This window comes from Taudactylus pleione, unplaced genomic scaffold (genome assembly GCF_031769625.1).
Source record: "Taudactylus pleione unplaced genomic scaffold, aTauple2 ptg001493l, whole genome shotgun sequence".
Taxonomy (NCBI): Eukaryota; Metazoa; Chordata; class Amphibia; order Anura; family Myobatrachidae; genus Taudactylus; species Taudactylus pleione.
In genome coordinates, this window is record NW_028285891.1 from 6049 (window position 1) to 68168 (window position 62120).

The 62120-nt window shown below is 47.0% G+C and overlaps 1 long non-coding RNA gene across 2 annotated transcripts; it reads left to right on the top strand.

The window, feature by feature from the left end:
- The first annotated feature begins 11525 nt into the window (after positions 1–11525).
- Positions 11526–51139, top strand: LOC148442497 (uncharacterized). 2 transcript variants are annotated; one of them, XR_015875799.1, is made up of 4 exons: positions 11526–11626; positions 48665–48845; positions 49123–49371; positions 49506–51139. It is a non-coding gene; the product is annotated as an uncharacterized LOC148442497 (long non-coding RNA). The 2 variants fall into 2 exon arrangements; XR_015875798.1 differs by having other exon boundaries at positions 48665–49371.
- Positions 51140–62120: the final 10981 nt, after the last annotated feature.

The window sequence follows — 62120 nt, forward strand, 5'->3', positions numbered from 1 at the left end:
CAAAGTACACTCCAAACCAAAAAAATATATATTTTCTGTGTTTGTGACTTGTGTGCACTGTGGCTGCACGTGCATCAACAAAGGAGCAGCGCCAAGCGTGCGCCTGTGTCCCATAAGTAAAGAGCCGGCTGGCTCATTTCTTAAAGGGTGGTGTAACCCACAAAGTGCACTACTCTCCAGCAAAAATAAAAAAATATTTTCTGTGTTTGTGTGCGCTTTAGCCGCACGTATATATATCAATATAACATAAATGGAGGACCAAACTTTCTCTGATAAAAATAAAATAGGGAAAGATCAAGAACCACTTCCTACTAGTGCTGTTGCTGCTGCTTGGAGTTGTTCATCATCCCAGAGAGGAAGTAGGAACATCACTACTTTTACTAAACAATTGACCCTCCAACAGTCCCTAGCGATGAGGATGAAGTACGACAGCAGTCATCCTGAAGCAAAACGTATAACTGAGGCCTTGACTGCTATGTTGGTGTTAGACGTGCATCCGGTATCCGACATTAGTGCAGTGGGATTTAGACAATTGATGGAGGTAGTGTGTCCTCGGTTCCAAATCCCGTCTAGATTCCACCTGCATCCTCAAAGCAGCAGCGACAAGCGTGCGTCTGTCTGTTAAAGGGTGGTGACACCCTCAAAGTGTGCTACACAAACAATTAAAATATTGTTCTTTTTTTTTCTGTCTTTGTGAAATGTGTGGGCTGTAGCCGCACCTGCATCCTTAAAGCAGCAGCGACAAGCATGCGTCTGTCTGTTAAAGGGTGTTGTAACTCTCAAAGTGCTCCAAAAAATCAAAAAATTTTTTTTAATGTGTTTGTGACTTGTGTGCGATGTAGCCACACTTGCATCCTCAAAGCAGCAGCGACAAGCGTGCGTCTGTCTGTTAAAGGGTGGTGACACCCTCAAAGTGTGCTACACAAACAAATAAAATATTCTTCTTCTTTTTTCTGTCTTTGTGAATTGTGTGGGCTGTAGCCGCACCTGCATCCTTAAAGCAGCAGCGACAAGCGTGCGTCTGTCTGTTAAAGGGTGGTGTAACTCACGAAGTGCTCCAAAAAATAAAAAACTATTTTTTTAATGTGTTTGTGACTTGTGTGCGATGTAGCCGCACTTGCATCCTCAAAGCAGCAGCGACAAGCGTGCGTCTGTCTGTTAAAGGGTGGTGACACCCTCAAAGTGTGCTACACAAACAATAAAAATATTCTTCTTTTTTCTGTCTTTGTGAATTGTGTGGGCTGTAGCCGCACCTGCATCCTTAAAGCAGCAGCGACAAGCGTGCGTCTGTCTGTTAAAGGGTGGTGACACCCTCAAAGTGTGCTACACAAACAATTAAAATATTGTTCTTTTTTCTGTCTTTGTGAATTGTGTGGGCTGTAGCCGCACCTGCATCCTTAAAGCAGCTGCGACAAGCGTGCGTCTGTCTGTTAAAGGGTGGTGACACCCTCAAAGTGTGATACACAAACAATTAAAATATTGTTCTTTTTTTTTCAGTCTTTGTGAAATGTGTGGGCTGTAGCCGCACCTGCATCCTTAAAGCAGCAGCGACAAGCGTGCGTCTGTCTGTTAAAGGGTGGTGACACCCTCAAAGTGTGCTACACAAACAATAAAAATATTCTTCTTCTTTTATCTGTCTATGTGAATTGTGTGGGCTGTAGCCGCACCTGCATCCTTAAAGCAGCAGCGACAAGCGTGCGTCTGTCTGTTAAAGGGTGGTGACACCCTCAAAGTGTTCTACACAAACAATTAAAATATTGTTCTTTTTTTTCGGTCTTTGTGAAATGTGTGGGCTGTAGCCGCACCTGCATCCTTAAAGCAGCAGCGACAAGCGTGCGTCTGTCTGTTAAAGGGTGGTGTAACTCTCAAAGTGCTCCAAAAAATAAAAAACTATTTTTTTTATGTGTTTGTGACTTGTGTGCGATGTAGCCGCACTTGCATCCTCAAAGCAGCAGTGACAAGCGTGCGTCTGTCTGTTAAAGGGTGGTGACACCCTCAAAGTGTGCTACACAAACAATAAAAATATTCTTCTTTTTTCTGTCTTTGTGAATTGTGTGGGCTGTAGCCGCACCTGCATCCTTAAAGCAGCAGCGACAAGCGTGCGTCTGTCTGTTAAAGGGTGGTGACACCCTCAAAGTGTGCTACACAAACAATTAAAATATTGTTCTTTTTTTTTCGGTCTTTGTGAAATGTGTGGGCAGTAGCCGCACCTGCATCCTTAAAGCAGCAGCGACAAGCGTGCGTCTGTCTGTTAAAGGGTGGTGACACCCTCAAAGTGTGCTACACAAAGAATAAAAATATTCTTCTTCTTTTTTCTGTCTTTGTGAATTGTGTGGGCTGTAGCCGCACTTGCATCCTCAAAGCAGCAGCGACAAGCGTGCGTCTGTCTGTTAAAGGGTGGTGACACCCTCAAAGTGTGCTACACAAACAATTAAAATATTGTTCTTTTTTTTTCTGTCTTTGTGAAATGTGTGGGCTGTAGCCGCACCTGCATCCTTAAAGCAGCAGCGACAAGCGTGCGTCTGTCTGTTAAAGGGTGGTGACACCCTCAAAGTGTGCTACACAAACAATTAAAATATTGTTCTTTTTTTTTCTGTCTTTGTGAATTGTGTGGGCTGTAGCCGCACTTGCATCCTCAAAGCAGCAGCGACAAGCGTGCGTCTGTCTGTTAAAGGGTGTTGTAACTCTCAAAGTGCTCCAAAAAATCAAAAAATTTTTTTTAATGTGTTTGTGACTTGTGTGCGATGTAGCCACACTTGCATCCTCAAAGCAGCAGCGACAAGCGTGCGTCTGTCTGTTAAAGGGTGGTGACACCCTCAAAGTGTGCTACACAAACAATTAAAATATTCTTCTTCTTTTTTCTGTCTTTGTGAATTGTGTGGGCTGTAGCCGCACCTGCATCCTTAAAGCAGCAGCGACAAGCGTGCGTCTGTCTGTTAAAGGGTGGTGTAACTCACGAAGTGCTCCAAAAAATAAAAAACTATTTTTTTAATGTGTTTGTGACTTGTGTGCGATGTAGCCGCACTTGCATCCTCAAAGCAGCAGCGACAAGCGTGCGTCTGTCTGTTAAAGGGTGGTGACACCCTCAAAGTGTGCTACACAAACAATAAAAATATTCTTCTTTTTTCTGTCTTTGTGAATTGTGTGGGCTGTAGCCGCACCTGCATCCTTAAAGCAGCAGCGACAAGCGTGCGTCTGTCTGTTAAAGGGTGGTGACACCCTCAAAGTGTGCTACACAAACAATTAAAATATTGTTCTTTTTTCTGTCTTTGTGAATTGTGTGGGCTGTAGCCGCACCTGCATCCTTAAAGCAGCTGCGACAAGCGTGCGTCTGTCTGTTAAAGGGTGGTGACACCCTCAAAGTGTGATACACAAACAATTAAAATATTGTTCTTTTTTTTTCAGTCTTTGTGAAATGTGTGGGCTGTAGCCGCACCTGCATCCTTAAAGCAGCAGCGACAAGCGTGCGTCTGTCTGTTAAAGGGTGGTGACACCCTCAAAGTGTGCTACACAAACAATAAAAATATTCTTCTTCTTTTATCTGTCTATGTGAATTGTGTGGGCTGTAGCCGCACCTGCATCCTTAAAGCAGCAGCGACAAGCGTGCGTCTGTCTGTTAAAGGGTGGTGACACCCTCAAAGTGTTCTACACAAACAATTAAAATATTGTTCTTTTTTTTCGGTCTTTGTGAAATGTGTGGGCTGTAGCCGCACCTGCATCCTTAAAGCAGCAGCGACAAGCGTGCGTCTGTCTGTTAAAGGGTGGTGACACCCTCAAAGTGTGCTACACAAAGAATAAAAATATTCTTCTTCTTTTTTCTGTCTTTGTGAATTGTGTGGGCTGTAGCCGCACTTGCATCCTCAAAGCAGCAGCGACAAGCGTGCGTCTGTCTGTTAGAGGGTGGTGTAACCCTCAAAGTGTGCTCCACAAACAATAAAAATATTCTTTTTTTTTTTCTGTCTTTGTGAATTGTGTGGGCTGTAGCCGCACTTGAATCCTCAAAGCAGCAGCGACAAGCGTGCGTCTGTCTGTTAAAGGATTACATCGGTGACAGCATCCAAGTAGGCATGTCAGACAGTCCGTACCTGTACTGGCAGGAAAAAGAAGCAATTTGGAGGTCCCTGTACAAACTGGCTCTATTTTACCTGAGTTGCCCCCCCTCCAGTGTGTACTCCGAAAGAGTGTTTAGTGCAGCCGGGAACCTTGTTAGCGAAAGGCGTAGGAGGTTGCTTCCACAAAATGTGGAGAAGATGATGTTCATAAAATGAATGATCAACTCTTCCAGGGAGACCAGCCTCCAGAACGTACAGAGGGACCTGTGGTTCCAGCAGGGACGAATTAATACTCTGTGAGGATGAGGATGTACATAACACTGAAGAGGGTGAGGAATCTGTGGATGAGGAGGATGAGGACGACTTCTTGCCTCCGTAGAGCCAGTTTGTGCAGGGACAGATTAATTGCCAGCTTGTTTTGTGGGGGCCCAAACGAACCAATCATTTCAGCCACAGTTGTGTGGCAGACCCTGGCGCTGAAATGATTGGTTTGTTAAAGTGTGCATGTCCTGTTTATACAACATAAGGGTGGGTGGGAGGTCCCAAGGACAATTCCATCTTGCACCTCTTTTTTTTCTTTGCATTATGTACAGTTTGGGGCCTAGTTTTTCAATGCCATCCTGTCTGCCACTGCAGTTTCACGCCTAGATGGGTCACGTGTTTGTGCCGCCCACTCGTGTCGCTTAGCATAGTCATCCAGCTACCTCGGTGCAACCTTTTGGACATAAAAACACTATTGTGAGGTGTGAGGTATTCAGAATAGACTGGAAATGAGTGGAAATTAAGGTTATTGAGGTTAATAATAGCATAGGAGCAGAAAAACCTACAAATTCTGTGATTTTAGCTGTTTTTATGCTTTTTTTCAAAAAAATACAGATCCAAAACACAAAACCCAGAACCCAAAACACGGAAGGGTGGTTTTGGCAAAACCAATCCAGATCCAAAACACGAAGAAAGATCCAGATCCAAAACCAAAACACAAAACACGAAAAGTGGCCGGTGCACACCCCTAACAGAAACCCACAACCAGTAGGGAATAAATAAAAAAACTATATTAAAGCAGTCTAAATCACTACGTGTTGGAAAGTAGATGAAGCATGAAATGAAGACAACACAAATATAGGGAGTCATCAAAAATAACACAGTGCCCAATAAATAAATGAATAATCATATATAATCGACATAAGGATTTAGACCTAACAATGTCAGACTTGCATCCATGGCACTGACTGTCAATGTGCCCTACAATATGGGCTCTACCAGCATGTATGTAACAAAAATATACTAATTATAAACAGCTGCCAACCCCATCAGATCCAAGCATTTGTCTACAATATGGTTATAAATGCTAAAAGAGCCTCAGCCACTTCTGGCCATAGCAACACAGAAATAAATGCAGGGACCTGGAATAAAAACGCCAGCTAAAATACAACACCAACTGAAATACATGAAAACAATACGTGAACAATGTGCAAGAATGAGTAAAAAGCTCAAATAAAATTGAAATAAAAGTAAAAATGAAGATAAAAAATGAAGAAAATATATATATAGTAAAAATAAAAATAAAAAACAAGAGTGCCTGTGTAAATGTGTGAATGTGAACTCCATGTGTGGGAAAAACTTATATGTGAGAAAACAAACAACTAAAATAATAACGTGCAAAAGCCATGGAAAAAATGTTGTGAACTAAATACAACATATGACGTGGACAAAATAATGTGTTGTGTATGTTGAAATAAGTATGAAAGCAAATGTGAATGTGACCAGAAATGTAACTAGTGTACTATGGGGGTCATTCAGACCCGCTCGTGAGCGGCAGTACGCTCGCAAGCGGGTCGATGTTCCCCCACTGCGCATGCGCACGACGGAGGGAGCTCCGTCGTGCGCATGCGCGAGACCCAGCGAGCGACGGGCTCTCCATCGCTCCGGGTCTCGCACCAAAGGGGGCGTGCTGTCGATGTTGATTGACAGCACGCCCCCTTTGGTGGGCGTGCCAGGGGCGTGCCTTCCAGACGGAGGCGTTCCCATGGGAACGCCTCCCATCTGAAGCCGGCCCCACTGACATCACAAGTGATGTCAGTGGGAGTGATTTTGGCTCTGATAGAGTCAAAATCACTCCAGGGCTTGCGGCAGCGAGACCCTACCGCAGGGTCTCCGTCGCAAGCCCGATGGTCGCGATGGTCTTGACCATCGCGACCATCATCATGGACGCTCGCATAAGCTGTGGGTGGTAACTCACAGCTATGCGAGCGTCCATGAGGTCGCTCCTAAAGCAGGTAGGAGGGTCCTGATTCAGAGCGAACGCTCTGGTCAGAGCGTTCAGCTCAGAATCAGGCCCTATATTCAAGAACTCATGTGTTGCTACAAAGTGTATATTAAAGAACAGAATAACAGATGTATAACTACTACTTAAAAATGTTCCACTGGATTTTTTCATTGAGCCCGTGGGGACTCATGGTGTTCAGTGTGAAAATCCATCATGTTTCTACTTGTAACAATCTTCCAGCACGATCCCCGCCTATTGGATTTTTTGGTACATGATCGATTAATTGATGCTTAAGATCCTGGAGTTTGTGACCTTTTTCGGCAAAATGCCTGGCCACTGGTTGCTCCGATGGTTTCCCAGATAATGCAGCTTTAATTGCCGATCTGTGTAAAGCCATTCTTTCTCGTGCAGTCCTAGTAGTTTTACCTACATATGCCATTCCGCAAGGGCACTTGATGAGGTAGATAATGAATGAGGACATGCTTGATGTAATAAATCCTGCCAGTATTAGGATGTGAATAAGAATGGCCTGTAGGCATGTACTTACATGTCGTACATTTCAAACATGTATAACAACCTGGGTGTCTTGCATAAAAAAGTAAATTGAATCTGATTGGGAGCTTCCCGTTCGAAGCCTGTTATGTCCGTATGTACTACCATAACCCGGATGTTTCTGCCTCTAGTGTGGCAAGATAAAGGTTTTTTGTTTTTAAAGCACTTTTTACACACACTGGGTTCACTTTTTTCTCCTAGGTTTCAGTCATTACGCATGAGACCTTAGCGTCCTGGTTACCTAGGTAACGATACCCGGATGATAGTTTGACGTCATCTCCAGAGGACACGGAGAGAGACGAGCACTCCGGTGGTTTGGTATGTATAATCTTGCACTTTTGGCGGGTTTTCTCTTTCTTTTTCTTATTTAAGGTCAGCCAAGCACTGTTCATTATGTTTATGCCTTGACAAAGGGACAGGAGAGTCCCGAAATGTTGGTGATTTTACATGATGTGATTTAAATACAAATTACTTTTTCACGAATCTCCAAGTGCCGCAACTTGTTTGTGCGGATGGTGTATACAGATTTTTCCTGAGGGCACCGGAGTGGATGAACATTTTGGAACTGAGGCCCTGATTCAGAGCCGGACGCTCTGACAGAGCGCTCGCTCTGAATCAGGGCCGGCCTTCTTGTTTTTTAGAGTGGCCTCCAATAGCGAGCGGCCAGAAAGATGGTTGCGATGGTCAAGACCATCGGGCTTGCGACGAGACCCTTGTGGTAGAGTCTCATTGCGGCAAGCCCCAGAGAGATTTCGGCTCTCACAGAGCCGAAATCTCTCCCACTGACATCACTCATGATGTCAGTGGGGCCGCCCCCAAACGGAGGCGTTCACATGGGAACGCCTCCGTTTGGGCAGCCACTCCCCTGGCCCGCCCAACCAAAGGGGGCGTGCTGTCACTCAACTTCGACAGCACGCCCCCTGTGGTACGAGACCAGGAGCGACGGTTTGCCCGTCGCTATCAGGGTCTTGCGCATGCGCGCGATGGAGCCGGCTCCGTCGTGCGCATGCGCACTGGGCCACCATCAACTCGCTTGCGAGCAGATAGCGTTCACGAGCGGGTCTGAATCAGGCCCTGAGTGCCAGTCCGTTTTGGAGTAAAGATATATATATATATATAATTATATATATATATATATATAATTATATATATATATTATCTTCCTGTGTTAGCTTCATGTTATGTTTAGTCTAAGCCAGAAAATGTGATGATGTGTTGTTTTTCCCCGGGACATAAGGCCTCATTCAGAGGCGGTCGGAGGATGCAAGCGGTCGCTCAGAAACTGGGCGGCCACTTGCATCCTGACTGCCCGCCTCTGTTGCGGTCGTTAGGCTGTGGGTTAACACCCACAGCTCTAACGACCGCTCTAACGATCGCTCTGACCATCGCGACCATCGGGGCTTACGACGAGACCCTAGGGTAGGGTCTCACTTGTCGTAAGCCCCGGAGAGCTTCTGGCTCTGTCAGAGCCGGAAGCTCTCCACTGACATCACTAGTGATGTCAGTGGGGCCTCCCCCAAACGGCAGGCATTCCCATGGGAACACCTCCGTTTGGGCTGCCATCCCCCCGGCCCACCTTCCAAACGGGGTGAGCTGTCAATCAACATCGACAGCTCGCCCCCTTTGGAAAGAGACCCGCTACGACCGGCGCTGTCGGTCGTAGCGGGTCTCACGCATGCGCACGAGGGAGCTGGCTCCCTTGTGCGCATGCGCACTGGCAAAACATCGTGGCGGCCAGGGGGTCGTAGACCGTACGGCCGCCTCTGAATAGGGTCCATACTGTAATGGGCTTTTTGCATTGTGTGGGGGAAGGGGGGACATATTGAAATAAATGCATTTTATTTATTTGTAATATACAGGGAAACATAGGTAAAAACAGGGGACCTAAGAGGCACTTTTCCAAAATGAATCAGGAATAATAGGAAAATCCCATTAATTTACTGGCATGAATGTAGTTATATAGCGGAGAGAGGAGGTATGGTTTCATTCATATTTTTTGCTTTATTTTAGTTTAATATTTATTTCTCCTTCATGTGGGGCATCATTACCAGATTCTAGTAGGTTCCCCCTCTGTAGGCACTTACAGATCCAACATACAGCAATCTGGCCCTGATAGCTACTAATGAGCCCAATATGCCTGGGATCTATTACAGACTGGCTAGGGAGCTAGATTTAGGTGACCTTCCCTCGTACTGCTGTTCCCTTCTGGCTTAAAGACGTCATTGTAATTTCCCCAACTGTCATCACTGATACAAGGGTCAATCTGTACCATGGGGTTGATAGAAATTAGAAAAACTTCAATTGCTGCGCAATTTACCATTAAAACTTCTTTGTTACTTGGAATATATTATTTTGTTCTCTGCTTCCCTGTTCCCCAGCTTCCTTTCTGTGCTCTGCAGCATTGCGAAATCTTCAATACGAAAAAAAAAAAAAATAATGGTCTTCCCAATACTGGGCTGCATGCATAATATGCTGGCTGGGTCCGTACCTGGTAGCGAAGGGATAGTGATAGCCATCACTTTGCTTCTAACCCTTCTTTGGGACAGGGCTTTCTCGGACACATGTCCCGGGCCCCCGCTATGATAAATGAAAGCGAAAAATCACATCTCAGCCGCATTAAAAAAATTGTATTGTGATAAATACGCCCCTTGGACAACACTCTGACCTAGGGATCTATTAATTATGTCCGAGCTGACCCCGATAATTGACATACTAACTCACCGCGCGTGCCGGAGCAATTCATCATTGCTCCAGCGCCGAAACAGCGGATCCGAATATCAGCTGTTTACCCGAAGTGGTATCGATTCCTACCTATCGATTCCTACCTACCTATACACTCTAAAATAATTGTCGCTGTTTAGCGTAATAAGTCGCACAAGAAATGCTTTCAGACTTTGATTATGGTTCAAAGCACAAAAAGTTATTATTCAACATAAAAACAGATAGTTAAATGCTGTGATCTAAATACAATGAGCGCAAATAAGTCATACAGACCCAAGGTACAGTCGTTACATACGCACGCGCTCTGGACCCAGATCCCGGCATCAAAGTAGAAACCTCCGTCAACAGCAAAGCAACAAGACTGGGCATCTAGTTTCAGAGAGCCCACATATATACTCTTACAGAGATAGGCAATACAATAGAACAGTTTGGCATGATTCCATTGGTTTTTCTTCCTGGTTCTTCTGTTACAGTATAGTTCATAGGTCCGTTCGAATGGTCACAATCCAGCCTCCAACAGCCCTTTGTGTCCATTTTCCAGCTGCATAATAAATCTAAGCTGGCTACATTACAGAGTACATTTTAATGTTTAACTCTCTATGGTCCATAGTTTGCAGACACATGTTGCGATCTTCTCACCGATGATACCGGAAAACTGCAAAGACACAGTGGATCAGAACGACACCAAACACGGTCTGCTTACCATGTACTAAACCTTAGATATCAAATTACATTTATTTCACAACATTACTAATACTGAATAAACCTTGAATATTACACTTTAATGCTAGGGAACCTTTTTATGTAAGTGTGCAGTGTGTAAGTATTGGGGTATTGAGAAAAGATGCTAGTTAGCGTTGTGCAACTACGTGTTTGTGGAGTACACCATGGTACGTGTTTTGCAGGGTTGATCATTTTATATGTTTTAGTGACTTTTAACATCTTCCAATTGCGTGGGAATCGCACATCGCTAAATAATAGCATCGCCGTATGTACTTATAATGGGTGAGATTCGCTAAAATGGCGCTGGGCGGCCAGTCGCAAAATTACGTCTCATTGCCATTCGCAAAATGGCGTTGCGCAGATTTAATTTTCAAACCGATCCTGTCTCAGCCAATTATCCGGCTCCGACAGCGGCTTCACTGCTCCTTTCAGAGCAGTGAAACTTAGCACTGCAGAGTCTGACTCGGCAGTGCTAGTGCGCCTTTGTGAACTACAGTTCACGCAGGCACATAAAGCCCCGGCGTCCAGCAGAAGAAGCCGTACAGGGGCGGAGGGATCCGAAAGACCCCACGATGTGGAGATCTGTCATACATTATAGCAAGGAAGAAGCATGTACTGTATACTTTGCCCAAATAAACAGTGTTCAGCTGTGTTCACCCTGATAATACAAGTGAGCAGTGGAATGCGGCAGGGGTGGAGGGGGAAGCAGACAGGGCAGCCAAACCTGATTCAGAAGCAGAAAGTGACCTCTATAGTGTGACGTTTAACTCTCCGTTGTGCAAACATGTGAAAATATATCTCCTTTTACGTAGCGCTTATTCATCTGTGCAGTACTGTGTCGCATGTGAGCGAATAGATCGAAACTCTCACCTGCAGAGTTTCCTTTCACAAAACCCCAACATAGCTGGAGATTACTCAGTAACTACAAATCAGAATCTTTCCGCCCTGCCATCTCTGCTGGCACAATGCCCGTGTTACGTTTGGTCGCTGAGAACAATAAGGATAACATTTACAATGTTCAGCCCCGTTCCCCCCCTGTCTCATCAGGAGAGGACTAATCAGTCTTCCCTTTCATGTCACTCATCACTGCCCGATGACTGTTTATTTTCTTGCTGTTATGTACAAGGAGGTGAATATTATCTGGCGGGAGACCAACCCACTGTATATAGGTCTAGAAAATAGGGGACTCATTGTACTAAGAGAAGTGAAGCACCACAAGGAGAGGTCTTACCTCTATGCGGGAAGCCAATCGTGACCACCTCTACCGAATGGCTCCTCTGCAGGACTACATTTACCCTACTAATGGCTCATGGTAAGTGGAGAGACCTACTGTATATGACCTGCCATGTATACGATTACTCACAAGGTCACAGTGTCTTTTGTATGAGGTTTCATGGACTGCAAAACAATGTGTTATTTATCACCCTGTTTTCTAATTATTATAGTTATAATATTTATCATGTGATTCTTACTGTGTATTGATTATAAATGGCTTTTTTAAGTATACGAAACTTACACTTCCATTAGAAGCCCTTCCCACGAGTATTCAAAGGCTAATGCAGGGTTCCCGTGGTACATGCCACGTACTTGTGCAGATAGGAGACCAGTTAACTGTTTGAAGGTAGGCGCGATCTATGCCCTCCATGGACATAGCCACACCCCCTATGCTGACCACACACAGACAGCACTGGTCATACCTCCACATTACTAGTCACACTGCCGCAGCACTGGTCATATCTCCACATCACTAGTCACACTGCCGCAGCACTGGTCATACCTCCACATCACTAGTCACACTGCCGCAGCACTGGTCATACCTCCACATCACTAGTCACACTGCCGCAGCACTGGTCATACCTCCACATCACTAGTCACACTGCCGCAGCACTGGTCATACCTCCACATTACTAGTCACACAACCGCAGCACTGGTCATACCTCCACATTACTAGTCACACTGCCGCAGCACTGGTCATACCTCCACATTACTAGTCACACTGCCACAGCACTGGTCATACCCAGTGGCATAACTTCATCCCAAGTGCCCGGAGGCAAGATAAATGTTGGTGCCCCCCCCCCAAACTAAAATGTACCACTCCCCAGCACTTATGCCAGCCCCAGCTGCCTCCGCCCCCCTTATGCAGTTCCTTTTATATAATGCCCACAGTAGTGGTCCGCCTATGTATTGCTCCCCAGTAATGGTCCCCCTATGCAGTACATCCAGTAGTGAGCCCCCGGTAGTTGCCCCCAGTAGTGAGGCCCCTTGTAGTTGCCCCCAGTAGTGAGGCCCCTGTAGTTACCCCCAATAGTGAGGCCCCTGTAGTTAAACCCAGTAGTGAGGCCCCTGTAGTTGCCCCCAGTAGTGAGGCACCTGTAGTTGCCCCTAGTAGTGAGCCCCTGTAGTTGCCCCCAGTAGTAGGCCCCTGTAGTTGTCCCCAGTAGTAGGCCCTTGTAGTTGCCTCCAGTAGTGAGCCCCTGTAGTTGCCCCAGTAGTGATGGCCCCCACCGCGCGCGCGCACACACACACAAAAAAAACAAACACTTACCTTTTATCCCCACTCCAGTGCTGCTGCCGTCCATCCCCGGTGTCTGCTCGTCGGCACTATGGGAGTGATGTCATTACGTCACTCCCATAGTGTGCTGCGGGACCCAGAAGATGGAGGGAGCTCCGTCCTCCGGCTACCGCCATGAGGATAGGAGCCGGGCGCCCACTGGTAACACACTCAGCGGGCGCCCGGCAAATGGAGGGTGCAGGGGGTGCGACCGCACCCCTTGCACCCTCCGTAGTAACACCAATGGAGGTGGAGCGCCGATCAGCGGCGCTCCTTCTCCATGCAGCCCTCGGGGACAATGGAGCCAGGTGCCCCCTTCAGGGCTGACGCCCGGCGGCAAATGACTCCATTGTCTCCGGGAGTTCCACCACTGGTCATACCTCCACATCACTAGTCACACTGCCGCAGCACTGGTCACACTCCAGCACACAATAGGTCCATGGGCGTATATACAGTCAGGTGCATAAATATTGGGACATTGACAGAATTTTCACATTTTGGCCTTTATTCACCAGAACAATGGCTTTGAAATGAAACAAACAAGATGTGCTTTAACTGCAGACTTTCAGATTTAATTTGAGGGTAATTACATCCAAATCAGGTGAACGGTGTAGGAATTACAGCGGTTTCTATATGTGCCTCCCACTTTTTAAGGGGCCAAAAGTAATGGGACTATCAACTCAAAAGCTATTTCATGGACAGGTGTGGGCTATTCCCTCGTTATTTCATTATCAATTAAGCAGGTAAAAGGTCTGGAGTTGATTCTAGGTGTGACATTTGCATTTGGAATCAGTTGCTGTTGACTCTCAATATGAGATCCAAAGAGCTGTCACTACCAGTGAAGCAAGCCATCATTAGGCTGAAAAATCAAAACAAACCCATCAGAGAGATAGCAAAAACATTAGGTGTGGCCAAATCAACTGTTTGGAACATTCTTAAAAAGAAAGAACGCACCGGAGAGCTCAGCAACACCAAAAGACCCGGAAGACCACGGAAAACAACTGTGGTGGATGACAGAAGAATTATTTCCCTGGTGAAGAAAAACCCCTTCACAACAGTTGGCCAAATCAAGAACACTCTCCAGGAGGTAGGTGTATATGTGTCAAAGTCAACAATCGAGAGAAGACTTCACAAGAGTGAATATAGAGGGTTCACCACAAGATGTAAACCATTGGTGAGCCACAAAAACAGGAAGACCAGATTAGAGTTTGCCAAACAACATCTAAACAAGCCATTACAGTTCTGGAACAACATCCTATGGACAGATGAGACAAAGATCAACTTGTACCAGAGTGATGGGAAGAGAAGAGTATGGAGAAGGAAAGGAACTGCTCATGATCCAAAACATACCACCTCATCAGTGAAGCATGGTGGTGGTAGTTTCATGGCGTGGGCATGTATGGCTGCTAATGGAACTGGTTCCCTTGTATTTATTGATGATGTGACTGCTGACAAAAGCAGCAGAATGAATTCTGAAGTATTTCGGGCAATACTATATGCTCATATTCAGTCAAATGCTTCTTCACAGTGCAGATGGACAATGACCCGAAGCATACTGCAAAAGCAACCAAAGAGTTTTTTAAGGCTAAAAAGTGGAATGTTATGCAATGGCCAAGTCAATCCCCTGACCTGAATCTGATTGAGCATGCATTTCACTTGAATAAGACAAAACTGAAGGGAAAATGCCCCAAGAACAAGCAGGAACTGAAGACATTTGCAGTAGAGGCCTGGCAGAGCATCACCAGGGATGAAACCCAGCATCTGGTGATGTCTATGCGTTCCAGACTTCAGGCTGTAATTGCCTGCAAAGGATTTGCAACAAAGTATTAAAAAGTGAAAGTTAGATCTAGGATTGTTTAGTTTGTCCCATTACTTTTGGCCCCTTAAAAAGTGGGAGGCACATATAGAAACCATTGTAATTCCAACACCGTTCACCTGATTTGGATGTAATTACCCTCAAATGAAATCTGAAAGTCTGCAGTTAAAGCACATCTTGTTTGTTTCATTTCCAAGCCATTGTGGTGGTGAATAGAGGCCAAATTATGAAAATTCTGTCAATGTCCCAATATTTATGCACCTGACTGTATATATATATATAATATATATATATATATATATATATATATATATACATACACAGGGTTCTCACTAGGCTATTTTTTATGGATGCCCCCGCCCCTTTGAATATGTTCTGTGAAGCCCCACCCACCGGTGGCAACAGAGTCCCCGTCCCTATGGCTGTCTGAAGCCCCTCCCACCTCTCCCTTGGCATGCAAGCCTGGCAAGTGGAGTTGGAGTTTGGCAGCAGGGCACTGAAATTATGATAAAAGTTGTGACATAGAACCTGAGCTCTATGGCACAACTCGGCACAATTACAGGTCATGTAATTGTAATAATAGTTAGGAGACAAACAGAGGTATGCAGGAGGAAAGGGGAACAATCATGAATGCAGGAGGTAAGGGAGACAAACAGAGGAAAGCAGGAGGAAAGGGGGACAATCAGGAATGCAGGAGGTAACGAAGAGAAACAGAGGAAAGCAGGAGGAAAGGGGGACAGTCAGGAATGCAGGAGGTAAGGGAGACAAACAGAGGAATGCAGGAGGTAAGGGGGACAATCAGGAATGCAGGAGGTAAGGGAGACAAACAGAGGCATGCAGGAGGAAAGGGGGACAATCAGGAATGCAGGAGGTAAGGGAATAAACAGGAATGCAGGAGGTAAGGGAGACAAACAGAGGAATGCAGGAGGAAAGGGGGACAAACAGAGGAATGCAGGAGGTAAGGGAGACAAACAGAGGAATGCAGGAGGAAAGGGGGACAAATAGAGGAATGCAGGAGGAAAGGGGGACAATCAGGAATGCAGGAGGTAAGGGAGACAAATAGAGGAATGCAGGAGGAAAGGGGGACAATCAGGAATGCAGGAGGAAAAGGGGACAAATAGAGGAATGCAGGAGGAAAGGGGACAAACAGAGGAATGCAGGAGGTAAGGGAGACAAACAGAGGAATGCAGGAGGAAAGGGGGACAAACAGGAATGCAGGAGGTAAGGGAGACAAACAGGAATGCAGGAGGAGAGGGGGACAAACAGAGGAATGCAGGAGGAAAGGGGGGCAAACAGGAATGCAGGAGGAAAGGGGGACAAACAGAGGAATGCAGGAGGTAAGGCAGAAAAACAGAGAAATGCAGGAAGAAAGGGGGGACAAACAGAGGAATGCATGAGGAAAGGGGAACAAACAGAGGAATGCAGGAGGAAAAGGGGGACAAACAGATGAATGCAGGAGGAAAGGTGGACAAACAGAGGAATGCAGGAGGAAAGGGGGACAAACAGAGGAATGCAGGAGGTAAGGCAGAAAAACAGAGAAATGCAGGAAGAAAGGGGGACAAACAGAAGAATGCATGAGGAAAGGGGAACAAACAGAGGAATGCAGGAGGATAGGGGGACATATAGAGGAATGCAGGAGGAAAGGGGGACACACAGAGGAATGTAAGAGGATAGGGGAACAAACAGAGGAATGCAGGAGGAAAGAGGGACAAACAGTGGAATGCAGGAGGGAAGGGGGACAAACAGAGGAATGCAAGAGGAAAGGGGGACAAACAGAGGAATGCAGGAGGAAAGGGGGACAAACAGAGGAATGCCGGAGGAAAGGGGGACACACAGAGGAATGCAGGAGGAAAGGGGGACAAATAGGAATGCAGGAGGAAAGGGGGACAAACAGAGGAAAGCAGGAAGAATGGGGGACAAACAGAGGAAAGCAGGAGGAAAGGTGGACAAATAGAGGAATGCAGGAGGAAAGAGTGACAAACAGGATGCCGGAGGAAAGGGGGACACACAGAGGAATGCAGGAGGAAAAGGGGACAAATAGAGGAATGCAGGAGTAAAGGGGGACAAACAGAGGAATGCAGGAGGAAAGGGGGACAAACAGAGGAATGCAGGAGACAAGGGAGACAAACAAAGGAATGCAGGAGGAAATGGGGGTAAAGAGGAATGCAGGAGGAAAGGGGAACAAACAGAGGACTGCAGGAGGAAAGGGGGACAAACAGGAATGCAGGAGGAAAGGGGGACAAACAGAGGACTGCAGGAGGACAGGGGGACAAATAGAAGAATGCCGGAGGAAAGGGGGACACACAGAGGAATGCAGGAGGAAAGGGGAACACAGAGGAATACAGGAGGAAAGGGGGACAAACAGTGGAATTCCATAGAAAAGGGGGACAAACAAAGGAATGCAGGAGGAAAGGGGGACAAACAGAGGAATGCAGGAGGAAAGGGGGACAAACAGAAGAATGCCGGAGGAAAGGGGGACAAACAGAGGAATGCAGGAGGAAAGGGGGACAATCAGGAATGCAGGAGGTAAGGGAGACAAACAGTGGAATGCAGGAGAAAAGGGGGACAATCTGGAATGCAGAAGGGAGACAAACAGAGGAATGCAGGAGGAAAGGGGGACAATCAGGAATGCAGGAGATAAGGGAGACAAACAGAGGAATGCAGGAGGAAAGGGGGACAGTCAGGAATGCAGGAGGTAAGGTAGACAAACAGAGCAATGCAGGAGGAAAGGGGGACAATCAGGAATGCAGGAGGTATGGAAGACAAACAGAGGCATGCAGGAGGAAAGGGGGACAAACGGGAATACAGGAGGTAAGGGAGACAAACAGAGGAATGCAGGAATAAAGGGGGACAAATAGAAGAATGCAGGAGGAAAGGGGGACAATCAGGAATGCAGGAGGAAAGGGGGACAAATTTGAATGCAGGAGGAAAAGGGGACAAATAGAGGAATGCAGGAGGTAAGGGGGACAAACAGAGGAATGCAGGAGGAAAGGGGGACAAACAGAGGAATGCAGGAGGAAAGGGGGATAAACAGAGGAACGCAGGAGGAAAGGGGGACAAACAGGAATGCAGGAGGAAAGGGGGACAAACAGAAGAATGCAGGAGGAAAGGGGGACAAATAGAGGACTGCAGGAGAAAAGGGGGACAAACAGAAGAATGCAGGAGGAAAGGGGGACACACAGAGGAATGCAGGAGGAAAGGGGAACACACAGAGGAATACAGTAGGAAAGGGGGACAAACAGAGGAATTCAGGAGTAAAGGGGGACAAACAGTGGAATGCAGGAGGAAAGGGGGACAAACAGAGGAATGCAGGAGGAAAGGGGGACAAACAGAAGAATGCCGGAGGAAATGGGGGACAAACAGAGGAATGCAGGAGGAAAGGGGGACAATCAGGAATGCAGGAGGTAAAGGAGACAAACAGAGGAATGCAGGATAAAAGGGGGACAATCGGGAATGCAGGAGGCAAGGGAGACAAACAGAGGAATGCAGGAGGAAAGGGGGACAATCAGGAATGCAGGAGGTATGGAAGACAAACAGAGGCATGCAGGAGGAAAAGGGGACAAATGAGAATACAGGAGGTAAGGGAGACAAACAGAGGAATGCAGGAATAAAGGGGGACAAATAGAAGAATGCAGGAGCAAAGGGGGACAATCAGGAATGCAGGAGGAAAGGGGGACAAATAGGAATGCAGGAGGAAAAGGGGACAAACAGAGGAATGCAGGAGGTAAGGGGGACAAACAGAGGAATGCAGGAGGAAAGGGGGACAAACAGAGGAATGCAGGAGGAAAGGGGGACAAACAGGAATGCAGGAGGAAAGGGGGACAAACAGAAGAATGCAGGAGGAAAGGGGGACAAATAGAGGACTGCAGGAGAAAAGGGGGACAAACAGAAGAATGCTGGAGGAAAGGGGGACACACAGAGGAATGCAGGAGGACAGGTGAACACACAGAGGAATACAGTAGGAAAGGGGGACAAACAGAGGAATTCTGGAGAAAAGGGGGACAAACAGAGGAATGCAGGAGGAAAGGGGGACAAACAGAGGAATGCAGGAGGAAAGGGGGACAAACAGAGGAATGCAGGAGGAAATGGGGACAATCTGGAATGCAGGAGGTAATGGAGACAAACAGAGGAATGCAGGACAAAAGGGGGACAATCGGGAATGCAGGAGGCAAGGGAGACAAACAGAGGAATGCAGGAGGAAAGGGGGACAATCAGGAATGCCGGAGGTAAGGGAGACAAACAGAGGAATGCAGGAGGAAAGGGGGACAGTCAGGAATGCAGGAGGTAAGGGAGACAAACAGAGGAATGCAGGAGGAAAGGGGGACAATCAGGAATGCAGGAGGTAAGGATGACAAACAGAGGCATGCAGGAGGAAAGGGGGACAATCAGGACTGCAGGAGGTAAGGGAGACAAACAGAGGAATGCAGGAGGAAAGAGAGACAAATAGAGGAATGCAGGAGGAAAAGGGGACAATCAGGAATGCAGGAGGTAAGGGAGACAAGCAGAGGAATGCAGGAGGAAAGGGGGACAATCAGGAATGCAGGAGGAAAAGGGGACAAATAGAGGAATGCAGGAGAAAAGGGGGACAAACAGAGGAATGCAGGAGGAAAGGGGGACAAACAGAGAAATGCAGGAGGTAAGGGAGACAAACAGAGGAATGCAGGAGGAAAGGGGGACAAACAGAGGAATGCAGGAGGAAAGGGGGACAAACAGAGAAATGCAGGAGGAAAGGTGGACAAACAGAGGAATGCAGGAGGTAAGGGAGACAAACAGAGAAATGCACGAAGAAAGGGGGACAAACAGAGGAATGCAGGAGGGAAAGGGGGACAAACAGAGAAATGCAGGAGGACAGGGGGACAAATAGAGGAATGCAGGAGGAAACGGGGACACACAGAGGAATGTAGGAAGGGGGACAAAGAGTGGAATGCAGGGGGAAAGGGGGACAAACAGAGGAATGCAGGATGAAAGGGGGACAAACAGAAGAATGCAGTAGGAAAGGGGGACAAGCAGAGGAATGCAGGAGGTAAGGGAGACAAACAGGAATGCAGGAGGAAAGGGGGACAAACAGAAGAATGCAGGAGGAAAGGGGGACAAATAGAGGACTGCAGGAGAAAAGGGGGACAAACAGAAGAATGCTGGAGGAAAGGGGGACACACAGAGGAATGCAGGAGGAAAGGTGAACACACAGAGGAATACAGTAGGAATGGGGGACAAACAGAGGAATTCCGGAGAAAAGAGGGACAAACAGAGGAATGCAGGAGGAAAGGGGGACAAACAGAGGAATGCAGGAGGAAAGGGGGACAAACAGAAGAATGCCGGAGGAAAGGGGGACAAACAGAGGAATGCAGGAGGAAAGGGGGACAATCAGGAATGCAGGAGGTAAAGGAGACAAACAGAGGAATGCAGGACAAAAGGGGGACAATCGGGAATGCAGGAGGCAAGGGAGACAAACAGAGGAATGCAGGAGGAAAGGGGGACAATCAGGAATGCAGGAGGTAAGGGAAACAAACAGAGGAAAGCAGGAGGAAAGGGGGACAGTCAGGAATGCATGAGGTAAGGGAGACAAACAGAGGAATGCAGGAGGAAAGGGGGACAATCAGGAATGCAGGAGGTAAGGATGACAAACAGGCATGCAGGAGGAAAGGGGGACAATCAGGAATGCAGGAGGTAAGGGAGACAAACAGAGGAATGCAGGAGGAAAGAGAGACAAATAGAGGAATGCAGGAGGAAAAGGGGACAATCAGGAATGCAGGAGGTAAGGGAGACAAGCAGAGGAATGCAGGAGGAAAGGGGGACAATCAGGAATGCAGGAGAAAAAGGGGACAAACAGAGCAATGCAGGAGAAAAGAGGGACAAACAGAGGAATGCAGGAGGAAAGGGGGACAAACAGAGAAATGCAGGAGGTAAGGGAGACAAACAGAGGAATGCAGGAGGAAAGGGGGACAAACAGAGGAATGCAGGAGGAAAGGGGGACAAACAGAGAAATGCAGGAGGAAAGGTGGACAAACAGAGGAATGCAGGAGGTAAGGGAGACAAACAGAGAAATGCACGAAGAAAGGGGGACAAACAGAGGAATGCAGGAGGGAAAGGGGGACAAACAGAGAAATGCAGGAGCATAGGGGGACAAATAGAGGAAAGCAGGAGGAAACGGGGACACACAGAGGAATGTAGGAAGGGGGACAAAGAGTGGAATGCAGGGGAAAGGGGGACAAACAGAGGAATGCAGGATGAAAGGGGGACAAACAGAAGAATGCAGTTGGAAAGGGGGACAAGCAGAGGAATGCAGGAGGTAAGGAAGACAAACAGGAATGCAGGAGGAAAGGGGGACAAAGAGAGGAAAGCAGGAGGAAAGGGGGGCAAACGGAGGAATGCAGGAGGAAAGGGGGACAAACAGAGGAATGCAGGAGGAAAGGGGGACAAACAGAGGAATGCAGGAGGAAAGTGGGACAAACAGAGGAATGCAGGAGGAAAGGGGGACAAACAGAGGAATGCAGGAAGAAAGGTGGATAAACAGAGGAATGCAGGAGGAAAGGTGAACAAAGAGAGGAATGCAGGAAGAAAGGGGGACAAAGAGGAATGCAGGAGGAAAGGGGGACAAACAGAGGAATGCAGGAGGAAAGGGGGACAAACAGAGGAATGCAGGAGGAAAGGGGGACAATCAGAGGAATGCAGGAGGGAAGGGGGACAAATAGAGGAATGCAGGAGGAAACGGGGACACACAGAGGAATGTAGGAAGGGGGACAAAGAGTGGAATGCAGGGGGAAAGGGGGACAAACAGAGGAATGCAGGATGAAAGGGGGACAAACAGAAGAATGCAGTAGGAAAGGGGGACAAGCAGAGGAATGCAGGAGGTAAGGGAGACAAACAGGAATGCAGGAGGAAAGGGGGACAAACAGAAGAATGCAGGAGGAAAGGGGGACAAATAGAGGACTGCAGGAGAAAAGGGGGACAAACAGAAGAATGCTGGAGGAAAGGGGGACACACAGAGGAATGCAGGAGGAAAGGTGAACACACAGAGGAATACAGTAGAAATGGGGGACAAACAGAGGAATTCCGGAGAAAAGAGGGACAAACAGAGGAATGCAGGAGGAAAGGGGGACAAACAGAGGAATGCAGGAGGAAAGGGGGACAAACAGAAGAATGCCGGAGGAAAGGGGGACAAACAGAGGAATGCAGGAGGAAAGGGGGACAATCAGGAATGCAGGAGGTAAAGGAGACAAACAGAGGAATGCAGGACAAAAGGGGGACAATCGGGAATGCAGGAGGCAAGGGAGACAAACAGAGGAATGCAGGAGGAAAGGGGGACAATCAGGAATGCAGGAGGTAAGGGAGACAAACAGAGGAAAGCAGGAGGAAAGGGGGACAGTCAGGAATGCATGAGGTAAGGGAGACAAACAGAGGAATGCAGGAGGAAAGGGGGACAATCAGGAATGCAGGAGGTAAGGATGACAAACAGGCATGCAGGAGGAAAGGGGGACAATCAGGAATGCAGGAGGTAAGGGAGACAAACAGGAATGCAGGAGGAAAGAGAGACAAATAGAGGAATGCAGGAGGAAAAGGGGACAATCAGGAATGCAGGAGGTAAGGGAGACAAGCAGAGGAATGCAGGAGGAAAGGGGGACAATCAGGAATGCAGGAGAAAAAGGGGACAAATAGAGGAATGCAGGAGAAAAGAGGGACAAACAGAGGAATGCAGGAGGAAAGGGGGACAAACAGAGAAATGCAGGAGGTAAGGGAGACAAACAGAGGAATGCAGGAGGAAAGGGGGACAAACAGAGGAATGCAGGAGGAAAGGGGGACAAACAGAGAAATGCAGGAGGAAAGGTGGACAAACAGAGGAATGCAGGAGGTAAGGGAGACAAACAGAGAAATGCACGAAGAAAGGGGGACAAACAGAGGAATGCAGGAGGGAAAGGGGGACAAACAGAGAAATGCAGGAGGATAGGGGGACAAATAGAGGAAAGCAGGAGGAAACGGGGACACACAGAGGAATGTAGGAAGGGGGACAAAGAGTGGAATGCAGGGGGAAAGGGGGACAAACAGAGGAATGCAGGATGAAAGGGGGACAAACAGAAGAATGCAGTTGGAAAGGGGGACAAGCAGAGTAATGCAGGAGGTAAGGAAGACAAACAGGAATGCAGGAGGAAAGGGGGACAAGGAGAGGAAAGCAGGAGGAAAGGGGGGCAAACGGAGGAATGCAGGAGGAAAGGGGGACAAACAGAGGAATGCAGGAGGAAAGGGGGACAAACAGAGGAATGCAGGAGGAAAGTTGGACAAACAGAGGAATGCAGGAGGAAAGGGGGACAAACAGAGGAATGCAGGAAGAAAGGTGGATAAACAGAGGAATGCAGGAGGAAAGGTGAACAAAGAGAGGAATGCAGGAAGAAAGGGGGACAAAGAGGAATGCAGGAGGAAAGGGGGACAAACAGAGGAATGCAGGAGGAAAGGGGGACAAACAGAGGAATGCAGGAGGAAAGGGGGACAATCAGAGGAATGCAGGAGGGAAGGGGGACAAACAGAAGAATGCAGGATGAAAGAGGGACAATCAGAGGAATGCAGGAGAAAAGGGGGACAAACAGAGGAATGTAGGAAGGGGGACAAAGAGGAATGCAGGAGGAAAGGGGGATGAACAGAGGAATGCAGAGGAAAGGGGGACAAACAGAAAATTGCCAGAGGAAAGGGACACACACAGAGGAATGCAGGAGGAAAGGGTAACACACAGAGGAATACAGGTGGAAAGGGGGACAAATAGAGGAATGCAGGAGGAAATGGAGACAAACAGAGGAATGCAGGAGGAAAGGGGGACAAACAGGGGAATGCAGGAGGTAAGGGAGACAATCAGGGGAATGCAGGAGGAAAGGGGGACAAATAGAGGAATGCAGGAGGAAATGGGGACAATCAGGAATGCAGAAGGTAAGGGAGAAAAACAGGGGAATGCAGGAGGAAAGGGGGTCAAACAGAGGAATCCCGGAGAAAAGGGGGACAAACAGAGGAATGCAGGAGGAAAGGTGGACAAACAGAGGAATGCAGGAGGAAAGGGGGACAAATAGAGGAATGTAGGAGGAAAGGGGGACAAAGAGAGGAATGCAGGAGGTAAAGCAGACAAACAGAGAAATGCAGGAGGAAAGGGGGACAAACAGAGGAAAGCAGGAGGAAAGGGGACAGAGGAATGCAAGAGGAAAGGGGGACAAACAGCGGAATGCAGGAGAAAGGGGGACAAACAGAGGAATGCAGGAGGTAAGGGAGACAAACAGAGGAATGCAGGAGGAAAGGGGGACAAACAGAGGAATGCAGGAGGAAAGGGGGACAAACAGAGGAATGCAGGAAGAAAGGGGGACAAACAGAGGAATGCAGGAGGAATGGGGGACAAGCAGAGGAATGCAGGAAGAAAGGGGGACAAACAAAGGAATGCAGGAGGAAAGGGGGACAAACAGAGGAATGCAGGAGGAAAGGGGGACAAACAGAGGAATGCAGGTGGAAAGGGGGACTAACAGAGGAATGCCAGAGGAAAGGGGGACAAACAGAGGAATGCAGGAGGAAAGGGGGGCAAACAGAGGATGCCGGAGGAAAGGGGGACACAAAGAGGAATGCAGGAGGAAAAGGGGACAAATAGAGGAATGCAGGAGGAATGGGGGACAAACAGGAATGCAGGAGGAAAGGGAGACAAACAGGAATGCAGGAGGAAAGGGGGACAAACAGAGGACTGCAGGAGGAAACGGAGACAAACAGAAGAATGCCGGAGGAAAGGGGGACACACAGAGGAATGCAGGAGGAAAGGGGGACAAATAGAGGAATGCAGGAGGAAAGGGGTTCAAACAGAGGAATACAGGAGGAAAGGGGGACAAGCAGAGGAATGCAGTAGGAAAGGGGGACAAACAGAGGAATGCAGGAGGTAAGGGAGACAAGCAGAGGAATGCACTAAGTAAGGGAGACAAACAGGAATGCAGGAGGAAAGGGGGACAAAGAGAGGAAAGCAGGAGGAAAGGGGGGCAAACGGCGGAATGCAGGAGGAAAGGGGGACAAACAGAGGAATGCAGGAGGAAAGGGGGACAAACAGAGGAATGCAGGAGGAAAGGGGGACAAACAGAGGAATGCAGGAAGAAAGGTGGATAAACAGAGGAATGCAGGAGGAAAGGGGGACAAACAGAGGAATGCAGGAAGAAAGGGGGACAAAGAGGAATGCAGGAGGAAAGGGGGACAAACAGAGGAAGGCAGGAGGAAAGGGGGACAAACAGAGGAATGCAGGAGGAAAGCGGGACAATCAGGAATGCAGGAGGTAAGGAAGACAAACAGCGGCATGCAGGATGAAAGGGGGACAATCAGTAATGCAGGAGGTAAGGGGGACAAACAGGAATGCAGGAGGTAAGGGAGACAAACAGAGGAATGCAGGAGGAAAGAGGGACAAACAGAGGAATGCAGGAGGAAAGGGGGACAAACAGAGGAATGCAGGAGGAAAAGGGGGACAAACAGAAGAATGCAGGAGGAAAGGGGGACAAACAGAGGAATGCAGGAGGAAAGGGGGACAAACAGAGGAATGCAGGAGGAAAAGGGGGACAAACAGAAGAATGCAGGAGGAAAGGGGGACAAATAGAAGAATGCAGGAGGAAAGGGGGACAAACAGAGGAATGCAGGAGGAAAGGGGGACAAACAGAGGAATGCAGGAAGAAAGAGGGGCAAATAGAGGAAAGCAGGAGGAAAGGGGGACAAACAGAGGAATGCAGGAGGAATGGGGGACAAACAGAGGAATGCAGGAAGGGGAGCAAACAGAGGAATGCAGGAAGAAAGGGGGCCAAACAGAGAAATGCAGGAGGAAAGGTGGACAAACAGAGGAATGCAGTAGGTAAGGGAGACAAACAGAGAAATGCACGAAGAAAGGGGGACAAACAGAGGAATGCAGGAGGAAAGGGGGACAAACAGAGGAATGCAGGAGGATAGGGGGACAAATAGAGGAAAGCAGCAGGAAACGGGGACTCACAGAGGAATGTAGGAAGGGGGACAAAGAGAGGAATGCAGGAGGAAAGGGGGACAAACAGAGGAATGCAGGATGAAAGGGGGACAAACAGAAGAATGCAGGATGAAAGAGGTACAATCAGAGGAAGGCAGGAGGAAAGGGGGACAAATAGAGGAATGCAGGAGGAAAGGGGGACAAACAGAAGAATGCCAGAGGAAAGGGACACATACAGAGGAATGCAGGAGGAAAGGGGAACACACAGAGGAATACAGGTGGAAAGGGGGACAAATAGAGGAATGCAGGAGGAAACGGAGACAAACAGAGGAATGCAGGAGGAAAGGGGAACAAACAGGGGAATGCAGGAGGTAAGCGAGACAAACAGGGGAATGCAGGAGGAATGGGGGACAAATAGAGGAATGCAGGAGGAAAGGGGGACAATCAGGAATGCTGGAGGTAAAGGAGACAAACAGAGGAATGCAGGAGGAAAGGGGGACTAACAGAGGAATTCCGGAGAAAAGTGGGACAAACAGAGGAATGCCGGACTAAAGGGGGACAAACAGAGGAATGCAGGAGGAAAGGGGGACAAATAGAGGAATGTAGGAGGAAAGGGGGACAAAGAGAGGAATGCAGGAGGCAAAGGAGACAAACAGAGAAATGCTGGATGAAAGTGGGACAAACAGAGGAAAGCAGGAAGAATGGGGACTGAGGAATGCCGGAGGAAAGGGGGACAAACAGCGGAATGCAGGAGGAAAGGGGGACAAACAGAGGAATGCAGGAGGTAAGGGGGACAAACAGAGGAATGCAGGAAGAAAGTGGGACAAACAGAGGAATGCAGGAGGAAAGGGGGACAAGCAGAGGAATGCAGGAAGAAAGGGGGACAAACAAAGGAATGCAGGAGGAAAGGGGGACAGAGGAATGCAGGAGGAAAGTGGGACAAACAGAGGAATGCAGGTGGAAAGGGGGGCAAACAGAGGATGCCGGAGGACAGGGGGACACAAAGAGGAATGCAGGAGGAAAAGGGGACAAATAGAGGAAAGCAGGAGGAAAGGGGGACAAACAGAGGAATGCAGGAGGAAAGGGGGACAAACAGAGGAATGCAGGAGGAAAGGGGGACAAACAGAGGAATGCAGGAAGAAAGTGGGACAAACAGAGGAATGCAGGAGGAAAGGGGGACAAGCAGAGGAATGCAGGAAGAAAGGGGGACAAACAAAGGAATGCAGGAGGAAAGGGGGACAGAGGAATGCAGGAGGAAAGTGGGACAAACAGAGGAATGCAGGTGGAAAGGGGGGCAAACAGAGGATGCCGGAGGACAGGGGGACACAAAGAGGAATGCAGGAGGAAAAGGGGACAAATAGAGGAAAGCAGGAGGAAAGGGGGACAAACAGAGGAATGCAGGAGGAAAGGGGGACAAACAGAGGAATGCAGGAGGTAAGGGAGACACACAGAGGAATGCAGGAGGAAAAGGGGACAAACAGGAATGCAGGAGGAAAGGGAGACAAACAGAGGAATGCAGGAGGAAAGGGGGACAAACAGGAATGCAGGAGGAAAGGGGGACAAAGAGGAATGCAGGAGGAAAGGGGGACAAACAGAGGACTGCAGGAGGAAAGGGGGAAAAACAGAAGAATGCCGGAGGAAAGGGGGACACACAGAGGAATGCAGGAGGAAAGGGGGATAAATAGAGGAATGCAGGAGGAAAGGGGGACAAACAGAGGAATGCAGGAGGAAATGGGGACAAACAGAGGAATGTTGTAGGAAAGGGGAACACACAGAGGAATACAGGAGGAAAGGGGAACACACAGAGGAGTACAGGAGGAAAGGATGGCAAACAGAGGAATTCCGGAGAAAAGGGGACAAACAGAGGAATGCAGGAAGAAAGGGGGACAAACAGGAGAATGCCGGAGGAAAAGGGGACACACAGAGGAATACAGGAGGAAAGGGGGACACACAGAGGAATACAGGAGGAACGGGGGACAAACGGAGGAATGCAGGAGGAAAGGGGGACAAACAGAGGAATGCAGTAGGAAAGGGGGACAAACAGAGGAATGCAGGAGGTAAGGGAGACAAGCAGAGGAATGCAGGAGGTAAGGGAGACAAACAGGAATGCAGGAGGAAAGGGGGACAAAGAGAGGAAAGCAGGAGGAAAGGGGGCAAACGGAGGAATGCAGGAGAAAAGGGGGACAAACAGAGGAATGCAGGAGGAAAGGGGTACAAACAGAGGAATGCAGGAGGAAAGCGGGACAAAGATAGGAATGCAGGAGGAAAGGGGGACAAGCAGAGGAATGCAGGAAGAAAGGTGGATAAACAGAGGAATGCAGGAGGATAGGGGGACAAACAGAGGAATGCAGGAAGAAAGGGGGACAAAGAGGAATGCAGGAGGAAAGGGGGACAAACAGAGAAATGCAGGAGGAAAGGGGGACAAACAGAGGAATGCAGGAGGAAAGGGGGACAATCAGGAATGCAGGAGGTAAGGAAGACAAACAGAGGCATGCATAATGAAAGGGGGACAATCAGTAATGCAGGAGGTAAGGGGGACAAACAGGAATGCAGGAGGTAAGGGAGACAAACAGAAGAATGCAGGAGGAAAGAGGCACAAACAGAGGAATGCAGGAGGAAAGGGGGACAAACAGAAGAATACAGGAGGAAAGGGGGACAAACAGAGGAATGCAGGAGGAAAGGGGGACAAACAGAGGAATGCAGGAGGAAAAGGGGAACAAACAGAAGAATGCAGGAGGAAAGGGGGACAAAAAGAAGAATGCAGGAGGAAAGGGGGACAAACAGAGGAATGCAGGAGGAAAGGGGGACAAACAGAGGAATGCAGGAAGAAAGAGGGGCAAATAGAGGAATGCAGGAGGAAAGGGGGACAAACAGAGGAATGCAGGAGGAAAGGGGGACAAACAGAGGAAAGCAGTAAGGGGAACAAACAGAGGAAAGCAGGAAGAAAGGGGGCCAAACAGAGAAATGCAGGAGGAAAGGTGGACAAACAGAGGAATGAAGGAGGTAAGGGAGACAAACAGAGAAATGCACGAAGAAAGGGGGACAAACAGAGGAATGCAGGAGGAAAGGCGGACAAACAGAGGAATGCAGGAGGATAGGGGGACAAATAGAGGAATGCAGGAGGAAACGGGGACACACAGAGGAATGTAGGAAGGGGGACAAAGAGAGGAATGCAGGAGGAAAGGGGGACAAACAGAGGAATGCACGATGAGAGGGGGACAAACAGAAGAATGCAGAATGAAAGAGGTGCAATCAGAGGAATGCAGGAGGAAAGGGGGACAAACAGAGGAATGTAGGAAGGGGGACAAAGCGGAATGCAGGAGGAAAGGGGGACGAACAGAGGATTGCAGGAGGAAAGGGGGACAAACAGAAGAATGCCAGAGGAAAGGTACACACACAGAGGAATGCAGGAGGAAAGGGGAACACACAGAGGAATACAGGTGGAAAGGGGGACAAATAGAGGAATGCAGGAGGAAAGGCAGACAAACAGAGGAATGCAGGAGGAAAGGGGGACAAACAGGGGAATGCAGGAGGTAAGGGAGACATACAGGGGAATGCAGGCGGAATGGGGGACAAATAGAGGAATGCAGGAGGAAAGGGGGACAATCAGGAATGCTGGAGGTAAAGGAGACAAACAGAGGAATGCAGGAGGAAAGGGGGACAAACAGAGGAATTCCGGAGAAAAGGAGGACAAACAGAGGAATGCAGGAGGAAAGGGGGACAAACAGAGGAATGCAGGAGGAAAGGGGGACAAATAGAGGAATGTAGGAGGAAAGGGGGACAAAGAGAGGAATGCAGGAGGCAATGGAGACAAACAGAGAAATGCAGGAGGAAAGGGGGACAAACAGAGGAAAGCAGGAAGAAAGGGGACAGAGGAATGCAGGAGGAAAGGGGGACTAACAGCGGAATGCAGGAGGAAAGGGGGACAAACAGAGGAATGCAGGAGGTAAGGGAGACAAACAGAGGAATGCAGGAGGAAAGGGGGACAAACAGAGGAATGCAGGAGGAAAGGGGGACAAAGAGAGGAATGCAGGAAGAAAGGGGGACAAACAGAGGAATGCAGGAGGAAAGGGGGACAAGCAGAGGAATGCAGGAAGAAAGGGGGACAAACAAAGGAATGCAGGAGGAAAGGGGGACAAACAGAGGAATGCAGGAGGAAAGTGGGACAAACAGAGGAATGCAGGTGGAAAGGGGGACTAACAGAGGAATGCCGGAGGAAAGGGGGACAAACAGAGGAATGCAGGAGGAAAGGGGGGCAAACAGAGGATGCCGGCGGAAAGGGGGACACAAAGAGGAATGCAGGAGGAAATGGGACAAATAGAGGAATGCAGGAGGAAAGGGGTACAAACAGAGGAATGCAGGAGGAAAGGGGGACAAACAGAGGAATGCAGGAGGTAAGGGAGACACACAGAGGAATGCAGGAGGAAAGGGGGACAAACAGGAATGCAGGAGGAAACGGAGACTAACAGAGGAATGCAGGAGGAAAGGGGGACAAACAGGAATGCAGGAGGAAAAGGGGACAAACAGAGGAATGCAGGAGGAAATGGGGACAAACAGAGGAATGCAGTAGGAAAGGGGAACACACAGAGGAATACAGGAGGAAAGGGGAACACACAGAGGAGTACAGGAGGAATGGAGGGCAAACAGAGGAATTCCGGAGAAAAGGGAAACAGAGGAATGCAGGAGGAAAGGGGGACAAACAGGAGAATGCCGGAGGAAAAGGGGACACACAGAGGAATACAGGAGGAAAGGGGAACAAACAGAGGAATGCAGGAGGAAAGGGGGACAAGCAGAGGAATGCAGTAGGAAAGGGGGACATACAGAGGAATGCAGGAGGTAAGGGAGACAAGCAGAGGAATGCAGGAGGTAAGGGAGACAAACAGGAATGCAGGAGGAAAGGGGGACAAAGAGAGGAAAGCAGGAGGAAAGGGGGCAAACAGAGGAATGCAGGAGGAAAGGGGGACAAACAGAGGAATGCAGGAAGAAAGGGGGACAAACAGAGGAATGCAGGAGGAAAGGGGGACAAGCAGAGGAATGCAGGAAGAAAGGGGGACAAACAAAGGAATGCAGGAGGAAAGGGGGACAAACAGAGGAATGCAGGTGGAAAGTGGGACAAACAGAGGAATGCAGGTGGAAAGGGGGACTAACAGAGGAATGCCAGAGGAAAGGGGGACAAACAGAGGAATGCAGGAGGAAAGGGGGGCAAACAGAGGAATGCCGGAGGAAAGGGGGACACAAAGAGGAATGCAGGAGGAAAAGGGGACAAATAGAGGAATGCAGGAGGAAAGGGGGACAAACAGAGGAATGCAGGAGGTAAGGGAGACACGCAGAGGAATGCAGGAGGAAAGTGGGACAAACAGGAATGCAGGAGGAAAGGGAGACAAACAGAGGAATGCAGGAGGAAAGGGGGACAAACAGGAATGCAGGAGGAAAGGGGGACAAACAGAGGAATGCAGGAGGAAAGGGAGACAAACAGAGGACTGCAGGAGGAAAGGGGGACAAACAGAAGAATGCTGGAGGAAAGGGGGACACACAGAGGAATGCAGGAGGAAGGGGGGACAAATAGAGGAATGCAGGAGGAAAGGGGGACAAACAGAGGAATGCAGGAGGAAATGGGGACAAACAGAGGAATGCAGTAGGAAAGGGGAACACACAGAGGAATACAGGAGGAAAGGGGAACACACAGAGGAGTAGAGGAGGAAAGGAGGGCAAACAGAGGAATTCCGGAGAAAAGGGGAACAGAGGAATGCAGGAGGAAAGGGGGACAAACAGGAGAATGCCGGAGGAAAAGGGGACACACAGAGGAATACAGGAGGAAAGGGGAACACACAGAGGAATACAGGAGGAAAGGGGGACAAACAGAGGAATGCAGGAGGAAAGGGGGACAAGCAGAGGAATGCAGTAGGAAAGGGGGACAAACAGAGGAATGGAGGAGGTAAGGGAGACAAGCAGAGGAATGCAGGAGGTAAGGGAGACAAACAGGAATGCAGGAGGAAAGGGGGACAAAGAGAGGAAAGCAGGAGGAAAGGGGGGCAAATGGAGGAATGCAGGAGGAAAGGGGGACAAACAGAGGAATGCAGGAGGAAAGAGGGACAAACAGAGGAATGCAGGAGGAAAGGGGGACAAACAGAGGAATGCAGGAGGAAAAGGGGGACAAACAGAAGAATGCAGGAGGAAAGGGGGACAAACAGAAGAATGCAGGAGGAAAGGGGGACAAACAGAGGAATGCAGGAGGAAAGGGGGACAAACAGAGGAATGCAGGAAGAAAGGTGGATAACCAGAGGAATGCAGGAGGAAAGGGGGACAAACAGAGGAATGCAGGATGAAAGGGGGACAAAGAGGAATGCAGGAGGAAAGGGGGACAAACAGAGGAATGCAGGAGGAAAGGGGGACAATCAGGAATGCAGGAGGTAAGGAAGACAAACAGAGGCATGCAGGATGAAAGGGGGACAATCAGTAATGCAGGAGGTAAGGGGGACAAACAGGAATGCAGTAGGTAAGGGAGACAAACAGAGGAATGCAGGAGGAAAGGGGGACAAACAGAGGAATGCAGGAGGAAAAGGGGGACAAACAGAAGAATGCAGGAGGAAAGGGGGACAAACAGAGGAATGCAGGAGGAAAGGGGGACAAACAGAGGAATGCAGGAGGAAAAGGGGGACAAACAGAAGAATGCAGGAGGAAAGGGGGACAAACAGAAGAATGCAGGAGGAAAGGGGGACAAACAGAGGAATGCAGGATGAAAGAGGGGCAAATAGAGGAATGCAGGAGGAAAGGGGGACAAACAGAGGAATACAGGAGGAAAGGGGGACAAACAGAGGAATGCAGGATGGGGAACAAACAGAGGAATGCAGGAAGAAAGGGGGCCAAACAGAGGAATGCAGGAGGAAAGGGGGACAAACAGAGGAATGCAGGAAGAAATGGGGACAAACAGAGGAATGCAGGAGGAAAGGAGGACAACAGGAAAAAAAAACGGCCCCACGGACATGTACCTCGCCAATGACAGCTCAGCCGCTGCATTTCCCATAGAAATGCATTGGCTGAACGTTCACTTACAGAGAGGTGAGCCTCCGCCTCTCTCAGCCAATGAGTGGTTCTCACCATTGAATTTTTTTTTTTTTTTTACATTTTAATATCTTTTTTAATGCAGAAGCATGCACGGTTGTCACTGATCTATGCATGCCTCTGTGTAACTCACACCTGCTCAGGCTATTCTCGCTAGCCTGAAGCAAGTCTATTATTTTGCGAGTTTAAAGTAATATTGTGCGAGTTAAAAACTCGCACTCTATTACATTGGCCAAGATGTATCTGCACATTGGCAAAACATCTGGATACGATTTTTGCCGTTGCGAGTTGCGGGAGTGAAAAATGCGGGTTTGCATGTTCTAAAAATGTGCGAGTATAGCACTATAATCGCACATTTTTAAAACTTGGCCCTTATTACATTTGGCCCAATGAGCTAATGGACATGTTTTTGGTGGCATCAAGATATTCCAGAGATTCCGAAAAGAGTGACAGAATGTGCAGAGTGAATGAGAGGGCAGAATCAAGAGTGACGCCCGTGATTTCCTTGTGATGGTGGTGTTGTTGACAGTGAGGGTGAGATGGAGATGGCTGGAGACACAAGAAGGATGGAAGACTATGAGCTCAGTCTTGGACATTTTAAGGAAAAGAAAGCATTGGGAGGAGATAGCAGATAGACAGTTTGAAATGCATGAGAGGAGAGAAAGGGTGAGTTCAGAGGAGGATAGGTAGGGTTAGGTGTCGTCAGCATAAAGATTGTACTGAAGACCAAATTAACTGATAAGTTCACTGAGGATGTGTAGAGTGAAAAGAGTAGGGAACCCAGTACTGAGCCAAGAGGGACACCTACAGGGAGCGGGAGAGGGGGTCATGAGGAGGTGGAGGTTGTTATAGAGGAGAGTTCAAGAGATAGGAGAAAAGCCAAGAGAGAACAGTCTCAATGAGACCAAGTGAGTTCAGAGACAACAGAAGAAGGGTTTTTGCATGATGAGACTTCATGTCTGATAGATTCTATTTTGGAGGTAAAGAAGGTAACGAAGAAGGGAAGGGGAAAGGGAGGGTTGAGATGAAGGAGGTGAAGACCCAATGGGGGTTGGAGGATTGGGAAGAGATGAGTGCCTTGAAGAAGGACTGTTTGGCTAACATGAGGGCAGAGCTATAGAAGGAATGAAAACATTTGAAGTGAAGAAAAACAGCGAGAGAGCCTGACTTTCTCCAGAGGTGCTAAGCAATGTGAGAGCATTTTTAGAGGAATCTGGTCAATTTGAAGTGCCAGGGTTATGGACCTTCCCACCTGAGGGTGACAGAAGTACCAGGGGTTGATTAGTCAAGGGCAGAAGAAAGAGGTTGTACAGGGAAACGGCCTGGTCAGGTGGAGTGTGAAGAAAAGGTAAAGAGGAGAATGAGAGAGATGTCAGGATACGGAAGGCGCAGTTGAAGAAAAGAAGGAAGCCCACACCACCACCTGGTCAGTCACCAAGCCTGGTAGAGTGGGTGAGAGAGAGGCCCCACAGGAGAGCCAGGTTTCTTTGAGGCCCAAGAGGTTAAAAGAGTTAGAGATAAAAAGATCATGGATAGGTGCTGGTTTATTACAAATGGATCTGGCATTCTGACACAGCAGGAGGGGAGGGAGGGGATCAGAGGGATGTTGATGAGGCTGGTGGTAGTTGGTGGGGTTGGCGGTTCATGAAGAAGGAGACAAACTAGGGCGGAGGAGGGAGTGAGAAAGAACTTTGGGAAAGGGTAGAGGAGAGGGGTGTATAGGGTAAGATGTAACAGTAATACATGCAGATGACAGTATAATATTAGTGTTATAAGCAAGGAAAACAGAGCAAAATCAAGTCACAAATGAAAAACAGAGGAATATTGTTGAATTAATCATTCAACACACAATTAATTAAATAGGAACATACAGTTTTGATAATCAGGGAAATAAAGGGAATGTGTATGTAATGCTGGCTGTTGGGATGCCTCCTATCAGAATAACGACAGCGGAATCCCGATGGTTGGTATCTCGACAGGGGTCGGGTAAGTATCATTACCCTCCCCTTTCCCCCCTTCTTGTAGCCTACCCTAACCCTCCCCACCTCGCACCCCAACCCTCCTCGTTCATAGGCAAATGCAGGGGGAGGGGGTTTCTGGCTGCCTGGAAACCCTCCTCCCCAGCCCACACCATGACCACAATAGAAATAATAATATAATAGAATTTTACAAGTGCTGCATGTTCTTCTCAGTATCACACATGAAATAATTAGCACCACTTGTGGATCTTTTAACATGTATCAGCCAGTAATAAATAACCTGTGCACCAACTAGGAGATTTGGAAAACATGCACTGTTAGGGATGCACTGCTATAGAGCCCAATATATAGATATATGTCTAGGGCAGTGCTAGGTTCTTCTGCTGCTCCCCCAGGCTCCCGGACTTGCTCCAATAGTCTGGAATGGTGCCCACATCTAAAATAAATACATTCAGCTCAGGCAGGATAGCCTACTGGCACATCTAATGGTTTACACTATGTATGACACATATAATGGGTTACTGTGATCGCTGGTCCTGTATATGCTGGAATTATTACACACAATACACTATGTATGACATATATAATGGGTTACTGTGATCACTGGTCCTGTATATGCTGGAATTATTACACACAATACACTATGTATGACGCATATAATAGGATTTTGGTACTTACCGATAAATCCCTTTCTCCGATTCCACAGGGGACACTGGAGCCTCAGTACAATGTGGTATAGGAGTGTGTTAACCGGGAGCTGGCACCTTTAAATAAAAAACTACTGGTTGCTAGCTCCTCCCCCTCTATACCCCCCCCCCCCCGGTCAGTCTAAAAACAACTGTGCCCGAGGGGAGTTGGAAAGTAAGGAGAAGGAGACAGAAAAGTTACATTAATCACATATACATAAGAAAACAACATATACATGAAAAAACAAGAAACAGGTCAGTCATTAAACGCAAACCAGCATCTGAACCTGTAAAACAGTAACAATGCAGGTAGAACAGTGTAGGGAGGGTGTCCAGTGTCCCCTGTGGAATCGGAGAAAGGGATTTATCGGTAAGTACCAAAATCCTATTTTCTCCTTCATCCACCAGGGGACACTGGAGCCTCAGTACAATGGGGACGTCCCAGAGCTTACATCCCGGGTGGGAGAGCGCTGAGAGCCCTGCAACACCGCACGGCCAAACTCTGAAGCGGAGGCTGCAAAAGTATCAAAACGATAGAATCGTAGGAAGGTATGCGTGCCTGACCAAATGGCTGCTCTACAAAGCTGGTTTAAGGAAACCCCGCGAGAAGCCACCCATGAAGGACCTACCGAGCGCGTAGAATGCACCGTAATAGGACCCGGTGGTTGTTTGGAGGCACTACGTATGCTTGCCTGATAGTGAAGCGAATCCATCCAGAAATGGTCTGTTTTGAGGCCGGCCAACCTGGACGGGCCACATCAAACCGAATAAACAAAGTATCTGATTTACGGAGGGAGGCAGTCCTGTCAACGCAAATCCGGAGTGCTCTGACTACATCCATGGTTCATGAATTGGAAGAGTCATCCTTAAACACCGGAACCACGATAGGCTGGTTTATATGAAAAGCTGTCACCACTTTGGGAAGAAAAGCCCTTTGAGTACGCAGCTCCGCCCTATCTTCATGGAAAATAAGATAAGGAGGGCGGCAGGATAAAGCACTGAGTTCTGACACACGCCTTGCCGAAGCGAGTGCCAAAAGCAGAACCACCTTCCAGGTTAAGTACTTTATCTCCACTCTCTGTAATGGCTCAAAAGTATCAGACTGGAGGAAGGCCAACACCAAATCCAAATCCCATGGTGCTGTGGGAGGCACAAAAGGAGGTTGAATCCTCACAACCAGGCCCGCCAAGAGCCGTGGCGGGCCCCGGTAATAGGGGGCGTGGCCTAATCACGGGAGGCGTGGCCACGCCCCCTTGCTGAGAAAAAAAAAAAGATTAGCAGCGCCGCTGGGGAGGGGGCGCTCTGAGCCCCCTCAGCCCGGCGCAAAAGCAGGGGGGGCACGATCAGTGTGATCGCTCCCCCGCACAGGCATAGGAGACTGCTGTGGCTGCTGCTCAGCAGCCACGAGCAGTCTCCAACTGCAGCTCAGCACACGCCATGTGCTGGGCTGCTGTGAGGGGGGGAGCGGCGCCGGACCCGGGCCCCCACCGGGCCCCTCAGGAAGCTCGGGCCCGGGTAATCTGTACCTGCTTCCCCCCCCTCTCGGCGCCCCTGCTCACAACTCCTTGGAGAAAAGTCTGTATATCCGAGACCAAAGCCGATTTCCTCTGAAAGAAAATGGACAACGCGGATACCTGTACCTTTAATGAAGGCCTGCTGAGAGACCAGCCTGAAGAAAAAGAAGGAGACGTGATTCCTTAAAGACTGACGGAGGAGAATGACATCTCTCACACCAAGCCACATATGTCTTCCAAATGCGGTAGTAATGTTGAGAAGTGACTTCCTTCCTAGCCCGAATCATTGTGGGAATCACAGTAGATGGAATACCCTTTTTTCTGAGGACGGGCCTTTCAGTAGCCAGGCCATCAAACGAAGCCGCCTTAAGTCACGATAAACAAATGGGCCCTGAAGAAGGAGGTCGTCCTTAAGAGGCTGTGGCCATGGCTCGTCTATGAACAGATTCTGTATCTGGGAATACCATGCTCGTCTGGGCCATTCTGGTGCTATCAGAAGCACCTTGATCCCTTCTCGCTTGATTCTTTGAAGCAGGCGCGGAATGAGCGGAAACGGAGGGAATAGGTAGACGTAATGAAACTTCCACGGAGCCGTCAGTGCGTCCACTGCTGCTGCTCGTGGGTCCCTTGTTCTGGAGTAGTAAACCGGTAGTTGGTTTAACCTTGACGCAATAAGGTCGGCTTAAGGACAGCCCCACCTCAGAGTTAGTTGCTGGAACACCTGAGGATTGAGTGACCATTCCCCTGGATGAACATCCTGCCGACTGAGATAGTTGGTCTCCCAGTTTTCTGCTCCTGGGATGAAGATCGCAGAAATCGCTACTGCAAATTCCTCTGCCCAAAGTAGAATCCTTGTTACCTCCCTCATGGCGGCTCTGCTTTTTGTGCCGCCCTGCCTGTTTATATATGCCACTGCAGTGGCATTGTCTGACTGGACTTGCCTGCCCCTCCAGCAGCGGATGCGCCAGCAGTAGAGCATAAAATACCACTCTCAATTCTAGAATATTTATGGGCAATCTGGCTTCTTGCTGCATCCAGTGCCCCTGAAAATGCTTTCCCAGAGTCACTGCTCCCCAGCCCCTGAGGCTTGCGTCCGTGGTGAGGAGGGTCCAATCCCACACCGCAAACCTTTTCCCCGCCAGCAGGTGGGAAAGGTTCAGCCACCAAATGAGAGATGTTCAAGTCTGAGGCGTCAGGAGAACTCTCTGATGGAGAAAGAGGTGGGATCCTGACCACTGGGAGAGGAGATCCAGTTGAAAAGGACGGGCGTGAAATCTGGCATACTGAATCACCTCGAAAGCCGCTACCATCTTCCCAATAGGGCAGATACAGAGATGTACAGACACTCGGCGATGTTTTAAGACCAGGCGCACCATATGCTGAATGGAGGCAGCTTTGTCTTGAGGCAGGAAAACTCTTTGCTGCACTGTGTCCAGTATCTTTCCCAGGAATAGTAAACGCTGTGTAGGGATCAGGGAGGACTTCTTGAAATTTAGTATCCAACCATGTTGCAGGAGGATGCTCTGAGTTAAGCGAATGTCCCTTAACAGCTGAGCTTCCGAAGAGGCCTTTATCAATAGATCGTCTAAGTATGGAACAATGATGACCCCCTGACCATGCAGTAGGGCCATCATTGCCGCCATAACTTTTGTGAATACTCTTGGGGCCGACGAAAGTCCGAAAGGTAGGGCCTGGAATTGAAAATGCGACTCTAGGACCGCAAAACGAAGAAAAGCCTGATGGGGGGCCAGATTGGGATGTGGAGATAAGCGTCCTTTATGTCTAAGGACACCAGAAACTCGTTCCTGTCGAGACCCGCTATAACGGATTGGAGAGATTACATCTTGAATTTGAAAACTTGAAGATGAGTGTTTAAATCCTTGAGATTGATTATGGGTCTCATGGAGCCGTCCGGCTTGGGCACCACAAACAGGCTGGAATAAAACCCTTGACCTCTCTGGTGGGTTGGAACATTCACTATTACCTGAGACAATAACAGTTTTTGTATTGTCTCCTGAATTTCTCCTCATTTTTCTGCAACCAGAGGTAAACCAGTTTTGAAAAAATGAGAAGGAGGTTGGACCCTGAAGTCCAATTTCAGGCCGTGAATAATAATGTCCCTGACCCAGGCGTCCTGGCAAGACTGGATCCAAATGTCCTTGAAGCGTAAAAGGCGCGCCCCGACCCTGGGATCCCAAAATAAGAAGGAAGGGTATCATGTGGCAGGCTTGGCAGCTGCCTTGTCCTGCTGAGTGTTGGAGGCGGCTGATGCTGAAGCTCTACCTCGGCCTCTGAAACCTCTTGAGAAGGCTGGACCTCCTCTGGAATGCCCTCTAAATCTTCCAGAGGCACGAAAGGATCGAAAGGAGGGACCTGTCAAAGGTCTTCTAGTAGGAGGAGGAGCTGCAGATGGTAGGTAAGTGGATTTCCCACCTGTAGCTTGTGAGATCCACTTATCTAACTCCGATCTGAAAAGTACCTCCCCAGTAAAGGGAAGGACCTCCACCGCTCTCTTGGACTCTGCATCTGCCTGCCATTGACGCAGCCACAGAGCCCTTCTAGCAGATATAGCTAATGCTGAAGATCTGGCTGATAGATTACAAATGTCCTTAGACGCTTCTCCAAGGAAAGCAGCCGACTCTGCAATCTGTTCGGCTAACTGAATTAAGGCCCTCATTCAGAGCCGTTCGCTATTTGCGGTCGTTCGTTTAAAAACAAGGGGTGGCTATTCAAATGATCCGTACGCACATTGTAGTCTGTTCACACCTCTAAGTCTGAACGAGTGAGCAAAACATACGCTCGTTTATTTGTTAAAAACGCCCCCTGGCCGCTCGCATCCTACGTCATGTCCGCTATTTATTAGATTAATCGAGTACATCGACCAGCGTATGAACTGCTCGCTATTCTTGTGGTTGGTGTTTGCTACCACAAATTTGCGAGCAGTTCTGGCTATAAAATAACCCAGTGACGTGGTCAATGACGCTGCTGTTTTAAATATACACACCCATAAAACGCCCGTTTTGACCTTTAAGCACGCCTGCGTTCGGATCTCCACTCCCCATTTACAAGCACCTTCCCCTGTTACCACCCACATACGCCTCATTCTGTCACTCAAAATAGCAGGCACTCGCTATATAGCGTACAAACGATTTTCGGCCGCACTGACTGGTTCGCGCATGCGTACTAAAAACCGTACGCATGCGCAGATGTGCAAACATCGCTCGGAACGAGCGTACTGCCGTTAACGAGCGGCTCTGAATGAGGGCCTAAGTCTTCAGTTTGCCCAGGCTTCAATGGCCTTATTTACCCAACAACTAACTAGTGCTGGACGCATCAAAACCCCTGCAACTGTATACAAGGATTTTAATGTGTGTTCCATCTTCCTATCCGAGGTTTCCTTTAGGGAAACTGCGCCAGGCACCGGAAACACCATTTTCTTAGAAAGACTGGCTACTGACGGGTCCACTGCTGGAGGAGTTTCACATAATATCCTACTGTCAGGTGGGAAAGGGTAATAAGACAGATATTTCTTAGAAATTTGACATTTTTTGTCTGGATGTTTCCATGCTGAAGAGAGAATCTCATCCAGCTCTTCTGATGCTGGAAAGGTAACAGACTGTTTAAATCTTTTACCGAAAATAGATGGTTTTTCAGTAACCTCTAAATCCTCTACATGCAACACCTGGCGTACTGCTGAAATTAAAGCATCCACGCCCTGAGATACAGGTTCGGGGTCCTCAGGAATGTAAGTTTCCTCTTCCTGAACCTCACCCTCTTCAGTGTCCTGCAACTCCTCATCTGACTCATCCCAGTGCAAGGGATTATGAATCAATCTCTTACTAAGGACCTGAGCAGGAGAAGAAGAAGAAGCAGGTGGGGCCTGGGACATTGCTTTTGTAAGTCCCTCAACAGATCTGGCCAGAGAGCGAGCCCAATCTGGTTCAGCTGCTGTTTGTCTCAGCCTCTCCCTGTCCTTACGAGCTGATTCCAGCTCTGATGACAGATTTGATATAACTGCAGTCAATTGATCAGACCACCTAGGCTGGACTACAAGATCAGTATCTTGAGGTAAAGACACACATTTATCACACAGTAAGGAAGCATTAGATTGTCCCTGTGTGGATTTTTCACCACAAGTCTTGCATGAAAAAGACTTTTGTGCAGCTTTAGACCCCTTGGTAGACATGTCTATAGTACAGACACCACACCCACACACACACACACACACACACACACAGAGAAAAGGACAGTAATGCAATAACAGATTTTTCAATCACACTACACAGAAACTTGAAGGGGGCTCAGAGGGAGATAAACTATAATGCTTGCAGCGCTAACAGAATAGTGCTGATAACAAGAAAAAAATGCAAGTGCTGATACACAGAGTACTAGCCTGACTCCTGACAAGGCTCTCGTTCCACCGTGTAGTGCGTGTAAAATGGCCACCAGCGTCCTTCTGGAAGCGCTGAGGCTGCTGGGAGGCAGGAGCAGAAGGGAAACTTAGGCTCCACCCCCCCCGCTATGGCGCTCTCAGCGCTAGCGGAGCGCACTGTGAATGCCCACCTAAATACTTGTCCTGGCTCCTCTGCTAACCAGGGAGCCAGGGAACACTAACCTTAGCCCTGCCTGTGCTGCCGGTGGCGGGCATATGCTACTGGGTCCCACGACGTACACTGCATGCAGCGCGTCTTTGGGTACCCTAGAGACTGAGGTCTCTGTAGCAGGAGACCTCAGCGCAAACCGCATGCCGCAGCGGTGAGGATCTCCCCGGCAGCTCCCTCATCGCAGACAGACAGGGGCAGTAGGCTGCCTGTCTGTCCTCATGCTGTAAAGTATATTTCCGGAGCCCTAAGGAGGCTTACGTCCAGCTCCCAGGGCACATTTTTTAGACTGACCTGGGGGGGGGGGGTATAGAGGGGGAGGAGCTAGCTACCAGTTGTTTTTTATTTAAAGGTGCCAGCTCCCGGTTAACACACTCCTATACCCCATTGTACTGAGGCTCCAGTGTCCCCTGGTGGATGAAGGAGAAAATGGGTTACTGTGATTGCTGGTCCTGTATATGCTGGAATTATGACACACAATGCACTATGTATGACACATATAATGGGTTACTGTGATCGCTGGTCCTGTATATGCTGGAATTATGACACACTGGGCCAGATTCAGAGCTGAACGCTCTGACCAGAGCGCTCGCTCTGAATCAGGGCCATCCCAGCTAAATTTGGAGCGGCCTCCTGGCTACTCGCATAGCTGTGGGTGACCACCCACAGCATATGCGAGCAGCCAAAAAGATGGTCGCGATGGTCTTTGACCATCGTGACCATCGGGCTTGCGACGAGACCCTGCGGTAGGGTCTTGCTTCCGCAAGCCCAGGAGTGATTTTGGCTCTATCAGAGCCAAAGTCACTCCCACTGACATCATTACTGATGTCAGTGGGGCCGGACTCAGACGGTAGGCGTTCCCATGGGAACGCCCCCGGCACGCCCACCAAAGGGGGCGTGCTGTCAGTCACCATCGACAGCACTCCCCCTTTGGTGCGAGACCCCGAGTGACGTATTTCTCGTCGCTCGCCGGGTCTCGCGCATGCGCACGACGGAGCTCCCTCCGTCGTGCGCATGCGCATTCTCACAACATCGACCCGCTGGCGAGCGAACTTTGCTCGCGAGCGGGTCTGAATGACCCCCACAGTACACTATGTATGACACATGTAATGTGTTACTGTGATCACTGGTCCTGTATATGCTGGAATTATTACACACAATACACTATGTATGACACATATAATGGGTTACTGTGATCACTGGTCCTGTATATGCTGAAATTATGACACACAGTACACTATGTATGACACATATAATGGGTTACTGTGATCGCTGGTCCTGTATATACTTGAATTATGACACACAGTACACTATGTATGAGGCATATAATGGGTTACTGTGATCACTGGTCCTGTATATGCTGGAATTATGACACACAGTACACTATGTATGACACATATAATGGGTTACTGTGATCACTGGTCCTGTATATGCTGGAATTATGACACACAGTACACTATGTATGACACATATAATGGCTTACTGTGATCGCTGGTCCTGTATATGCTGGGATTATGACACACAATACACTATGTATGACACATATAATGGGTTACTGTGATCGTTAGTCCTGTATATGCTGGAATTATTACACACAATACACTATGTATGACACATATAATGGGTTACTGTGATCACTGGTCCTGTATATGCTGGAATTATGACACACAATACACTATGTATGACACATATAATGGGTTACTGTGATCACTGGTCCTGTATATGCTGGAATTATGACACACAATACACTATGTATGACACATATAATGGGTTACTGTGATCACTGGTCCTGTATATGCTGGAATTATGACACACAATAAACTATGTATGACACATATAATGGGTTACTGTGATCACTGGTCCTGTATATGCTGGAATTATGACACACAATACACTATGTATGACACATATAATGGGTTACTGTGATCACTGGTCCTGTATATGCTGGAATTATGACACACAATAAACTATGTATGACACATATAATGGGTTACTGTGATCACTGGTCCTGTATATGCTGGAATTATTACACACAATACACTATGTATGACACATATAATGGGTTACTGTGATCACTGGTCCTGTATATGCTGGAATTATGACACACAATAAACTATGTATGACACATATAATGGGTTACTGTGATCACTGGTCCTGTATATGCTGGAATTATTACACACAATACACTATGTATGACACATATAATGGGTTACTGTGATCACTGGTCCTGTATATGCTGGAATTATGACACACAATACACTATGTATGACACATATAATGGGTTACTGTGATCACTGGTCCTGTATATGCTTGAATTATGACACACAGAACACTATGTATGACACATATAATGGTTACTGTGATCGCTGGTCCTGTATATGCTGGAATTATGACACACGATACACTATGTATGATACATATAATGTGTTACTGTGATCACTGGTCCTGTATATGCTGGAATTATGACACACAATACACTATGTATGACACATATAATGGGTTACTGTGATCGCTGGTCCTGTATATGCTGAAATTATGACACACAATACACTATGTATGACACATATAATGGTTACTGTGATCACTGGTCCTGTATATGCTGGAATTATGACCCACAATACACTATGTATGACACATATAATGGGTTACTGTGATCACTGGTCCTGTATATGCTGGAATAATGACACACAATACACTATGTATGACACATATAATGGGTTACTGTGATCACTGGTCCTGTATATGCTGGAATTATGACACACAGTACACTATGTATGACACATATAATGGGTTACTATGATCGTTGGTCCTGTATATGCTGGAATTATGACACACAGTACACTATGTATGACACATATAATGGGTTACTGTGATCACTGGTCCTGTATATGCTGGAATTATGACACACAGTACACTATTTATGACACATATAATGGGTTACTGTGATCACTGGTCCTGTATATGCTGGAATTATGACATACAATACACTATGTATGACACATATAATGGGTTACTGTGATCGTTGGTCCTGTATATGCTGGAATTATGACACACAATACACTTTGTATGACGCTTATTAAAGCTGGATAAGTGCTAATTATTTCCTCTTCAAGGACTGGCCACACTCGCTCTAAAATCAAGCATTTGGAAACCCCCCTCTAGAATTCCGTTTGCCACTGCCGTTAGTGCATAAACCTAACCCTCTCCCCTTAGTGCCTAACCCTAACACCCTCCTAGTGGTGCCTAAACCTACCCCTCCCTCTTGGTGTGCCTTACCCTAACCTTCTCCCCCCCAAAAAAACCTAACACTAACACCGCTACACTCCCTAAACCTAACCCTCCCCCCCCACGGCTAGTGCAAAGGGCGCCCCAGACTTACCTCATTTGGTCTAGCGTCCTTCAGCATTCCAGCATCGGGATTAAGATAGGCGTCAGTATTTTGACGCCTATCTTAAGTCCCTTGTCGAGATTTCAGTGCAGGTATTGAGACCGGCGGCATCGCGCCCGCCGGTCTCGTAACTACATCCCAAATAAATCTTATAGGAGAAATCACACATTTTATCTCAGGAAAGCAGCGACGAGCAGGCACTAGGCTGGCGAAGGAGTCCTGATGAGGAGAGTGGGCAGATGGGCATCCAGTGTGCATAGGCTAAAGTCACATGCAAAATACATTAGTGCAGACCTGCAGCGCTGTGCAGAATCGAAAAGGGAGTCAGAGGGTATGCCATCAGACATGAGACCCAAGCCCAAAGTGTACAAAGTTTCTCCAGGGGGATAGTATCAGGACCCACCAGGAGGATAAAGTGCACAGAAGGAGGGCAGCAGAGCAGGCCTGTACTTTTCCAGAGATTAATGAGCACATCTGATGAACGCAGCAGGGCCCCAGGGACAGCTCGCCAGGCATGTCCACTCAGACCAGCAGCTGAAAGTGTCTTTTTCAAACAAGTAACCTACAGACCCACCCACCCACCCAGAGCTGTAACTAGACTTTTTGGTGCCCTGTGCCAGAGACAGCATTGGCGCCCCCCCCCCCCCTATTTTTAAAATAGGGACATAAGATAGTGCACCTGAGAAATGGCCATGACTTCATTTGGAAGGGCCAGGGAAGAGATAGGGGAGGCCAGAAGATGCTGGGGCCAAGGAAGAGATAGGGGAGGCCAGGAGATGCTGGGGCCAGGGATGAGATAGGGGAGGCCAGGAAATGCTGGGGCCAGGGAAGAGATAGGGGAGGCCAGGAGATAATGGGGCCAGGGAAGAGATAGGGGAGGCCAGAAGATGCTGGGGCCAGGGAAGAGATAGGGGAGGCCAGGAGATGCTGGGGCCAGGGAAGAGATAGGGGAGGCCAGGAGATGATGGGGCCAGGGAAGAGATAGGGGAGGCCAGGAGATGCTGGGGCCAGGGAAGAGATAGGAGAGGCCAGGAGATGCTGGGGCCAGGGAAGAGATAGGGAAGGCCAGGAGATAATGGGGCCAGGGAAGAGATAGGGGAGGCCAGGAGATGCTGGGGCCAGGGAAGAGATAGGAGAGGCCAGGAGATGCTGGGGCCAAGGAAGAGATAGGGGAGGCCAGGAGATGCTGGGACCAAGGATGAGATAGGGGAGGCCAGGAGATGCTGGGGCCAGGGAAGAGATAGGGGAGGCCAGGAGATAATGGGGCCAGGGAAGAGATAGGGGAGGCCAGAAGATGCTGGGGCCAGGGAAGAGATAGGGGAGGCCAGGAGATGCTGGGGCCAGGGAAGAGATAGGGGAGGCCAGGAGATGCTGGGGCCAGGGAAGAGATAGGGGAGGCCAGGAGATGCTGGGTCCAGGGAAGAGATAGGGGAGGCCAGGAGATGCTGGAGCCAGGGAAGAGATAGGGGAGGCCAGGAGATGCTGGGGCCAGGGAAGAGATAGGGGAGGCCAGGAGATGCTGGGGCCAGGGAAGAGATAGGGGAGGCCAGGAGATGCTGGGGCCAGGGAAGAGATAGGGGAGGCCAGGAGATAATGGGCCAGGGAAGAGATAGGGGAGGCCAGGAGATGCTGGGGCCAGGGAAGAGATAGGGGAGGCCAGGAGATGCTGGGGCCAGGGAAGAGATAGGGGAGGCCAGGAGATGCTGGAGATAAAAGAAGAGGAAGCTACAAGTGAGAATGATAATAAACAGGAAAATTTACAGGCCCAAACATGGCCCCCTGCCCTGCGGTGCCCTGTGCCATGGCACAGGTCGCACTACCCTAGTGTCGGCCCTGCACCCACCAACCCATTCCCCAAAACAAGCTTTCTGCTACAGGTTTGCAACCAATACATGTGAATAGTACTGTATACTGTACAACAATAAACATTAAAGTGTGACTACTATATTAGTGCAGCAAATCTATCATTTCAATCTGCAGTGCAACACACTGTAGAATGCTCCATGACACGGGGACAGTCACACAATGATTAGTGACAGGGCCATTCCAAATTGGCTGTATTGTGGATGGACACACATCACTATACACGTCGACGGCCTCAGTCGCTTCAAGTGCAACCAAACAGGGATTTTGCGATGGGTCCATATCATCGGTATTGCAACAAATTGTGCCAAGCTGTATAAACCCCACTCACAACAACATTGTTACACATACAGTACCTTGCCGACATATAGAGCACGATTCAATTCAATGCAATGCTGGATAGCCCCGGGAGGGAGCTCCCGGAGAAATTCAATTCAGCGCACTGTTAAGTCGGAGAATGTCGGTTTTCGCGACTTAACCTCGGTGTTTAGTCCGAGAACCGCCATTCTCCGACTAAAGTGCCAGCCGCGAGGCTGTTAGCGCTGCACTAAGCCGGAAAACAGCCGCATGGCCGGCACTTTTGTTGGATTTCTCCTCGCATCCCAGGAGGGTGCGAGAAGAAATCATTAAAACCGCCCAAACGTTGAATTGAATAGCTTTGGGAGCTCCCTCCCGGGGCTATTCGACATCGCATTGAATTGAATCGCCCACATAGCAGCTTATGGTCATGCGACCGCGCCAAAAAGGGATTTCACTACACGGTCACGTGAGGCCTCTCCAGTGTCACATATTGCACTGTAAGTGTGATCAATTCAAAAAAGTTGTACAGCTAGACGCCAGTTAGTTGCTTACTGCATGTACAGGCGACTCGAGGCTTGCAGCTGGGTCTAATGGCGGGGAAAAAACACACAAAGGCCCAGCGGGCAGCACGTCCTAAGTCGCGAGGTTTATACATTAGGTCCATTTGTTGCACATTTTACAGAGGTGCCCACATACTGTAAACCTAGCTTTGGAATTTCTGACCAAGCTACGCCATGCGCCTCAGCCAAACACGGCTTTACAAAACATGCGTCTTATTCGCATCGCTAATTTGAGAAAATAACAAGGCACGGGAACCCCAGACAATAGTGCCGGCAGTGAATGCAGCGTGTGACTAAGACACTAACCGGTGTAAAAAGGCAGAAACAAGTGAGTCACGCCATGGTTCACGCCATGCATCATTGTGCTTAATCTAACCCTAACCCTCCCCCTAATGCCTAACATTCACCCTGTTACCTGACTCTAACCTCCCGCTAACACCCTTACCTTCAGATGCCGGCAGTCGGGATCTGGTGCCGGCATCCCGACCTGTCGAGATTTTGATGCCAGTATTCAGACCGTTGGCATCCCGCACGCCGGGATGCCAACTACATCCATACAAAGATGAATGCGAACATTCTGTACATAAACGGGCACAGACAAAATTAGAAGTACATGAACGCATATTTACAGTGCAGTTAGTTTTTGTTTTACTATAATGTGCGATTTTGTTGCTACAAGTCATGGTTTTTGGGGTTGTAGTTTTCTTTTAGCTATTATTAATTATTATTATTATTATTATTATAATAATTAATAATATTATTATCATTATTATCATCATCAATATTATCATTACCATTACTATTATTATCATTAACATTATTATATATATTATGATTATTATTATCATTAATAATATAATTATCATTATTATTAATAACATCATTATTATTAATATTATTATTATTGCCATTATTATTATTATTATTATTATTATTATTATTATTATTACCGTTATTATTATTATTATTATTGCCATTATTATTATTATTGCCATTTTCTCCCTGACATACAATGTGAAAAGCATTAAAATAATTTACTTTACTGTATATTAATTATTGACTTATTCCTCATGGTGTCTCCACAGTTTCCTCTGAACAACATGACACAAAAAATTTGCAATTCTACGAGCAAGATAATTGGTAACATGAAGAAAGACGACCCGAGAGATCCAGGCATGGCTGAGAGTGGTGGTGAAGACAGTTTACAGACTGTGCACTATTATGTGTTTCAGGGGGTGCTGGTCAGAATTAAAACTCCTTCCAAATGTACTTACTTTACAGAAACTTTGCTTGAAGTTAGTTAATACTGTAGGCAATTTGCCTATACAGTACTGTTCTCTGCCATAGTGCCCATTATTACTGCACAGTATACTGTAGACAGTACTGTATTACGATTTCTTCTTACTGTAATTCTAAATTTCATTGTGCCATACTGTAGGAGAGTCAAGGTAATTGTGGATGAATTAAGCGTACAGTACCTCTGCGCAAATCACACGTATTTTCTAATATATGCTGTACAGTAATGTAACATTGTTTTTATTAGACAGGACACATCCCATGATAAGGGATGTGAATAAGGAAAGGAAAGTGGAACAGGCACGTCAGTGGATTGCGGCCGGAGACAATGTCATTTTTTACAGATGAATCTTCAGCTGCACTTGAGAGGTTCTCCAGAATGTCATTCCGCAAAATTGCGCCCATGTTTCAATAAAAGCACGTCCAAAGCCACTGAAAGCCTGGGTATGGGGAGCCATCTCACATTTGGGTGTAGGACAACTGTTCATTTTTGAAGGTACTGTATAATATAGGTATGTTTATATTTGTTTTACAACTTGCATGATCCTACAACACACTAATCATGATGTACAGTACACTATTGTACTTCATAATTAATAACCACAATTTCTTATGCATGTATCTTTGCAGGATTTATGGGAAAGACCTTCTTTCAAGACAGGATAGTAAATTAAAGCTTTGGTGCCATATGAGACTACGGTTCATCTGGCCACAGGTTGTTCCAGGATAATGATCCAAAACACTCTGCGCAAGGCAAATTCATGGAAGAGAAAGACATCAATTGGCAACACACAGCACCTGAGTGATTGTTTTCCAGCCAGGGCCAGACTGCACACCTGGCAGATGGGCCGACTTGGTGTTAAATGTTGGCCAAGCAGCTCCGCCTCCCAGCGCTCTGCTTGGCTGGGACACTAAAAGACAGGGGCATGCCATGAGGCCAGACCCCTTGAGACTTAACCACGTCCCTTTTGCGGGCGCACGCATAGGGGGACTGCCAAGGATAATTAGCAGCCCCAGTCTGTCCCTGATTACAGGATATTATGTACTGTACTGTAACAAACTAAGGGCCGGATTCAATTAGCCATGATAAACTGATACTATATTGCTAGTGATATCGCACATATCGCCCATTTTTGCGTGATATTATCGCCTATTCCGGCAAAGCGCGCTCCCATTTTTCGCCAAATCCTGTTGTGCAACTGGCGAAAACGCATACGTGCGATAATTTTTCATTGCGAAACAGGCAAAAATGTGTCCACATTTTGGAAAATCAGTCTGTACTCCCCAAAAAAAGGGATAACTGACATCGGAAATCAATATAGAAATGTATTAAAGGCCATAAAAAAAGTATTTGGCTGTTATCAACGTATTTGCATAAGTGCTGAAAAATTATAAAAAGCTATATTTTCTTTTTTTTAGAAAATAACTGCTGGACGTAAATTGAGGGTGCATTAAACTGGGTGCTAGTATATTTTTGTGTCTATAAAGTGCACTTTTAAAAAATGTTTAAAATACACCTGCTGTAGCCACCTGCAATGTTTACAGCCCCCAAAATACCAGACCCTCTACTTTAAACCCATTTTCCACAACTTTAATTGTTTTCAACTAAATTGACATGTCATTTTTGCACAAATGAAGCTAATTGAACACAACTTTTTAGGGAAGGGGGGGGGTGTCCAAATGTTTCTGAAACAAATCCCCACATTTTCTAGGCAAAGATAGAGATCTTGCTTTTTTTTTTCACCTGCTCTGAGATGGTGAAAACTTATCGCCAGTTTCAGTCTATGCCATTATCGCACGTGCAATAACTGAATTGTGCGATCGCAAAGACGGGGCTTAACGCAACTAATTGAAACCAGCCTCAAATGTTACAGTTCAGTACAGATCCATTGATTACAGAATGTATTATTTATGTTTTTATGTTTTAATTAAAGTTATGTTTCTGGCTTATTTCAGGTCACCGGACATGAATCAAATCGAGTTAGTCTGGGCCCATTGAAAAAGTTAATATTTGAGGTGAAGCCAAAGATTGAATAACAGCTGATAGATTTCATATTGATGCTGTCCTAATAAAGGAGCAGTGCAATCATTATACTGATCCTTTGTATAAGGTCATGGCTGTAATAGTAGAAAGAAATGGCCGATCTACAGCTATGTATCTTTTATTGTATTTTCTGGTTACTGTATACATTCTAAAAAAAAATACTGTACATTGTATGTTTGCAGTGCTGATTGTACTTCCTAATGCTGATTATTTAATAAAAGTGTTCAAATAAAATGTCAAAAGTGTGTGATTTTGTAGTGCGGCTTGGGAGATTCCTGCCCTCCCACAATACAGTATTCAGTAGTACTGTACAGGAGCTGTAATTACAGTAGAGCCTAGGCTTGTACAGTAGGGCAGCATCTTTGAAACGCACATCCGCCCCAACACCACATCTCACACGGAAGTGACAATATTGTAGGTTTTTAAAATGCACAGGCTCTATATGGGGCAAACCTTGGTGTTGTAAAATGGGAGGTAGCAATGCTAACCACTGTGCCTCCTTGCTGTATTGTGGCCCACACCTTCTTGGTCAGTCAGTAAAGAAAGGGTGTTAAAGAATGTTGTGAGATAATTGCCAAATAACAATTTGTGGCAAGCTTGTACTTTGCCTGTGGCGAGTTTGTACTTTGCCTGTGGCGAGCTTGTACTTTGCCTGTGGCGAGTTTGTACTTTGCCTGTGGCGAGCTTGTACTTTGCCTGTGGGGAGCTTGTACTTTGCCTGTGGCGAGCTTGTACTTTGCCTGTGGGGAGCTTGTACTTTGCCTGTGGGGAGCTTGTACTTTGCCTGTGGCGAGCTTGTACTTTGCCTGTGGGGAGCTTGTACTTTGCCTGTGGGGAGCTTGTACTTTGCCTGTGGCGAGCTTGTACTTTGCCTGTGGCGAGCTTGTACTTTGCCTGTGGCGAGCTTGTACTTTGCCTGTGGCGAGTTTGTACTTTGCCTGTGGTGAGCTTGTACTTTGCCTGTGGTGAGCTTGTACTTTGCCTGTGGTGAGCTTGTACTTTGCCTGTGGCGAGCTTGTACTTTGCCTGTGGCGAGCTTGTACTTTGCCTGTGGCGAGCTTGTACTTTGCCTGTGGCGAGTTTGTACTTTGCCTGTGGCGAGCTTGTACTTTGCCTGTGGCGAGTTTGTACTTTGCCTGTGGTGAGCTTGTACTTTGCCTGTGGTGAGCTTGTACTTTGCCTGTGGTGAGCTTGTACTTTGCCTGTGGCGAGCTTGTACTTTGCCTGTGGCGAGCTTGTACTTTGCCTGTGGCGAGCTTGTACTTTGCCTGTGGCGAGTTTGTACTTTGCCTGTGGCGAGCTTGTACTTTGCCTGTGGTGAGCTTGTACTTTGCCTGTGGCGAGCTTGTACTTTGCCTGTGGCGAGCTTGTACTTTGCCTGTGGCGAGTTTGTACTTTGCCTGTGGCGAGCTTGTACTTTGCCTGTGGTGAGCTTGTACTTTGCCTGTGGCGAGCTTGTACTTTGCCTGTGGTGAGCTTGTACTCGTCTTTGACTGGCATTGAACAGCCAAACTCGATACCAGTAGGATTCCAATCCCACCATCAATCTGCAGCGGAGGTGCATTTTGTTCCCTGTTTTTTACCATTTAAACACATTTTAAGCTAACGATTCCTGCTGGCAGGTTTGCTTTAAGTAAATGGTCAATTTGCAAAACCGACGGAAAAGCTACCAATAGCAAAATCGACCATTAGTACATACCCACCCGCAAGTCTTCAGATCTGCAGAGATAAAAAGGTGTGACAGCTGCTAGTTTACAGACGCATATTAGTCTTAGTAACATTATTTGGTAATTATACAGACACCACTGTCAGAACTAAACAGCAATTCCAATTGTATTGCAGGAATCTGGGACGTACACATAGTATTACTACACCCCCACCTTACACTGTTTTACTACTACACCCCATCCTACATAGTATTACTACATCCTCCACCCCACATTGTATTACTACACCCCCACCACATTGTATTACTACTACACCCCCATCCCATAGTATTACTACACCCCTCCTCCAACATAGTATTACTACATCCTCCACCCCACACTGTATTACTACACCCCCACCACATTGTATTACTACTGCACCCCCATCCCATAGTATTACTACTACACCCCCACCACATTGTATTACTACTGCACCCCAATGCCATAGTATTACTACACCCCTCCTCCAACATAGTACTACAAAACACCCCACATTGTATTACTACACCCCCATCCAACATAGTATTACTACTACACCCCCACCACATTGTATTACTACTGCACCCCCATCCCATAGTATTACTACACCCCTCCTCCAACATAGTATTACAAAACACCCCACCTCACACTGTATTACTACTACACCCCCATCCAACATAGTATTACTACATCCTCCACTCCCCATATTGTATTACTACACCCCCACCACATTGTATTACTACTACACCCCCATCCCATAGTATTACTACACCCCTCCTCCAACATAGTATTACTACATCCACCCCACATTCTATTACTACTACACCCCCATCCCATAGTATTACTACACCCCCCTCCCACGTAGTATTACAACACCCCCCACCTCACACTGTATTACTACTACACCCCATCCCACATACTATTACTACAACCTCCACCCCACATTGTATTACTACTACACCCACATCCCATAGTATTACTACTACACCCCCATCCCATAGTATTACTACACCCCCCTCCCACATTGTATTACAACACTCCCATCCCACATAGTATCACTACATCCTCCACCCCACATTGTATTACTATTACACCCCATCCCTCATAGTATTACTACATACTCCACCCCACATTTTACTACTACTACACCCCCATCCCATAGTATTACTACCCCCCCTCCCACATAGTATTACAACACCCCCCACCTCACACTGTATTACTACACCCCATCCCACATAGTATTACTACATCCTCCACCCCACATTGTATTACTACTAAACCCCATCCCACATAGTATTGCTACATCCTCCACCCCACATTGTAGTACTACTACACCCCATCCCACATAGTATTACTACATACTCCACCCCACATTTTATTACTACTTCACCCCCATACCATAGTAGTAGTACATTGTAGTACTACTTCACCCCCATACACACCCCCTTCCCACATAGTATTACAACACCCCCCACCTCACACTGTATTACTACATCCCCATACACATAGTATTACTACATCCTCCACCCCACATTGTATTACTACTACACCCCCATCCCATAGTATTACTACACCACCCTTCCCACATAGTATTACTACACCCCCCACCTCACACTGTTTTACTACTACACCCCCATCCCACATAGTATTACAACACCCCCATCCCACAAAGTATTACTACACCTCCACCTAACACTGTTTTACTACACCCAGATTCCACATAGTATTACTACATCCTCCACCCCACATTGTATTACTACTACACCCCATCCCACATAGTACTGTATTACTACTACATTACCCCACATTATATTACTGCTACACCAACCATCCCACATAGTATTACTACAACAGCACCTCACATTGTATTACTGCTACACCCACCATCCCACTTTTATTACTACACCCCCACGTCACATTGTATTACTACGCATCAACCATAATTACTACACCCCCATCCCACACAGTATTACTACCACCCCACCATCCTACATAGTATTACTACACCCCCTACTCCACATAGTATTGCTATACCCCACCCCATATTGTACTACTACACCCCCTTCACAAACAGTAATACTACACCCCATTCCTCAATGTATTACCACTACACCCCCACCCATATTGTGTTACTACTACACCCCCATCCCATAGTAGTACCACAACCCCACCCCACATTGTATTAATACTACTCCCCCACCCCACACAGTATTACTACTACCCCACCACACATAGTATTACTATAACACCAACCCACATAGTATTACTACCACATTATCCCACATTGTATTACTACTACAACCCCACCCCACATAGTATTACTACCACACAACCCCACATTGTATTACTACTACACCAACCACATAGTATTACTACCACACCAACCCACATAGTATTACCAACACATCACCCCACATTGTATTTCTACTACACCCCCACCACACATACACCACCAACATAGTATTACTACCACATTACCCCACGTTGCATTACTACTACACCACCCACATAGTATAACTACTATATCACCCCACATAATATTACTAATACACCTCCTCCCCACATAGTATTACTACCACCCTACCCCACATAGTATTACTACCACATTACCCCTCATTGTATTACTACTACACCCCCACTCCACATAGTATTACTACCACACCATATGGTATTACTACTACACCACCCACATAGTATAATCACCACACCAACCCACATAGTATTACTACTACATTACCCCACATTGTATTACTGCTACACCACCCACATAGTATAACTTCCACATCACCCCACATAATATTACTACTACACCTCCTCCCCACATAGTATTACTACCACATCAACCACCATTGTATTACTACTACACCCCAACCCACATAGTATTACTACCACACAACCCCACATTGTATTACTACTACACCACCCACATAGTATAACTACCACATCACCCCACATAATATTACTACTACACCTCCTCCCCACATAGTATTACTACCACCCTACCCCATATAGTATTACTACAACATCACCCCACATTGTATTACTACTACACCCCCACCCCACACAGTATTACTACCACACCACATGGTATTACTACTACACCACCCACATAGTATTACTACCACACCAATCCACATAGTATTACTACCACATTACCCCACATTGTATTACTGCTACACCCCCACCCCACATAGTATTACTACCACATCAACCACCATTGTAATACTACTACACCCCCACCCACATAGTATTACTACCACACTAACCCACATAGTATTACCAACACATCACCCCACATTGTATTTCTACTACACCCCCACCCCACATAGTATTACTACCACACCACATAGTAATTACTACTACACCATCAACATAGTATTACTACCACACCAACTCACATAGTGTTACCAGCACATCACTCCACATTGTATTACTACTACACCCCCACCCCACATAGTATTACTACCACACCACATGGTATTACTACTACACCACCCACATAGTATTACTACCACCCCACCCCACATAGTATTACCAACACATCACCCCACATTGTATTACTACTACACCACCCACATAGTATTACTACCACACAACATAGTATTACTACTACACCACCCACATAGTATTACTACTACACCACCCCACATATTATTACTACCACATTACCCCACATTGTATTACTGCTACACCCCCACCCCACGTAGTATTACTACCACATCAACCAACATTGTAATACTACTACACCCCCACCCCACATAGTATTACTACCACACTACATAGTATTACTACTATACCACCCACATAGTATTACTACCACATCACCCAACATTGTATTACTCCTACACCCCCACCCCACATAGTATAACTACCACACCACCCCACATAATATTAGAACTATACCCCCTCCCCACATAGTATTGCTACCACACCACACCACATAGCATTACTACCACATCACCCAACATTGTATTACTCCTACACCCTCACCCCACATATTATTACTACCACATCACCCCACATTGTATTACTACCACACCACACTTTATTACTACCACCCCACATATTACTACCACATCACCCCACATTGTATTATTACCACATCACCCCACATTGTATTACTCCCACACCACCCCACATAGTATTACTACCACATCACCCCACATAATATACCTACCACAGCACCCCACATATTATTACTACCACATAACCCCACATTGTAGTACTACCACACCACCACACATATTATTACTACCATCCCACACCACATAAAATTACTACCACATCACCCCACATTATATTACTGCCACACCCACACCCCACATAGTATCACTACCACACCACCCCACATCATAATACTACCACACCACCCCACATAGTATTACTTCCACACCACCACACAAATTATTATTACCACATCACCCCACATTGTATTACTACCACACCCCCACCCCACATAGTATAACTACCACACCACCCCACATCGTATTACTACCACACCAACCCACATAGTATTACTACCACACCACCCCACATATTATTACTAGCACATCACCCCACATTATATTACTACCACATCACCCCACATAGTATTTCTACCACACCACCCAACATATTATTACAACAACATCACTCTACATTGTACTAGTACCACATCACCCCACATTGTATTACTCCTATACCCCCACCCCACATAGTATTACTACCACACCACCCCACATAATATTACTTATACACCCCCTCCCCACATAGTATTACTACCACACCACCCCACATAATATTACTTATACACCCCCTCCCCACATAGTATTACTACCACCGCAACCCACATTGTATTACTACTACACCACCCCACATATTTACTACCACATCACCCCACATAGTATCACTACAACACCCCACATCATATTACTACCACATAACCCCAGATAGTATCACTACCACACCACCCCACATCATATTACTACCACATCACTCGACATAATATTACTACAATACCACCCCACATACAGTAGTGTTACTACTACACCCCCATAATGGCCAGGTTGTCTGTGAAAAAGTGGGAAGCACAGACTATAGTTCAGGTCCATCAGTAACAACAAGGTTCTGGGGGGGGGAGCTAAAGGGAAAGGAAACAAGCAATAGACACACAATTGATAGACACGCCAAAATGGACACGAGAGATAGACTCCCATAATGGACACGAGAGATAGGCACCTATATGGACATGAGAGATAGACACCCATAGTGGACATGAGATAGGCACCCGAACTGGACACGACAGATAGACACCCATAATGGTCACGAGAGATAGACACCCATAATGGTCACGAGAGATAGACACCCATAATGGACACGAGAGATAGAAATCAATAATCGACACGAGAGATAGACACCATTAATGGACACTATAGATATACACCATTAATGGACACTATAGATAGACACCCGTAATGGACATGAGAGATAGACACCAATAATAGACATGAGAGATAGACACCCATAATGGTCATGAGAGATAGGCACTCATAACATGAGAGATAGACACCCATAATGGTCATGAGAGATAGACACCCATAATGGACATGAAAGATAGACACCCATAATGGGTACGAGAGATAGACACCCATAATGGGTACGAGAGATAGACACCCATAATGGATATGAGAGACAGACATCCATAATGGACACGATAGACACCCATAATGGACACGAGAGATAGACACCCATAATGGTCACGAGAGATAGACACCCATAGTGGACATAAGAGATAGGCACCCATAATGGACATGAGAGATAGGTACACATAACATGAGAGATAGAAACCCATAATAGTCACGAGAGATAGACACCCATAATGGTCATGAGAGATAGGCACTCATAACACGAGAGATAGACACCCATAATGGTCATGAGAGATAGGCACTCATAACATGAGAGATAGACACCCATAATGGACACGAGAGATAGAAACCAATAATCGACACGAGAGATAGACACCATTAATGGACACTATAGATAGACACCCATAATGGACATGAGAGATAGACACCAATAATAGACATGAGAGATAGACACCCATAATGGACATGAGAGATAGGTACACATAACATGAGAGATAGAAACCCATAATAGTCACGAGAGATAGACACCCATAATGGTCATGAGAGATAGGCACTCATAACATGAGAGATAGACACCCATAATGGTCATGAGAGATAGACACCCATAATGGACATGAAAGATAGACACCCATAATGGGTACGAGAAATAGACACCCATAATGGATATAAGAGATAGACATCCATAATGGACACGATAGACACCCATAATGGACACGAGAGAAATACACCCATAATGGATACGAGAGATAGACACCCATAATGGTCACGAGAGATTAGCACCCATATGGATATGAGAGATAGACACCCATAGTGGACATAAGAGATAGGCACCCATAATGGACATGATAGATAACCATAATGGACAAGATAGACACCCATAATGGACACGAGGGATAGGCACCCATAATGGACATGAGAGATAGACACCCATAGCGGACACGAGAGATAGACACCCATAATTGACACAAGATATAGACACCCATAATGGACACGAGAGATAGACACCTATAATGGACACAAAAGATAGACACCCATAATGGACACAAAAGATAGACACCCATAATGGACACGAGAGATAGACACCCATAGCGGACACGAGAGATAGACACCCATAATTGACACAAGATATAGACACCCATAATGGACACGAGAGATAGACACCCATAATGGACACAAAAGATAGACACCCATAATGGACATGAGAGATACCGGTTATGGACACGAGAGATAGGCACCCATAATGTACATGAGAAATAGACACCCATAACACGATAGGCACCCATAATGTACATGAGAGATAGACACCCGGAATGGCTATAGAACAAGTTCCAAAACGTTTGCTAATTTGCATAATTCATCCTGATGATTTATGTGAGTGTTTATAAGTCACTAAATTCTGCGAATGTTCCCTTCCCTGATTGTCTCTTGCAGCTATGGATTCGTTATCTGCACAGATGACCATGTCTCAAACGTCATCTGATTATCTGGGAACCAATAACACTATGTCATCTTCCACTGATGCCCAATTGTCACTTACTGGGACAGCTGAGGACAGTATTACAGTGACAGCATCCTCATTACCTCAGATCAGCACCATCACTGTGACTGATGTATCCGACACCAGCAGTGCTACTGTTCTAGATACATCTACTCCCACCAGCAATGCAATTGTTCTAGATACAACTACCGACACCATCAGTAATACTGTTCTAGATACAACCACTGACACCAGCAGTGCTATTGTCCTAAATGTTACTAATGACATCAGCAGTACTACTCTTCTAGATACAACTACTGAAACCAGCAGTGCTATTGTCCTAAATTTTACTAATGACATCAGCAGTACTACTCTTCTAGATACAACTACTGAAACCAGCAGTGCTACTGTTCTAGATACAACTACCGACACCAGCAGTGCTATTGTTCTAGGTACAACTACTGACACCATCAGTGCTACTATTCTACATACGACTACTGAAACCAGCAGTGCTACTGTTCTATATACGACTACTGAAACTAGCAGTGCTACTGTTCTATATACGACTACTGAAACTAGCAGTGCTACTGTTCTAGGTACAACTACTGACACCAGCAGTGCTACTGTTCTATATACAACTACTGACACCAGCAGTGCTATTGTTCTAGATACAACTACTGACACCAGCAGTGCTACTGTTCTAGATACAACTACCTACACCAGCAGTGCTATTCTCAATGTTACTAATGACATCAGCAGTACTATCATTTTAGATACAACTACTGGCACCAGCAATGCTACTGTTCTAGATACAACTAACAACACCAGCAGCGCTACTGTTCTATATACAACCACTGACACCAGCAGTGCTATTTTTTTAAATGTTACTAATGACACCAGCAGTACTATCATTCTAGATACAACTACTGACACCGGCAGTGCTATTGTTCTAGGTACAATTACTGACACCAGCATTGCTACAGTTCTAGATACAACTACAGACACCAGCAGTGCTACTGTTCTACATATGATTACTGAAACCAGCAGTGCTACTGTTCTAGATACAACTACTGCCACCAGCAGTGCTACTGTTCTAGATGCAACTACTGACACCAGAAGTGCTACCGTTCTACATACAACTACTGAAACCAGCAGTGCTACTGTTCTAGATACAACTACTGCCACCAGCAGTGTTACTGTTCTAGATACAACTACCTACACGAGCAGTGCTACTGTGCTAAATGTTACTAATGACATCAGCAGTACTACTGTTCTAGATACAACTACTGAAACCAGCAGTGCTACTGTTCTAGATACAACCACTGACACCAGCAGTGCTATTTTTCTAAATGTTACTAATGACACCAGCAGTACTATCATTCAAGATACAACTACCGACACCAGCAGTGTTATTGTTCTAGGTACAACTACTGACACCAGCAGTGCTACTGTTCTAGATACAACTACTGCCACCAGCAGTGCTACTGTTCTAGGTACAACTACTGACATCAGCAGTGCTACTGTGCTACATACAACTACTGCCACCAGCAGTGTTACTGTTTTAGATACAACTACCTATACCAGCAGTGCTACTGTTCTAAATGGTACTGATGACATCAGCAGTGCTAGTGTTCTAGATACAACTACTGACAGCAGCAGTGCTACTGTTCTAGATACAACTACCTACACCAGCAGTGCTGTTCTCAATGTTACTAATGACATCAGCAGTACTATCGTTTTAGATACAACTACTGGCACCAGCAATGCTACTGTTCTAGATACAACTATCATCACCAGCAGCGCTACTGTTTTATATACATCCACTGACACCAGCAGTGCTATTTTTTTAAATGTTACTAATGACACCAGCAGTGCTATCATTCTAGATACAACTACTAAAAACAGCAGTGGTATTGTTCTAGGTACAATTACTGACACCAGCAGTGCTATTTTTCTAGGTACAATTACTGACACCAGCATTGCTACTGTTCTAGATACAACTACTGACACCAGCAGTGCTACTGTTCTACATATTACTACTGAAACCAGCAGTGCTACTGTTCTAGATACAAATACTGCCACCAGCAGTGCTACTGTTCTAGATGCAACTACTGACACCAGAAGTGCTACTGTTCTACATACGACTACTGAAACCAGCAGTGCTACTGTTCTAGATACAACTACTGTAGATACAACTACTGCCACCAGCAGTGCTACTGTTTTAGATACAACTTCTAACACCAGCAGTGCTACTGTTCTAGATACAACTACTGACACCAGCAGTGCTACTGTTCTAGATACAACTACTGACACCAGCAGTGCTACTGTTCTAGATACAACTACTGCCACCAGCAGTGTTACTGTTCTAGATACAACTACCTACACCAGCAGTGCTACTGTTCTAAATGTTACTAA